The sequence below is a fragment of the Lycium barbarum genome, chromosome 8 (assembly GCF_019175385.1).
Source record: "Lycium barbarum isolate Lr01 chromosome 8, ASM1917538v2, whole genome shotgun sequence".
NCBI lineage: Eukaryota > Viridiplantae > Streptophyta > Magnoliopsida > Solanales > Solanaceae > Lycium > Lycium barbarum.
Window position 1 is genome coordinate 129,289,243 of NC_083344.1, and position 72,089 is coordinate 129,361,331.

Below are 72,089 nucleotides of genomic sequence, written 5' to 3' on the forward strand. Positions count from 1 at the left end.
AATGCGGGTATTTCAAAATTTAATTTAGGCACCCACCTTAGAATGCGGGTATGTCAATTTCAATCCAGGCACCCACCTTAGAATGCGGGTATTTCAATGTTCAATTTAGGCACCCACCTTAGAATGCGGGTATTTCAATGTTCAAATTAGGCACCCACCTTAGAATGCGGGTATTTCAAAATTTAATTTAGGCACCCACCTTAGAATGCGGGTATTTCAATGTTCAGTTCAGGCACCCACCTCCGAATGCGGGTATCTTATATTTCAAATTCAGGCACCCACCTCCGAATGCGGGTATCTTATATTTCAAGTTCAGGCACCCACCTCCGAATGCGGGTATCTTATATTTCAGTTCAGGCGCCCACCTCCGAATGCGGGTATCTTATATTTCAAGTTCAGGCACCCACCTCCGAATGCGGGTATCTTATATTTCAAGTTCAGGCACCCACCTCCGAATGCGAGTATCTTATATTTCAAGTTCAGGCACCCACCTCCGAATGCGGGTATCTTATATTTCAGTTCAAGCATCCACCTCCGAATGTGGATTCAACTTTTGAAACAGGGGTTGCAAGTGTAACTTCTCCAACCCTGGCTTATTTACATATATTTCTTTATTGCTAACAATTGTTTTTAGCTGATGGCTTTTGACAATATCGAAGTTGGCATCACACATCAAATCGTGGAACTTTTTCTTCGGCAGCGAACTGGGGCAATTCGTCGGGAAAGACAATCAGACTTCCCGACACGGGTCAAAGATCTACCTCGAACACTCGTCTCTAATCACAAGTATTCTTTTGCAATTCAATCTTCAGAATTCTCAAGTTTCTATCACAATACCCAGTGTTATCATAATTCAGCACTGAGACAATATTTTGCAAGTTTCGCGCCGATTGGGGTTCAAGTGTCGTAATTGTCCGAGAACTACACTCGACCTGATTCTCGTATAGCCCGAGATATGTAGGCAACTCAGAGACCGGAGTCCGGTCATAATCCTCTCAAGTTTCCTTTAGCCGGGACAAAATAGGCTACTAAGTCAACGTCTTTGCCCGACAACTCTTTTCATCATTACCGGGCAAAGAGGGACAAGTTGTTGACACCCAATTTTGTCCCGTTTCTCCTCCGAAATACCCATTTGCGCTTCTAATATTTTTGGAAAATAAAAAATATATACTTATTAGTCTTTTATCAATACCGCCATTGTATCATTCTATCAATTATTATTATTTACCGCATTTTATTATTATTATTATTATTATTATTATTATTATTTATTAATATTATTATAATTCACAATTTTTATCATTTTCGGCATTTTACCAGCTTACGCATTTATCTTTGCATAATTAAATAATAGTATTTATTTAGTGCGGATTTTCAAAGAAAAATAATATATATTATTACACGGCTATTATAACACCATATGATTTTATTACCCGAGTCTAATAATCACACATTTTTGGTATTAAGCAATATTTTGTCACCCTCGGTATATCATTAATTAAAATGGGTCTTTTTATCCAAATTTAGAAGCCAAACTATTTTTTGCACTCAGTCCGTATTTTGATTATTCGGATTTCAAATCAAAGTCCAATCAACTCATAAATATTTTTGACCAGCCTATATTTTTTTACCCTAATTTGTAGACCAGTCCGTGTTTAATTCGCTAGCTATTCTTTTAATACCTGGTCTAAAAATTGACCCAGTCTGCAAATGGACTGGGTCCGACTCGTTTTACTCAAAATAAGGGGAACCCTTTTAGGGCTTCCCCTCATTTTCTTCTTCCGCCTCATCACCTCCTCTGTTCCGCCTCCTTCACACCTCCATCTCCTCCATCACTCCGACGCCCCATACCCCACGTTACCTCACCTACACCCATACCTCCATCTTCACCACGTGATCCCCATCACCGACACCTCTGACACACCCCACGCCGCACCACACCTGTCTCCACCATCATCATCTCCACTCGCTACTGTCACTCCCACCCATACCTCTGACACACCACGCCTCCACCACACCCTGTCCCCACGTTCCTTTGTCCGCTCCTCTCAAACACAAAACCCTAATCCATCTTATAAATAATCCCATCTTTAGTCGTCTAGGGGGGGGGGGGGGGGGATCGGCAAGAATCCACTCGCAAAAATGAGTTCTTGAACCCCTATTTTTGGATCGAAAACATTCTCGAAGAACAGTTAGTTCTGTCGAAAACCCCTACCCTATTCCGTTCAAGATACGAAATCTGACACCCCTCCCTCTGAAATAAGAGTTCTGAGTCACCCTTAAAATTTCCAAAATATCGAGTTTTATAGTGGTTTAAATCATTCAAAAACACCGAGTCCAAATATTCGGATGTTTGTTTTTCCTGTTTCGATCTGCTTGTGCCTGCTGTTGTGAATTCAAACGGCTTTGTTTCAATAGTCTTCGAGTGTAGATCTGAGGCTTTGCACCCATTTCGTTGCACCCGAAGAAGGTAAACTTTCCCTCTTTTTAGTATAATTCCTTCAAGTTGCGGTTTATATCTGTACGTTTAATATTTGATTGCGTTTATTCAAGATTAGTCTAGAATTGGTTTTAATAAGTTTGCTTTAGGTTTAATTATTATTGTTAAGTCGTTGGTTGTTGACCATATGCGGATTAATTAGTTTATTTGATGTTGATGTTGGTTCACACGAGTATGCCTAGCTAATTTTGGCAAATAGATATAAGTTTGGAACCCCTGGAAATCGCTAATTACTAACAATATCTACTCAATCATGATTAGTTTGGTCATTTGCCATTTATTGAAGTAGTTGGTCAATCTGTTAGTTTTTTTTTTTTTTTCATGAAATCAGTCTGTCTATGCCAAATGCGTGTCATATATTGGTTTGCTCTAGTTAGTCATGATTTATATGTTGTCTCGTTGGAACTGATTAGTTAGGAAGATTCACATGTTGTTGGGTCAAACGAGTTAGTAATAGTTTCACATGATAATATTAAGGTTTAAACATGATGCGATTCTGCTTGGTTAAACATGATAGTGCAATCAACCAACTTTTTATCTGGTTGCTTATCTGAGTTAAAAAATGAATGAGTCATGATTCAGTCTAATACACATTTGGTCAACTGTGCTATTTAATTCCCTGTGTATTAAGTTTCACACTAACATTTGGCCTAAGTTGAGGTCTGGGTAGTGAGTTTATCTCAGGAAGGTGCCAAATCTAAATCACTGGCTTTGTTTAAAGACCTCGTATTACCCCCTTCCTCAAATTGTGGCTGAAACTGCATGTCATAATTGTTTCCTTCGTTCCCTTTCATTCATCTGAATTATAATACAAATATGTCCTGCATGTCTCTTGTATACTGGTCTTATGCTACAAAGCTTGTCTAAGATTAAGGATCAGTTATGAATTATCACTGAATATTTAAGTTCATTTGCATCCCTTCTTGCTGGTGTTGTATTTTCTGCTTAAATTGCAAGCTTTACACTTTCGCATCTTGTTTGTGTTGACATGGTGAACCCCTGCACATGGCCCTTCTTGTTTGTCTTTCTTATATTTGGTTCTCCGTATGAATATAATATCTCTCTCTATCATTGTTATGAAATAGTCGATATGTTTAATTGAACATTCCTGTGTATTGTTATGCAAACTGGTAGTGCTTGAGGACCTGATGCTTAATTGGTTAGCCTAAGTGTGCCTTAATTCTGGACTGCTGTCATTTTAATTGGGATTGCATCTATTTATTTGACTGTTTTGTTCGGTATCTCGGTTTCACTGCCCATTTCATTCGTTTCAAGTGTTATCAGTTCGATGGCCAGCTCTCTGTTTTTTTTTTGGGTTGAATGTTTCATTTGTACATGAATACTTTGTCTTTAAGTTTCCCATGTGTGATGATCGTGCACTAATCCTTTTCCTTTTCATTTGTTGCATGATCATCGCATACGAGTCCGAGAGACTCGTCCACTTCCGCATTCGATATTGGGCTAAAGCCCAACGAAATCCCCTCTCCGTGTCAGCCCAATCCGTGGCCTGCAGAAGAAGAAAAAAAAAAGAACTGGGCCGAAGCCCACAGCAACAGCAGTCTCAAAAAATGGGCTGGGCCCATTTGATATAATTTGCTTTTTTTTTTTATGTGTTTAAAATGTATCATGCGACTAACCTTTTATTTTGTTTTTATCCTGTCGACTTAGATGAACCTTAGTGGGTTAGTTCAATATAATGAGTAGTTAACTTTAGGAAAACTAACTATTAATTTCGTAGGTTTCGTGCTCGTTTCTTTTGTTTTATTCGTCTTTACGTCAAGACTATCTAAATACTCATAATATTTATTTTAAGAATAATTGATTTTTCAAAATAGCCTGACCATATATTTTGAATCAACAAATCATACTTTATTATACTAGGCGTTTTAAACGCTATTAACACGCAAAAAATAGAAAATTAAAGGATATTTCACAAATATGTCTTTAAGTTTTGTTCGAATTATGCACACCTTTAGCCTTTAGCCGAATGTAGTTAATAAAACATAATCTCGTTTATACACTTCAAATGCAAAGTCAATTAATACTCCATTGTTTAGTTCGTTCAAATATTTATCGTGTAAGTTCGCATCTTCTTCTATTTTTAGGTAAATCATCATATTTTGCAAACTTCATCTTAATGCCACTTCCTTTGAAACTATTATTAACGATTATAAATTTTATTCAAAAACAGCATCCTAAGATTCCCCTTTATACAAATATTAATCTTGTTTTCAATAGTCTCTCATATTAAGTCTTAATAACCTTTATAAGTCTTATTCTAAAAAGGCATTTAAAGTTTCTTTATACAAATTATATATATTTTCTGTAAATATTATTTCAACTAACATCATTTTCTTTTAAAGTCATTTTTTAAATTTTAAACCTCATATTTAATCTCAATTAACTAACCTAAGTTTGGTCGGATAACCGTAAGTTAACGGATTCTAAAGGATGCCTAACCCCTTCCCTTTAGGATAATATAGAGCCCTTACCTAGAATCACATTGGTTAAGCAGACTATTAATTAAGGTTTAGTTTTAACTTGGCCTTAGTTAACCTCTAGGTGTCCTAATTCACCGTTAAATTAATTAGGTGGCGACTCCTTAAAACAAAAGAATAAATGGGAATCACCAATACGTCATACTCCCTAAATAAACCCGGTTAAAATGGGGTGTGACACTACGGTTTCCCTCCTCCGGGAGGAACTGGACTCGGTGAAGGCTGATGCTACGGGCTTGGCCGAGAGGAACCGGCAGCTCGAGTCCGAGGCTGCTCTGTTCAACGAGCGCAGGAGGGTTTTCGAGGAGAAAGCCGAGGAGCGGTCTCGGATATGTGAAGGCCTAAGGGCTGAGCTAGAGGCGGCCACCCGTGCGAGAAGTGCCCTCGAGGAGAACCGGGTTGATCTGGAAGCCAAACTGGCCAAGGCTGAGGCCGATTTGGAAGAAACCTGGAAAAGTGTAGAGGCGGCCGAGGCTCATACAGCTATCGTCACCGAGTATGAGAAGTGGAAGTCTCGGCGAATCACCCTCGAGCAAGCTGAGCACGGCTTTTCAGATCTTCCGGCCCTGATACTCGAAGCCAAAAGGATGGAGGAAGAGGCCAACCGTGCTCTCGGGTCCGAGTCAGACGACTCCGAGCGGACCGAGTCCGACCACTCATCCTCCTCTAGCCATGCCGGATAGCATAGGGCTTGTGCTTCATTTTTTGTTTTTGTTTTTTGTAGGATTTTGGTTTTTGATGTAAAGAGCATTCCTTGTATATACAAAGAATGTCTCTTTCTTATTTTTTCATTTTGAATGTTTGCCATTATATTTGCCATGATCGTTGGTCCGTTTTAGGACAAGTCGACTCATAGTCGTTAATTCACTGTGCCCGTGGGACTTATCCGATGCTTCATAAGTTCAGACGTCTCCGAATTACGATAGACATTTTCTTTAGGGTCGGTATTTTTTCGACCTTGGCAAAGTTTTTGATGTAGCAGTCCCCGTTCGGGGGAATTTGTCGAATTTTTTGGCTTGGGTCATTGTGACCTTGTCGCCTTTGTCGAATTTCGGGCACAATCCCCGATATAGAGTATGTAAGTGGGGCAGTACCGGAATGCGGCTGTTACCATCGGGGCAAAGTCCTTTTAACAGAAAGACACCCAAGATTTTGTTATACCAGCTTTTGATAACTTTGCGTTTGCAAAATGTTTGTACATATGAGAATTTTAATTCCTTCTACCTTTGTTGTAGCAAATATACAATGGGACACGATTCGTTATGATTGTTTGGTCCTTACATCGAAGGCTATGGCCGGTGACCGGGCCTTAGTTTTGCCGTAGCAAATGCTAAATGGGACACGATTCATTATGATCGTTTGGTCCTTACATCGAGGCTATGGCCGATGGCCGGGCCCTAGTTTTTCCGTAGCAAATGCTAAATGGGACACAATTCATTATGATCGTTTATCCCTTACATTGAAGATCATGGCCAGTGGCCGAGCCTTTGTAATGCCGTTGCGAGTTTTGAGTTTCTCCGTTTTCTTTTGACTAGAGTAATCTCCGATGCGGGCATAATACTCCCCTAGCACTTATCGGAGCTCCAAGGTCGGGTGAGTGCTATTAACTCCCCAATCGGAGAGTGTGGCCTCGAATTTCCGGGCGCTGGCCCCTTATCTTTGTCGAGTTACACGTTGTACTTGTTGCCTCGTTAAAAACCTTGTCGGAAAACCCTTTATGGGACAAAACCGTACTAAGGAAAAGAGTGCAACACGTGTTTTCATGCCTAAATTCTAGCTTTACCCCGTTCTCGACTCCCTGCAAAATACGGTTAATGAGAAAATACGGGGAGACCACACCTTAGCAGTAGTATCTCTTCAGATAGGCCACGTTCCAGTTATTGCGTAGACGTTGCCCGTCCATGGACTCCAATTGGTACTATCCTTTGCCCGTTATACCGGTTACCTTGTACGGGCCCTCCCAGTTTGGGCCCAGCTTTCCTTCGTTGGGGTTCTTGGTATGCAAGGTAACTTTTCGAAGCACTAAGTCCCTGACTTGGAAATGTCGAACGTTTGCTCTTCGATGGTAGTATCTTTCCATCCTCTGCTTTTGGGCCGCTATGCGGACCGACGCGCTTTCGCGTAGTTCATCCGCGAGGTCGAGCTTCACGGCCGTGGCCTCGTCGTTTGACTTGTCGGTGGTGTACCTGAAACGGAGGGTCGGTTCGCCAACCTCGACGGGAATAAGGGCTTCGGCCCCGTAAACCAACGAAAAGGGGGTTTCCCCCGTGCTCGATTTGGATGTGGTTCTGTAAGCCCACATCACCTCCGGCAATATCTCCCTCCAATGGTGCTTTGATGCTTCAAGTCTTTTCCTCAAATTTTGGAATATCGTTTTGTTCGTGGATTCTGCCTGTCCATTTGCACATGGGTGATACGGGGTTGACACGATTTTTTGATCTTCAACCCTTCGAGAAAATTGTTGACCTTGCCACCCACGAACTGAGGACCATTATCACAGGTTATCTCAGCAGGGATGTCGAAACGGTAGATGATGTGATCCCATATGAAGTCGATGACTTCCTTCTGTCTTATCTTTTCGAAGGCCTGCGCTTTAACCCACTTAGAAAAATAGTCAGTCATAAACAAAATGAAACGGGCCTTACCTGGTGCCCAAGGCAACGGACCCACAATGTCCATCCCCACTTCATGAAAGGCCAAGGTGAGATCACCGAATGCAGCAACTCTCCGGGCTGGTGAATCATCGGAGCATGCTTCTGACACCCGTCACATTTTCGGACAAAACTTTTCTCGTCTTCGTCCATCCGGTTCCAGTAATAACCGGCCCTGATAATCTTTCGAACCAGAGCTTCCGCACCGGAGTGGTTGCCGCAGGTTCCCTCGTGTACCTCTCTCAACACGTATTCCGTTTCCCCGGGGCCCAAACACTTAGCCAGTGGACCGAGGAAAGAACGTCGATACAGCTGGCCGTCCACTAAGCAAAACCGGGCAGCCTTGGTCCGTAGTGACCGTGACTCCTTTGGGTCGTTTGGCAGCTTACCATCACGTAAATAGTCGATGTACTTATTGCGCCAATCCCAGGTTAAGCCCATTGTGTATATTTCGGCGTGTCCGCTTTCTATGACCGTGTTTGATAAATGCACCGTTGCCCCGGGGTCAATTTCCTCCCCCTCGACCGAGGATCCCAAATTTGCTAATGCATCGGCTTCGCTGTTCTGCTACCTTGGTATCTGCTGCATGGTCCATTCTTTAAATTGATGAAGCACCACTTGGGTTTTTTCGAGGTACCTCTGCATCCGCTCATCTTTGACCTCGAACACGCCGTTCACTTGGTTTACGACCAAAAGCGAGTCGCGCTTTGCCTCGATTACTTCGGCTCCCATGCTTAGGGCCAGTTCCAGACCTGCAATCATAGCTTCATACTCAGCTTCATTGTTAGTCAATTTAACAGTTTTAACGGATTGTCGAATAACATCCCCGGCCGGGGTCCTAAGGACAATCCCTATCCCGGAACCTCTAAGGTTCGAGGCCCCGTCCGTGTGTAGAGACCAAATGCTCGTGGTCGTTCCCGAGGTCAGCAAAAGTTCCTTTTCGACCTCGGGGACCATAGCCGGGGCAAAGTCTGCCACAAAATCGACCAAGATTTGGGATTTGATGGCCGTTCGAGGTTTATACTCGATATCGTAACCGCTAATTTCTATAGCCCATTTTGTTAACCTACCCGACAACTCCGGTTTATGCATGATGTTTTTCAAAGGGTAAGTGGTTACTACGCATATGGGGTGGCATTGAAAATAAGGTTTGAGCTTTCTGGAAGCGCTTACCAGTGCTAATGCCAACTTTTCCAAATGGGGGTAACGGGTTTCCGCATCCCCCAAAGTTCTACTCACGTAATAGATAGGGAATTGAGTACCTGATTCTTCTCGGACCAAAACGCCACTTACCGCCACTTTGGAGACAGCTAGGTAAAGGAAAAGCGGCTCGTCGGTCTTCGGTGTGTGCAGTAACGGGGGGCTAGACAAGTACCTCTTCAATTCCCGTAGAGCTTCTTGGCACTCCGACGTCCACACGAAGTCGTTCTTCTTCCTGAGTAAAGAGAAGAAACGGTGACTCTTCTCCGAGGACCTCGATATGACGCGACTCAGCGCCGCTATTCTCCCGGTGAGCTTTTGCACCCCTTTTATGTTGTTCACAACCTCAATGTCCTCGATGGCCTTGATCTTATCCGGATTGATTTCAATTCCCCGGTTTGACACCATGAAACCCAAAAATTTACCGGACCTTACCCCGAAGGCACATTTCTCCGGGTTGAGCTTCATGTTGTATCTGCGGAGCACATCAAAGGTTTCCTGCAAATGCTTTAAATGGTCCTCTGTCTCCAGGGACTTAACAACCATATCGTCAACATAAACTTCCATCGTTTTCCCTATTTGTTCTTCGAACATTCCATTAACTAGGCGTTGGTAAGTTGCACCAACATTTTTTAATCCGAAAGGTATGACATTATAACAGTAAGTCTCGTAGCGGGTGATGAAGGATGTTTTCTCTTGATCCTCCGGGTGCATCCGGATTTGGTTATACCCGGAGTAAGCATCGAGAAAACTTAACATTACATGCCCGGCCGTCGCATCGATCATTCTATCGATGTGAGGCAATGGAAATGAATCCTTCGGGCATGCTTTGTTTAAATCCTTATAATCAACACACATTCCAAATTTATTTCCTTTTTTGGGCACCACCACCACGTTAGCAAGCCAATCCGGGTATTTCACCTCCCGGATGGAACCTATTTTTAAAAGCTTTGTTACCTCGTCTTTCACGAAGGCGTGTTTTGGCTCCGCCATGGGCCTTCTTTTTTGCTTCACCGGGGGAAACTTTCCGTCCATGCTGAGCTTGTGAGATGCTATTTCCGGTGATATACCTGTCATATCCATATGTGACCATGCAAAGCAATCGGCGTTAGCTTGAAGAAACTCAATTAATTTGCGCCTGAGCTCTGGGGTAAGCCCCGTGCCCAGGTATACCTTTCTATCCGGTAAGAACTCGAACAGGATGATCTGCTCCAGCTCCTCTACGGTTGACTTGGTTGCGTCCGAGTCATCCGGCATGACAAAAGATCTGGGTATCCCGAAATCATCCTCTTCATGAACCGGATCTGGCCCGGAGTGCTTTGATTGCTATTGGGGGGCCTCTCCTCCGGTAAAACCCCTCTCTTCCTGAGCCGGCTCTTTGGGCCGGGGTGCCGCCTCCTCTACTGCGAACATTTCCTTTGCTGCGGGCTGCTCATCCCGGATGGTTTTAACCCCCTCTGGGGTGGGGAATTTCAGCAACTGATGCAGTGTTGAGGGTACTGCCCTCATGCTATGTATCTGGGGTCTACCCAGCAATGCATTATACTTCATGTCCCCTTCGATCACGTAGAACATTGTTTGTTGAATGGTGCCACCAACGTTTACGGGCAGCGAGATTTCCCCTTTTGTGGTTTCGCTTGCCATATTGAACCCGCTGAGTACCCGGGTTGCTGGTACGATCTGATCAAGCAACCCTAGCTGTTCGACCACCCTTCACCGGATGATGTTGGCCGAGCTACTTGGGTCAATCAAAATACGTTTAACCTTAGTTTTAAAGACAAGTATAGAGATTACCAACGCATCATTGTGCGGTTGAATGATGCCCTCTGCGTCCTTGTCATCGAAGGAGATAGAGCCCCCGGATAAGTGATCTTGGGTGCGCTTTTCTCGAACAATAGAAATCTTGGTCCTCTTCATTATCGGCCCCCAAGGGGCATCGACGCCCCCGATTATCATGTTGATTGTATGCTGGGGTTCCACCGGCTCCGCCCTTCGATGAGCTTCTCTTTCCTTGTAATGGTTTTTGGCTCGCTCGCTCAGTAGATCTCGGAGATGACCATTTTTCAATAACCGGGCCACCTCTTCCCTCAACTGGCGACAATCCTCGGTTCTATGACCATGGGTTCCGTGATATTCACATACCATGCTCGGATCCCGTTGACCCGGATTCGACCTTAGTGGTTTTGGCCATCTTATATCCGGGACGCGGCCGATGGCCGAGACGAGATCGGAAGTAGTAACGTTGAAGTTGTATTCCGAAATCTTTGGTGGACCCCTATTACTAGCAGAGCTCCCGGCGTCGCTCCTAAGCGAGAGCCCTCGGCTGTTTGACGGGGGCTCGACCCGCTTGCTACCCCGACCTGTGAAGCGGCTCGGGCTCTCCCTCGATTTTTTCGACCTGAAATTTTGCCTCTCCGAATAGGAGTATGGCCGAAACCTTTCCTTTGATGATTCGGCCTTTGTTTCGTACCCCTTTCTTGGTCTTTCAAAACTTCTATCCCTTTTTGGCTGGACCAGGGGGAGCTCGAACTGGTCATCTTCCACCCGAATCTTCGATTCATATCTATTATGGACATCGGCCCATGTCACAGCCTCGTATTCCAGCAAATTTTCTTTCAATTTGGAAGAAGCAGCGAAACTTAGCATGTTGAGCCCCTTTGTGAAAGCTTGTGCGGCCCACTCTTCCGGAACCGGGGGGAGTTCCATCCGCTCCCTCTGGAACCGGTTGACGAACTCACGCAATAACTCGTCGTCCCTTTGGGTTATTCGGAAGATATCGGCCTTGCGGGCCTGCACCTTCTTGGCTCCGGCGTGAGCCTTTACGAATGCATCAGCGAGCATTTCGAAAGAAGTGATTGAATGCTCGGGTATGTGGTCGTACCACGTCAGTGCTCCCTTCGACAAAGTCTCCCCAAATTTTTTCAACAACACTGACTCAATCTCATCTTCCTCCATATCATTGCCCTTTATGGCATAGGTGTATGAGGTTACATGCTCGTACGGGTCCGTTGTGCCGTCATATTTCTGTATATCGGGCATTTTGAACCTCTTTGGGATCAGTTTCGGGGCCGCGCTCGGAGGGAAAGGCCTTTGGACGTACCTTTTTGAGTTTGGCCCTTTTAGTAACGGCGGAGCCCCCGGGATCTGATCCACCCGGGAATTATACGTTTCGACCCTCTTCTCGGTCGAGTCCACCCGCTTTGCTAGAGTTTCGAGCATCTTCAGAACCTCGGTGGAGGAGCCAGCCCCGGAACCATTACTCTCGACCATCCGTGGCTCATTCCTTCCGGTTTCGGCTACGTCTTTTGCCCTCACCGTCTCCATTTCACTTCTTCCATTTTGCAGACGGGCTATAGCGATTCCTTGCTCGGCGATGGCCGATCTCTGTTCCTGCAACATTTCCAAAATCAAACGTAAGTTAACATTGTCGTTCGGTTCACCCGGTTCTCTTTGGTCTTGTGTCCGAGACAGGGTAACCGAATTGTGGGTATTTAGAGGATCGGTGGTCGGAACGGCGGTGTTCTGCTGATTGAGACCCTCCCTCAAATTAATGGGGTTTGGGTCAGCGGGGTTTGGCAATCCCCGGGATCCGTTGCCTTCGTTTTCTTCCACGATCTCGGCGTCGTTGACGTGACCAGATTGTTCGATGACAACCATTAGTCCGCTTTTGAGGATACAGACAGGAGAGGGAGATGTTTTTGATTTTGACGGTTATGATAGAAATATAGGCCGAAGAAAAACGCTATTATCCTAGCCCCACGGTGGGCGCCAAACTGTTTACCCCGAATTTGGGAAAGCAATTGAATTTATACGCGGGTATAAGATATACGCTTGGATCTTGGTATATGTTCGGTAATGGAAAGTAAATATATGAGTATTTAATAATATGACAACTAATAATGATAACTTGCTTGAGTTATTACGAACATGGACGTTTGGAGGCTATCGTCAACACTTGATGGAAGGAACACAATATGAATGGAATAAATAGCTTTGGACGTATCAGATATTGAGAGAGAAAGATTGTATTTATGAAATTTTCTTATTACAAAGGTTCTTGGAAAGTAAAGGAGCCAACCCCCACAAGGGAGGGGAATGTCTCTATTTATAGCGTGACCTCCATGGGTTTCATACAATGTGAATTAATAAAATAATAGTAATAAGGACAGCTCTGAACGGATTTGGTGGGATTAGACTGACGGCGCCGTCTGACACACGCATGGTGGGTAGTTGACCATGATAGGACGCTACTGACGCGTGGTTCGCATGCAACGACCACACGGACCAACGGCTATGCGGACCAACGGCCACGGATGCTCGGGCCACCGGACTTGGCCGTTTCAATAACGAAGAAGGCAGATCAATCGGTGTCCCTCGCTTAGCTCCGGTCCAAGCGTTCCCCCGGTCAAGGGCTAAAAGTATCGGCACATTCTCGTTCCACGGGTTTGCCTCGTAACCAGTTTTTACCGTATACAAATAATGGTTTCACAAATGAGTAGTCTTGAATTTTAGCCCTATTTGTTCCATGATAATTTCAACTTTAACAAGTTTTTTACTTTAACACTTTTTACCTTGAAAGTTTGTTCATTAGACAAATGAGGATAAAAAATTCAATACCACCCATCTTTAAGGTTATTGGGTGTAATTTCGTGTCAAAAACCACTATTCATAGGGTGTAATTTCATGTCAAAATCCACTATTGAGATGAAGCCCATCCAATTTGTCAATTGGTGGTCTTTAATTTTTGCTCCTCAAATTGCTGGTCTTTATTTTTGGCATTCACCTAATACCTCAAGGTTCGGGGTTCGACTCTCGACTCAGTAAGAAAAAAACCCGTAAGGCAGAGTTTCGTAATAAAATTAGGCCTTAAGGCATAACTTTTGCTCTAATAGGCCTAATTTTGGGCAAATGTTAAGCCTTAAGGTAGAGGTTTCGCGAAAGTCTTGCCTTGCGTTTTTTTTTTTGATTGAGCGGGAATTTAAAACCAAAATACTAGAATATTTTCGGCCACTTTTTAAAGCGATGAATAAAAATTAAAGACCAGTGCATTTGAATGGCAATCCGCACCAAAAAATGTTGATCATATGGGTCTCATTAACGTGAACAAAACTGGTCTAGCAATATTGGGTTTTGGGGATTCATACTCCAAAGTTCACATATTTTGAAAGGAGACGAAGGAAGCACAACATTATTAACTTACAGTAAATAATGTGTCTATCTTGTATAAAAGTGTATATTAGTGTATAAAAGGTGCTTAAGAAAAACTTGGTTAAACCTGGTAATTAAGGGAAAATTGGGCTAAACCAGGTAAATATACTTTCCCATTAGACATATAGGTAATTTTTCGAAATTTCATCACTATCGACCTAAAGGATGTGGTATTAACACTATAAATCATCTTCAAATTAAGCTTTATCAATGGAGAAGAAGAGAGGCAATTCCATAATCAAACAATAAACTTGTTTGATATTTGTTGAAATTTACTCGTTAAAAAAAAAAAAATTCTTTTTGGCAAAGGTGAAAAAACGGATGAATCGTAAAATTGAATGCTTTGATTTGCCTTTTAAGTATAAAAACCGGCCAACGCCTTGAAGGTTATATACTTTAATTGGTATAAGTACCCGTGCAATGAACGAAAAGTGTTAGAGGTAAAAATCATATTAAATTCTTAATTTGACTGTTTAACCATATTAGATCATATTGTTTTTTAAAAAATAATTGAACAATCATCTTATTTTTCAATGTCATATGCTCAATAACAAAATTCTTTATTAAAATAAAGAAAACAAATCATATAATTGTCGAATATCTTTTTTCTTTCTTATTTTTCTTTATTACATTATCCATCTATTTTGTAATTACATTACTAAATATGATTTTTATTAGCTTGTGCTTAGTATCTTAACCACTACTCTTATTTCAATAACATAGGTACATACTTTGCTCACTCTTGACGTTATTTTCTATACTTTTATTCTATTGTTCAATGATATGAATTATTTAATTAACTTAAATTTTAAAATTAATTCAAGCATAAATAACCTCATAAACCAATTTGGCATTTTTAGTTTGTCCAAAGTATAAACAAAGAATTATAGGGGACCAATTTATCATAAAGTTTGTTTATAAAGATTTGAGTCTTATTTATAATCATACAGTTTTTAGTATTTCGTGCAATAAGCAATTATTTTTTTCTTCTCCTTTATCTTCATATAAAGATTGGAGTCATATTTATAATTACTCCATTAAAATTTCTATATGAGATATTCAATTATATTTTTAAACCTATTATTATCCTCCTTATATATTTTTTTCCTACTATGATATTTTAATTAGTCTTTTCTCATTTAATGTTTTACCTATAATTTAAATAATATCATAACATTCTAAATTGAATTTTGAATTAGTGTAAATATATAATTCTTTGATTATTTTCTTCTAATATAAAATCTATTGGTATTTTAGTAGTTTATTTTTTTGTATGTGCAATAAGAAGTAAAGTGGGTGAATTGCATTATGAATAAGTTTATTCTCTATTTGGTAATTACGAAATCTAATTATTCCTCTTATGATAACTATGTTGTTATGTTGGCAAACTAATTTGGTGAAGCAGAAATGCAGCTCCAAAAGATTAATTAGGACTAAATCTTTTTCTTTAATTTGTCCTTTCAACAATTTAGAGGTAACATATATAGCTGGTATTGTACTAATGTTCATACGTCCAAGATATTGATTGGCCTTTTGTCATTTACACAACACATCAAGAGATAAATTTATTATCTAAAGTGTGCGTTCAGAATGAATATGATTTTATGTTGTATATATTAATTCGATTATTTTTCTGGGCACACACATACATATGTGACTTTTTTCTTGGATGATTCTTTTTTAGGTATTTAATATCGGAAACTCACTAATCCGCCTAATCTGCAGTCACGTCAAATAAGCCCACGGAAAATGATTTTCTTTTGCCCAGAGCTGCCACACTCTCATATTTGTATATTTGAAGTATTATTTGATTTAGCTTAAATTATATATTTACAACTTAACTCATAAAATCGCCCATTTAAGATACTTTAGATTTTAGTTGACGCAGAATCAACAGATGCACTATAACTCTTAAAAAATAAATAAAAAGGAAAAGAAAAGTCATTCTTCCTCAAAAGTCTAACCTATCTAGTCTATCTAGATAATAATCGTTAATGAGATTTTGGTGGAATTTCTAAAGGCTTCAGTTTAGTATAAATACTCGCTCCGTCTCAATTATTTGTCGCTTTTTTATTGTACACGCTCTCAAAAAATATGAATTAGGAGGGTGTTTTGATTATTTTACCTTTATTTATGTCTAAATTATAATCTCTCTCCATTAAATGTTTATTCTATTTATACGTGTCATATCCATTAATGACAAAATTACTAAGGATAGAATGGGGAAAATTAATTAATTTTGCTTTGAAATTCTAAAACGATAAATAATTTGAGATAATTATTTTTAGTAATCACGATAAATAAATTGAGACGGATGGAATATTACTCTTAAAGTTTTTTGTAAAACCAAATATTTGAATATTCAATAATGTCCAAAAGTCTTGTGAAAGATTCCGCTGTCACCTTCAGATGCTGATTTCTACGGAGAGATTCAAGCTTTTAATTAGGCTCATTTTAAGCGTACCAATACGTGGCATATGACAATTGCATATGCTTGTTGTGGACTATATCTAATCCTAGGGAACAATTCACATAACATACTACGTTTATGAAAAAACACCCTTTCAAATTAATGCTGTGAGTGCAACCAAAAAAAAAAAAAAAAGGAAAGCAAAACTAGATAAGAAGAATTCTTGAAAAATTAATAAATAAATAACCAGTAGATGGAGGAGCTCGGAGAATCCTATAAGGCTGCTATAAAAACATTAAATAATCAGAATAATTGACAGCCCTAGTGTTAAAACTCAATTTTAGATACTATTTAGAAGAAGCTGTTTGAGTATTCATTTGTCGAAAGATCTACAATCTCTTAAAACCAGTAAAAAAAAAAAAGGGGGGGGGGGGGGGGGGGGGGGCTTATTGCAAGGCTAAAAAAAAAAAAAAAACTATATATAGGTAAAACCAATTAGTTGGAATTAAGTTTTTGTCATGTTAGTACATTTAGTTTAGATCCAATATTTGGTAGTTTTAGGAGTCCTTTAGTCTCATCATAGAGTTAGATGTCAGATGTATAGCTTCTAATATTAGATAAACTGGATATTTGTAGTATCCAATTGAGACGGGTTTAATTGTTGCAACATGAACAAGGATAATTTATATAGCCGATTCAAACTTTTTTAACAAGAAAGAATATTGAGGTGGGGTTGTTTTCTAATGATAGGAAGAAAATAATAAAAATAGGAATGAGAATCAAACTAGATCTTCACATATATGCAATTTCTTAACAAGCATTTGAAAGATGAAATATAAAATTAGGTTGGAACATAGTCTAGCTCATTTAAGATTCCACTTTAATTTGGTAATAGTAAAAGAAAAGGCATTATTAAGTTTACAGATACTTCATAAACTATATTCTTCTTCAATATTATAACCTGAATGGACAAAAGATAAGCGTAAGATCATTGCAGACTTGCAGTAATATTTCACCTATAGTTTAACAAGTTGGAATTTGTTTTCTTACTAATGTTCTGGCCTTGGTTTTGTCAAAGAGATTGTTTATTAGTCCTTATCAGTATTACATAACAAAATAATTAATAAAGCTGGCATTTCGAGTCGTGACATATTGTACTGTATATCTTGTTTATGAAGACTTCTACATATTAAACTAGAAAGAATGTATTCAGGAGTTTCCATCTGAAATAAAATACTGCTCAATTTTCAGTTTACTGAATATTCATACTTCTTGATGCCGCGTATTCTTTTAACCTTATGGGGATTCATTGAGACAAGAAATTCTCAATTCATATACCCCTTTGCCTCTGCTTTGCATCTTGAAAAATTGAAGAAAATCCACTTTTGGTTCTTGACTTGATATTGCAGATTCTTGATCATATAGAAAATGAGTATCCAGAGGTTTAATGATTATATTTTAGAATTCCCCCAAACCTCAACTCAAGATTTAGTTGATCAACAACAGTATCAGCAGACTTGTAATTGGCCTATTGCCACTTCATCTTCAAGTACCATAATCGGCTGTATTGGTTCCCCTTCTTCAGCCTTTTTTGCCACGGAACGTTGCCTCGGGTTGACTCAGTATGGTAATCTAGATAATACTACTTCCCAATTGACCAATAATTATGATCTTCAGATATCATATGATCCTCAACAATGTAAAAGTGGAATCTTGCCAGATTCAACAGCACAATCTGAGCCAGATTTTCATTACGTAAGTCCTGAGGGACCTTATAGACAATATCCTTTTCCCGACGTATCAGAGAAAGAGAGGATGCTGCATCTCAAAAATGAGTTGTTGGGAGAATTCGATACTTCATATCAGAGGCACCCCTCGTTGCCTTTCGATGGAAATCAAGATTACTGTGTGAGTACTTAAAAGTCTTAAGCTTTATCTCAAACAATATACTGTAAAAGCTCTCTATAACAACTTTGTTTCTTCCGATAATTTCTGGCTGCTATAGCGAAATGCTGTTATAAAAAAACATATAATATAACATAACATGAAAGATCGGTTCCACAGAAAACATGACTGTTATAGAGGATGATTGTTATAAAGATGTCTGATCGTATACCATTTTGAGTCTACCTATATTTGTCCAACAGCTCTCCAATGATTTGTGTTGCTCTCAATTGGCAAATATGAGGCAACAATCCGCGAGCCCATCACTTACTTGTCATCATATCTCTGCGTCTTCTGGAGTAAGCCATCAGCCTATTAAGACAAGAATTAGATGGAGTGAAGATCTACACGATCGATTTCTTGAGTGTGTAAATCGCCTTGGAGGCGCTGACAGTAAGTAATTTCAAACTATCTTTGATTTCTTTCTTTTCATCTTTGTTGTTGACTGTGATTCCATTCATCGGTCAGAGGCTACGCCGAAGCAAATACTAAATCTGATGGACTCAGAATGTTTAACTCTTGATCATGTTAAAAGCCATTTGCAGGTACTTATTAATCCATAAGAAATTAAAGAACATTGTTTCACAAGTCCATTTCATATTACTAGATGAATACTGAAGCAAATGTTTTTTTTTTCTTCTTCAGAAATATCGGAATGCAAAGCATCCAGAATCTGCAGGGAAATCTGAAAAGAGAAACAGCCCGGATAATGCTGTGACAGATACCGAGAGCAAAACGTAAATCTATTTGCTATACTCTTTACTCAACTCGTCGATAATTTTCACTGGAAATTAAATTAAATCTGATATCCAACTTGTGTGCAGTGGAATAGAAATCAAGGAAGCACTGAAAATGCAAGTAGAAGTCCAAAGGTGTCTTCATGAGCAACTTGAGGTATTTTTAGTACTAACATATATTTAAACACTTCTAACATACTTAACAAAACATGATACTTAGCCAGATTTAAAGAACCTGTCCAACCAAACTTTCTGAATCCTATTCTCTTCATGTTGTCATTATTAGACTCAGCGAACGTTACAAATGAGGATCGAAGAACAAGCGAAAAAATTGAAGATGATATTTGATCAACAGCAGAAGACAAACAGGACTCTGTTGGAGACGCAAAATTCAAACATTTCATCTACTGGTGTAGAAATTTTGGTTGTAGAAGACTCTGATAATACGTCCAACACAAGTTAGGTGCCATTGTAACTACATCAAATTTAGCTTTTTTCATAAAAGCACATGCATTAGCAATCATTAAAGAGGTTAAAGAAGGAACTTAGTTCCTGTAGCAAAATCAAGAACTAGCCCTTTGGAGCTAATTAGCCTACCAAACAACTTGTGAGAAATGTAAAGTAAATTATAAAGTTAATAAGATAAAAGTTATGGTGAATTAGGTTGTTTATAATCAAACTAGTATATGTGAATGATTCTGGTGGCTGCATAGGTGAAAAATGTGATGATATGGAAGGAATCAAATAAGGTGTCACTTTGTTTTAGGTAAGTTGGAATACAGTTCCCAAATAACCAATTTTTGCCTTGGCTATTCGGTACCTTTGTGTCTTTTAGCTTCAGATTTTGAATGATGACTTCACGTTTAACTCTGTCACTAATATGCTGAAGCAAAATTAATTTTTGAAAAGATATTAAAAGACTACATTGCTCTTTTGATCGTTTACTTTTGCGCTTATCTTCATGTTGATCACTGAGAAAGGACGAAGATTTGTCCCCATTGTCAAAGGTGTAACTTGTAAGAGTGCATTTTCATATATGTACAAAATTAGTTGTCATGCTTTTAATTCTTTCTGTTAGTAGACACACAAAAGCACATGTATCTTACTATAATAAGGAAATTCAGGAACTTGAAGTAAAATGAAAGTTGTTTGAAGAAGACAAAAAGCTATGTGAAGTAAAATAAGAAAAGATTGTTGATTGCTACTAACAATCTAGCAGAACTTTTCAAAATGTGGGTTATAAGACCACTTGTGTAGGCCAGAGCCACATCTAGACCGAAGGGCGGTCAGTTGAATACCATTCGTAAGAAAATATTGTGTATTTTACATAAAATTATACCGCACTTATAGATTAAAAAATACCTTTTTACACATATACTAAATCTTGAACGATGAAACTCCTAACTTCGACACTGGTGTGGCTCGAGATCGAGAATTGGGGGGGCCCACCCTACCCCGTTGGCCTAAGTCTCGCTATGAGTACTGACACTTTTTAACTCTCTATGATGAGGTTCGACCCTACTTCAATCAAAGCTCGCTCCCCCCCTCCTCCCTTACCCAAAGCTCTCTCAAGGTTGACTGTGATATGACTCTATCTTGGACCCGCTTAACTTCAAAAGTTAGTTCACAAGGTTGCGAATCACTTATAGGCTATCCAAATCTACCTTTTCTACCTCTTGATGAATTAGGCGTCACACGCTTACTCGCCCCAAATCGACAACACCCTTGTTGTAGTCTGGGTAGCTCGACCTGAATACAACATTAGCTCAATTAAGGCAAGGTTGACTATTTAGGTATGGTAATTCGATATTTACCAAAGTATGCACACTCGTATTTTCTAGAACATGGAGTTCGGTCAAGCGTAAACTGGACCGGGCTCAACTCAATTCATTGTTGGGCATATCAATAGGCCCAATTACTGAATTGGGCTCAGTAACCAAGCCATAGCCCATAGCAACCAACCTACTCAAGTATCTGTCTTTTGAAAGGGTCAAGTCATCAGCTTAGCAGTAACCAACTCAACATGTGGGACCTGTGGACATGTGTGAAGCAGACAGCCCAACAAAGAAGGGGCTTTTAGTCATTTCGTTCTAGAATTATAATTAGCCACAGTACATACCAATTGGATTATAATTCTGAATTAATTTATCTCATTTTTTGAGACTAATTTATCCCATCTAGGAGATGGAATAAAATAATTCCAGAATTAATGGGATAAGATGAGATATCTCATCTTTAAGTTTAGGATGCACTTTATACTTTGTTTGGTACAACGTATAAATTTATTCTTGTACCAAACATGGTACAAAATTAATCTCACGGTTAGTGTTGGGATATCCAGCTAATACTGTGTACCAAATACGTAAAGAGGATTTACTGCTAATCCTTAAAGACGAAAGTACACTCTAATTTTCTCAATATTCTTTAAAATCTTTTTTTCTACCGACTACAAAAATCAACAGCAACAACAAATAATAATACTATTACTAAAAGATTATATAATTAAAATTGGGAAGAGAGAGATAATCTCGTTTCATAAAGTTGTCAATGAGCATAAATTTATTACTATAAAATAATTTGTGAACTTCCTTAGTCAATTAAAAAAGAAAAAAATACAGCATGAACTTTTAATATCCCTTTTTGCGACAAATAAATACCTGAAACTATAATCACATTGATAGCACACTGCAAAGAGTCAATATCAGCATCTTTGTCAAATTATAACATCATCATGATATAAATATAAATAAAGATTAATAAGACATCATTAGATGCGAAATGATAACAATTTGTAGCCAAACATTAAGGTTAAACAATCCAAATATTCTTTCTAACTATTTGATTCCTCCAAATTCTCGAAAAGACATTTTGTTTATACTAAACAAAACATCATCAACAACTCAAATACTTCGAGCTGTTTCATCTTAAATATATTATGTATATCATATATTAAATACTAATTAACCGATCCAGATTAATTTGGTTTACATGTCAAAAACTTCAACTAAAGTCATGAGGATGTTGATAAGGACATCTCCTAAAAATTTCACATAGTACAACCCGATTGGAGTTTATAGTATTAGTTACAATATGTTTACACAAAATACAATAACTTTTACTTAAATCTTAGTGTGCTAAACATCTATAAATATTTTATTGTGAACTCAATTATTAGTGAAATATTAACTTAAAATTACTGTAAAATTCATAAACTTCAAATCATAAAATCGCTTATGTACGACCTTTTCCCCTCCTCCTAGTTTAGGCCTACTAATTTAATCTTTTCCTATTTTTTTTTTCTTTTCTTATTCCTATTAGCTCACAATTCCTGCACTCCCTTTTTCTTTTGCGACACAACAAGAACATATTCAGGTGATTCATAAGTGGGATCTGAAGAGGATAATGTACGCACACCTTATTTCTACCTTTGTTGGTGGGTGGGGGGAAGGAAGACTGTTCCAATAGACACTCGGCCCGAAATAAAAGGAAAATTTTAAAGCAAGTATCAAGTAAAATATTTTATTTCATTCATTTACCCTAATTTCCCAAACAACCCATTGAGATAAATAAAATCTCCCATCAACAATTTCTACTACTAGTACTACTCTCACTTTTCCTATATTGTCCCATTTTTCTTCTCTTCTTAAATCTGTGTACTCTTCTTTCTGCCTTTAGCTTATTATTACAGCTCTCAACTCTCTAATGGCAAAGATTCATACTACTCTAAACTCCACTAACATGTTAAACTTTTCACTTTGATCTGTTTTCTTCCATATATTTGCCTTCTCCCCAAATTTTTTTTCTTTCATTTCATCACTGATAAAAAATATATAGCTTCTCTACTTCCATCACTCTTCAACCTTTAATACAAAAAACAACACATCAGAGTGTTGAGATTCCCTTTGTTTTTGGATTATTTTTATGAGATTTTGAGAAATGGTGGCTGATTCTTGAAAAGTCTGTTTCTTTGGGTATGTTTTCTCTTTCGGTTTCAATTGCAAAAACATCATAAGCAATAATTTAATGATGGATTCTTTGTGGGGTTATTCTAAAGATTGAATCTTTATGATTGTTTGTACTGAAAAGTTCCATTAAAAAATAAAATTCATCCTGTTTGAGTTTGAATGTAAAAGCTACTGTATGTTTCTCTCTTATGTTGTTGATGTTCTTGATATAGATTCTTTCTGGGGTTAGTCAAAAGATTCAATCTTTATGATTTATTTTACTGAAAAGTTCCATTAGTTTTTTTTTTTCATCCTATTCGAGTTTGAATGTAAAAGCTACTGTATGTTTCTCTTTTCTGTTGTTGATTTTGCTTTTTATAGATATGGCTTCAAGTTTGTTGTTTTTATTGTTGTCTGATGAATGTTGGATATAGGAAAGTTGTGTTTTGAACTTTTCTTCAAAGCATCATAAAAAATAGCTTAATGATACTTTCTTTCTGGGGTTAGTCTAAAGATTGGATTTTTATGATTTATTTTACTGAAAAGTTCCATTGATTTTTTTTTTTCATCCTGTTTGAGTTTGGATGAAAACAAACTACTGTGTCTGTATGTTTCTCTCTTGTGTTGTTGATGTTCTTGATTTGCTTTTTGATAGATATAGCTTCAAAGTTTGTTGTTTTTATTGTTGTCTGATGAATGTGGGATATGGGAAAGTTGTATTTTGAACTCCTCTTCAAAGATCTTTTTTTTTTGTTCCACTGGATTTAGTTTGTTTAAGCTCTAGTATTTGTGTTTTGTTTGAATCATTCTCTGTATTTCTTGTCCTGGTTTGAACTAAGGTCAAGTGGGAAGACATAATTTTGTTTTTTTATGAAGAAAAGTTCTAACTTTTTGTTTGTATATTTTCGATTTCAGTTTAAGTTCTGTGGATAGACTTCAATCAAAGATTATATTTTTATCTTTACTGTTCATGTTGCTGTTTGATATGTTTGATCCTTTAAGATTGTGAGGTTCTTTCTAATCTGCTCTTTTCATGTAATTTATAGGATTTTTCAATTTTTATTGAATCACAAGTCACATACTAATTAAGGCCTCAGAGATTTAGGTTCACCAGCAGAATTTCAAGCTTTGAAGGATGGGCAAAGGAAGAAAGGGAAAGAAGCAATCTGTTCGTGAGGATCTCGGAAGTGGTGAAGAAGAGAAAATACAAGTCCGGAGAAGGGGAAGACCACAGAAGGCATCAAAGGATGATGAAGAAGAACAAGCGGTGAAAGTAGAAGACGAAGAAAATGACAGTGAGAATACAAAAGGTACTGTCTTCATTAAAGATGTCAAGAACCAATCCGCTGTGAATGGAAAGAAGAGGAAGAGAACTTCACAAGTCAAGGAAGTAGTAGATTCAGTGAAAGTGGAAAATGGTGTTGGGACTAAGACTAACTCTAATGACTTAATAAAGTCGGTTGGATTTAGACAAAACGGGAGTAGAAGGAAAAACAAACCTAGGCGAGCTGCTGAAGTTGGTGTAGAGTGCAGATGAATAGTTTTCTTTGCTATGCTGATTTAATATCTTTTCTTGTTTCTTGAAATTTAGCTAAAATTTTCAGAAGAACTGAATTTTGGGTGGATTTCTCCGGCAAATTCTAGTAGTCTTCAATGTGCTTCTGCTGCGAATCGCTTAGCAAGTTCCCTTGTTTTGCATATGTTATGGAAAACTAAACCATATTTGCCCATGTACTCTAATCTTAGTCGTATTTGATTTTATATGTATGACCCTCCTTTGGTTTTGAATCTCTACCATGTTTTCTTTGAGACGTATTAATTCGAAGGGCAAATACTTTCGACGCATGACTTAGCTCTTGGTTAGTTACTGCAGAGCTTATTCTGTGCCTCACAACTGACACTAGTTGTGTGAGGCTTCTTTCTGTCTCACAAAAAAAGTGGATCCAAAAGTATAAGATTTGTGTCCACTTTTTGTGAGTAAAAAGAAGCCTCACACAACTAGTGTCAGTTGTGTGAGACACATAATACAGTTTTTTGGTACTGCAAATGTCAAAGGAGCAACTCCTACTTACTGACTGAAATGATGAATGTATTTAGATGAAGGGCTCAATGTTGCTGTGCTGAACGGAGGGAACATGCTCTTTGGAGGTTAGAGTCAGTATGATGCTGTCCTTTTCGCTTTGTTTTGACTGATTTAATCCCGTTCACTTTTAATTATTCGTTTAAAGCTGCAAATACTTTTACCCTAAGCGAGTCTAGCTGATATTTTGTTTTAGCACTTCTCTGGTATTTGCCTAAGAAACATGATGGTGCAAACAAGCTACTCTGCTAGTAAAGCGCTTGAACTTGTAGATTTAAGGTTCTTTTAAGTATATGTACACTCATAAACGTTTAGAGGGACAAATATTTGTGAGATAAATGATATCGTGTTGATCTTACACTTGAATTATGGTTCTTTTCTGCACGTTTCATGTCTTGCCTGCTTTAGTATTTATTGCTTGTCCTTGTTTCTCAACTCATCGGAGATGACATGCAGACAACCATGTTAATTCTGTCATTTTTTGGTGGTGATTTTGTATAACTATCTGGAAGAAAGTAATTTGAGGTTGGAACATAAAGGGGAATGCTTCATGATCAAAATTTGTAGACACGATGCAGCTTGCTGCTTACATGTTCAATGCAGTATACTAGCTTATAAGTACTATTTTGATTTCTTCCTGGAATAAGGAATTTTTTGAAGGAAAAGTCAAAGGAAATTTAAGTAGTTGGGCCTGGTTATGTTGTCTCCTTTTACCTTTTTTTAAAAAAAAAATCTTTTTTGGAAGAAATGGTTTGCAAGATGATTAAGATGTTCTCAGTATAAATGGTTTAATACCAAAGTGGCAAAGAAGTACTTGAAACTCAACAATAAGACACTCATTTATGAAAGGTCATATCTTTTATGAAGAACGCCTTTACCACCAAAGATCGTGGTGGGGTGATGAGTAGAAGTGTCGGGCTTGAATCCTGACAATGAAATCATGTTTCGTAGGAGAGCCCTTTACTCCTGAATTGGAACTTTTTGGCACAAATTCAAATTAGTTGAGCTTCAAAGCGGGTATCGGATACTAGGTGCAAAAAAACTGGTTCATGAAACATCCGGAGTTCATGTAGGGTCCGGAGAAGGGCCGCACTTCAAGGGATGAGAAGACAACCTACTTTGACTGCAAATATCAGCGATGAATTTCATGGCTCGAACCCGTAATTTATAGATCACACAAAGACAATGTTACTGTTACTCGCCTGCTCCAATGGTAGTGAACATAAGATGGGAAACAAAACAAAAAAAAAAAACGTTTGTCTTTTAGTAGATCTGACCTTCATTTAAAAAAGTCACGTTTTGCGAGTGAAACAGTTTCTTCAAAGATATAATATTTCAAAAAGCCACGGCACCTACTGTCGAATCGGTAGTTTGGTAAGTTCTATTAATTAGACGTTACTACAACTTGATTAACTATTAAATGCTAACTACCTTGTCATCAACATTTAATGCAAAAAGTTGACTAGATCTGATTTTATATTAAGTTTAAGATGTCTAAAGTAAACGTAAAGCTTTCGGACCTGAAAACTAGCTTTACTTTTCTTTTTTTCCAAACTATATTTACTACTTATCTTATAAAGGATAAGATGATTTAGCTATGCATCTATTTTTCTTTTTCATTTTTTGCTTCCTCTTATTTTATGGTAAGTGATCCCACTGAAATTTCAATAATCCAAGATGAATATCAATAACGGGCCTAAGAAATAAATTATACATTCGCCATCATGTCATCATGAAGTTACTAAGAAAAAAAAGGTAAATTACATTAAACAATTTCGTAATATGATTCACTATACTGAATTTAGAATTATTCCTGTTCTTCATTTCCGATGGAACAAATGCCTTTGTCTTTTGTTCGTGTGGAATGCCCAAAAAGATATAATGTCGTTTGCCTCAAAGGCAGCAATATTACATTATAGGCATATCATCCTTCGGTTGGGATAATTGATAATGGAATAACTAAATCTCTTGATTCTTTGTGTCCTTAACCTTAAAGGTCTATATTTTCAAGTCAAAGGAATCAGGATTTGACATTTATGTATTCTAGAGCAATCTTATATTATTGTACAATAATAAATGAGTTTATAATTAGATATTTAGCGAATTTCTTAATATATAGATCTTCACCTGAACCCATAAATTAAAAAGGAAATTCGCCTCTGACTAATTTACAGACAGGCATATCATTCTTTGGTTGGTGCTGTTGTTCTTTCCATCTGATCAGAAAGGATGATACAAATAAAGAATACCTGCCATTTATTCTGTTTCTATTCATACATGTGAATTTTCATTGAGTTTTATCAGAAGATGGAACGGACAGGGGCGGATCTACGTGTAAGTGAACACCCTTGGCAAAAAATTACAGTGTATATATAGGGTAAATTTTCTGTATTTATGTGCATATATTAACTTTTGAACACCCTCGGCAAAAAATTACAGTGTATATTTAGCTTTTTTTTTTTTTTTTCAAACACCCTGAATGAAAATCCTGGATCCGCCACTGGGAACGGATGTCGGATATTGTCCCATGGGTGATATGTCTTTCCACTATATGATGTTCCTTGGCTTTTAAGTTTCTGATGACAAATAGATGACAACAACAACATACCCAGTGTATTCTCACATGGTGGGTCTGGGGAGGGTAGAGTGTACGCAGACCTTACCCCTACCTTGGGAGGTAGGAAGGCTGTTTCCGATAGACCCCCGGCTCAAGAAAAGGAAATGACAAATAGATGGTTGCTACAAAATAATTGCAGAATAGCTTTTGTCTAAATTCAGGTACAAGCTCCATTTTAAAAAAAGGAAATTAAGTTTTTCCTTCTAGATGAAGCGAAGGTAAGAGTCAAAATACGCTGTGGAGAAGAGCTTACTTATGAGCAAAAGGGGACGACGAAGTTGTACGAGATTCAGACAGAGCTGGTAAATATCGGCAGAAGTCTCCATAGAAGGGTCTATAGTGGTGAGAACAAAATGGTGACCATGACTAGAAGGGAAAGGCATAGGTACGATAGACGGTTCGTTAATCGGATTTCCATTCACAAAAAGCCTAAAATTCATCCTCAACTGCTAACAGTTCCGGATACCCAAACAGAAGAAGAAATGATATTTGTTGATGAAATGCCTTGAAATTTTGACTTGCAGAAATGTATCCTACTGTTAGATCTTTTCTGCATTTAGACATTTCACATCTTGCCTGATTTTGTATTTATTGCTTGTCCTTGTTTCTCAACTCGTCCGAGATAACATGCGGACTAAGTTGTTAATTCTGTCATTTTTTTGGTGGTGATTTTGTATACCTAACTCGAAATGCTTCATGTTCTAAAAATTTGAAGACACAATGTGATGCAGATTGGGATTTTTCGGGTAAAAATTAAGAACAGCTACAGCTAAGAAAAAGAAGAAAAAGAAATAAGCAACAATAATGATATATCTGATAGCTGAAAATGAGGGGAATACAAGGCATATATGTCAGTGCTTGTGCTCACTACAGACAAAACACCATAACTAACTTATAGGGACTGAATAATAAATACTGATACTAGATTTAATATAAACTCAGGGACTAAACTGTGAAAATCACAACTTCTTATTTATTCCCTTCATTAACTACTTAACAGACTGTACTACTTCCTCTGCCTTCAGTACAACTCGTATCAGTCCTTCCCTCTTAAAATCTTCCTTGACCTCAAGGAATAAAAGCTGGAAACCTGAGGAGCAAAGCATTATAGTCCTCCCATGTGGCCAAATCTTTTGGTAGTTGTTCCCATTGTACTAACACTTGAGGCACAGCCTTATTGCCCTTTTGAATCATTCTTCTTTCTAACACCTTAGCTGGTTGAGGACAGTAGGGACTAGCAAGTTCAACAACAGGTGGATGGGAGAAAACAGATGGTAGTGTGTGACAAGGTTTTAGTTGTGAAACATGGAATGTGGGATGAAGAAGTAAGTGTGTTGGCAAGGATAGTTTGTATGCTACTGATCCTATTCTTTGTAATACTTGATAAGGGCCATAATATTTGGCTGACAGCTTGTTGAAATTTCCTCCAGATAATGTAACTTGCCTATAAGGTTGAATTTTTAAGTATACCCAATCCCCTTCTTGAAACTGCCTGTCTGACCTATGCTTATTAGCTTGGTCCATCATTCTCTGTTGAGCTCTCTTGAGATGAAACTGTAGAAGCTGATTCTTGAACTCCCTTGTCAGTAAACTTCTATCAACTTCTTTCATGCCTGACTCTCCTGCTATATAGGGTAAATGCATAGGTGGAGGTTGTCCATAAAGGGCCTCATAAGGAGTGGTTTGTATTGAGTTGTGGAAAGTGGTGTTGTACCACCATTCCGCAGTAGCAAGGTAAGAATACCAATCCTTCTGAGATTCAGAGCAAAAGCACCTCAAATAAGTTTCTAAACATCTATTGATCACCTCTGTTTGACCATCAGTCTGGGGATGGTATGCAGTAGATGTGTTCAAAGTGACCCCCAATATAGAAAACAATTCTTGCCACAACTTGCTAGTAAATACAGGGTCCCTGTCACTTATAATGTCTTCAGGCATCCCATGAAGTTTATAAATGTTCTCCATGAACAATTTAGCTATTTCACTTGCTGAATAAGGGTGGGATAGACCAACAAAGTGAGCATATTTGGTTAGTCTATCTACCACAACCCAGATAACAGTTTTTCCCTTAGACTTAGGTAAACCATCTATGAAATCCATGCTTACACTTCCCCAAGCCTGTGTAGGCACCTTCAAAGGTTGTAACAATCCAGGGTAAGGGGCATTATCATATTTATGTCTTTGACAAACATCACAACCCTTCACATATTCTTGAACATCCCCTCTCATCCCCTTCCAATAAAATAATGCATATAACTTCCTGTAAGTGTGATCCACTCCACAGTGTCCTCCCAGAGGTGAATCATGCCAAAGAGTTATAATTTCTTTCCTCAATTGTTCCACTGGTCCTACCACCAATCTCCCATTCTTTCTCAATTGATCATTAAGGAAAGTATACCCCTTTTCTGTCCCACTTCCAGTTTTAAGAGTCTGTATCAATTCAAGTATTTCTCCATCTTGCTCCCAACTCTGCATAACCAGCTGTAGCAAGTTAGTCTTAATTGTGGATAGTGTCATTGCAGAAAACTCTACTAATGGCAGCCTAGATAATGCATCTGCAGCCTTGTTTTCCTTCCCCTTCTTATACTCTATGCTGAAGTCATACTGCATAAGTTTGGTAATCCACTTGAGCTGTGTTCCAGTGTGTAATTTCTGTTCCAATAGAAATTTAAGAGCCTTCTGGTCTGTTTTGACAATAAATGTTCTCCCTATCAAATACTGTGACCATTTGTTAACAGCCATCACTAGAGCCAATAATTCCTTGTCATAGACAGACAAAGTTTGGTGCTGAACAGACAAACCCTTGCTGAGAAATGCAATGGGTTGTCCTTTCTGCATCAATACTGCCCCAATACCAATGTTGCATGCATCTGTTTCTACAACAAAGATCATTGAAAAGTCAGGCAACACCAATACAGGTGCTGTTGTGAGTGCCACCTTGAGCTTCTTGAAAGCCTCAGTTGCCTTTTGATTCCACATAAAACTGTCTTTCTTCAACAACTCAGTAAGAGGTTTACTGATAACCCCATACCCCTTAATGAACCTTCTATAATAACCTGTTAGACCTAAGAACCCTCTCAACTGTTTGAGAGTCTCAGGTACTGGCCAATCTTGAACAACTTCTATTTTTTTAGGGTCTGTAGCTACCCCTTCTGCTGATATGTAGTGTCCCAAGTACTCTACCCTTTCAGCAGCAAAAACACATTTGCTTCTTTTAGCTAGCAACTGGTTCTTCACCAACAGTTCGAAAGTAATCTTAAGATGCACCAGGTGGTCTTCCAAGGTTTTGCTGTAAATTAAAATGTCATCAAAGAAAACCAAGACAAATTTTCTTAAATGATCTTGAAATATGTGATTCATAAGACTCTGAAAACTAGATGGAGCATTAGTTAGCCCAAAGGGCATGACTAGATACTCAAAATGTCCAGAATGGGTTTTGAAAGCAGTTTTGGCAATATCAGCTGGTGCCATCCTAATCTGGTGGTACCCAGCCCTTAAATCTATCTTTGAGTAGATTTGAGAGCCTCCCAATTCATCCAACAGTTCTTCTATAATTGGTATTGGAAACTTGTCTTTTATAGTCCCCATATTTAAAGCTCTATAGTCTACACATAGTCTCCATGACCCATCCTTCTTACCAACTAGCACCACTGGTGATGCATATGGACTTGAACTATGTTGAATGATCCCTTGCTCCATCATTTCCCTTACCATCTTCTCTATAATGTCTTTCTGTATTGGAGAATATCTATAGGGTCTAGAGTTAACAGGATTGACCCCTTCAAGCAATGGAATATGGTGGTCAAAAACTCCCCTTGATGGAGGAAGTTTCTGAGGTTCCCCAAAAATACATTTATACTCTTCTAACAACCCTGTCACAGCTACTGGTTCATCTTCTACCACAATTTCCTCCCTTTTGTTTATCACCATTTCAGCACTTCTCACTTGTATCATGAAAAACTGCGAGCTCACCTCAGTCATTTTGGTGATGGACCTTGCTTCTACAGTCTTAAACTTGGGTTGAATCCCTTGTAATTTCAGCAACTGTCCTTGATGTTCAAATTCCATAAAGAGTTTCTGAAAATTGAACTTGATATCTCCCAAAGGACACAACCATTGTACTCCCAATACCATATCACTCTTGCCAACAGGGAACACTAAGAAGTCATCTTGAAACATGGCCCCTTGCATGAACCATTTGAACCCTTTACATAACTTGTTAGTAGGTATTCCCCTTCCATCAGCTACTTGCACCAATTGGGCTTTAATTGTTATCACCTCACACCCCAATCTTTTAGCTGCTTCCTCATCAATGAAGTTGTGGGTGGAACCACAGTCTATGAAAACTTCTATAGGATTCTGTTCATTAAATCCCTTAAGTCTTAATGTCTTGTATCCCATAGTGCCATTTAAAGCTTGCAATGATATGGCACAACTTTCCAGTGTTGTTTCTTCCACACACTCCTGTTCTATTGGATCCTCTTCTTCTGGAACTTCTAACTCACAATCCACCAGTTCTTCCCCTTCCTCTAGTTCCATGGAAAACAGTTGTCTTTTAGCTTTACACCTGTGACCAGGTGTATACTTTTCATCACACAAAAAACACAATCCCTTTGATCTCTTTTCATCCAATTCTGCTGGGGTCAGTCTCTTCCTTCTATTGGTATCCATCCTTGCAGTAACAGGCCTTCTATACCCCCCAAAATTTCCCTTCTGAAAGGTATTTGAACTATTACCAATGGCTGGCTTAGATTGAGAGTGAACATATCCAGAAGTTATTCCCTTAATTGCCTTGCTTTGAGCAGCAAAATTAGATTCATGTAATCTTGCCAAGTAGTAAGCTTGTGGCAAGTTACAAGGATTTCCAATCCTCACAGCATCACTCAATTCAGGCCTTAGGTTGTTCAAAAATATACTAATTGAATGTTCAACAGATAAGTTCAGTCTAGTCATGACACTATCAAAAGCTGCCTGATATTCTTTTACAGAACCAGTGTGTTTCACCCTCATCAACTCTGTCATAGGGTCAGTGTATTCTGCACCAAATCTATCAGCAAGTGCATACAAGTATTCTTCCCATGTGGGTAATGGCAAGTGAGCTCTTGCTTTCATATACCCTTGATGCCATTGTAATGCATCACCGTCAAAATGAATTGCTACTAGTTTCAACCTCTGGTGGATGGAAATGTCTTCTACAGAGAAGAATTGTTCCACCTTATACAACCAAGTTCTTAAGTCCTCCCCGGAGAACCTTGGAAACTCAATTTTGGTGTACTTAGTGAATGAAGGAATAGGAAGGTGGATATTGTGACTGTTTTGTACTGGATTAGGATAGGGTATTTGCTGACTAGTGTTGTAGTTTGGTAGTGGTGATTGGGCTACAGGAATTTGATGGTATATGGATGATGGAATGTGAGTAGGTAGATAAGTACTTGCATATGGAATTCCTGAATTAGAGTAGTTAGTACCAAGGGTTGCACCATAGGGCAGGTGATTATAATTGGAGAACTGTGTTGGTTGAAATTGAAATCCTTGTGTAGGTGGGGTTGAATAATTTTGATTCTGGAACATGGGTTGAAACCCTTGTATGGGTGGAACTGGGTAATTATTGGGTTGAAACATGGGTGATTGGTGAAATTGGGGCATAGGAATTGACTGTATGGGTAAGGTGTGTTGGTGGTTCGAAGTCTGAATTCCTTGGGTGTGAAAAGGTGATGAGATTTGGGAATAAAGAGGTGCAGAGGTTCCATTAACAGTACTAGTAACAGCATTAACAGACCCAATTGCGAGTGAATTAACTGGTAGATTAGGAGCTTGACTATAACTTACCCCTGCTGCATTTGAATTAGATGGAAGCATGAAGGAGCAAGACCCAATCGAAAGTGGTGTATCCGATGGGGAATACAGTCGTTCCCCATTGTCCACTGCTTCCTTGTCTCTTTCCGGTCTCCGATCAATGTTGACTGCATCTCGGAGCTCACGTATTGACTGTTCTTGAGCTCGTCGAGATTGTTCCTGCCTCTCTTCAAATTGTTCTTGTCTACTGGTAAAATTAGACATCTCAGATGACAATTTTTGTAACATAGTCACCATTTCTAACATTTCCGACGACATTGATACCCACAAAGCCAAGATCTGCTCTGATACCACTGATGCAGATTGGGATTTTTCGGGTAAAAATTAAGAACAGCTACAGCTAAGAAAAAGAAGAAAAAGAAATAAGCAACAATAATGATATATCTGATAGCTGAAAATGAGGGGAATACAAGGCATATATGTCAGTGCTTGTGCTCACTACAGACAAAACACCATAACTAACTTATAGGGACTGAATAATAAATACTGATACTAGATTTAATATAAACTCAGGGACTAAACTGTGAAAATCACAACTTCTTATTTATTCCCTTCATTAACTACTTAACAGACTGTACTACTTCCTCTGCCTTCAGTACAACTCGTATCACAATGCAGCATGCTGCTTACATTTTCAATGCAGTATACTAGCTTATACTATTTTGATTTCTTCCAGGAATATGAAATTTCTGAAGGAAACTGTGCACTTGGTGTACTCAAGAAAAAGCCAAAGGGAATTTAATTAGTTGGCCTGTTTATGTTGTCTCTTTGTACCATTTTTTTTGGAAGAAATGATTTTCAAAATGACTAAGATGTTCTGAGATTAGATAGCTGGTTTAATACCAAAGAATTACTGCAAAGTCACCAATAAAGACACCAATGCATGAATGGTCGTATTTTTTGTGAAGATTTGCTTTTATTGCCAAAGGTCGTAGTAGGGTGGTAAAGTAGAAGTTTTGGTATGAACGTTGAAAATGAAATCACGTTTGATGGGAGAGCCCTTTACTTCCTGAAATGGAAGTAATGACGCGAATTCAGATTAGTCAAGTCTCAAAGCGGATACCGAACACCAGATGCTATTGGTGGAGAGCCCTTTAATTCCCAAAATGCAACTTTTGAGCACGAATTCGGGCTAATTGAGCCCTAAAGCGAGTATAGGACACTAGGTGTGGAAAAATTGGCAGCACGGTGCACGAAACATTCAGAGTTCACATAGAGTCGGGGAAGGACAACACCTCAGGTGTGTGATGTAGGCAGCTTGCTTTGACATAGATATTAGTGACTGATTTCACGACTCGAACTCTTAATTTAAAGGTCACACAGAAATAATTTTACTGTTGCTCCAAAGCTAGTAACATCATGTGTGAAACAAAACAAAAAAGGGGTTGTCTTTCAGTAGACGTGATCCTCCATTAAAAAGAGTCACGTTTTTTGAGTGATACAGTTTCTCCAAGGATATAATATTTCAAAAAGCCACGGCATCTAGTGTCGAATTCGTATTTTGGCAAGTTTAATTAACCAGTGGCCACCAAAACTTAATTAACTATTGAATTTGCTAACTACCTGTCATCAGCAGGTAATGCAAAAAGTTGAGGATTAGATCTCACATTTTCTATTCAATTTTAAAATATCTAAAGTAAGCAAAACCTTAGGACAATATTTAGCTTTGGGACCTAAACGCCAGTTTTACATTTTTTTTTTCCACGTATATTTACTATCTTATGAAGGACAAGATGATTTTTAGTTATGAATCTCTTTTTCTTTTTCATGTTTTACTTCCTCTTAGTTTATGGTAAGTGATCACACTGAAATTTCTATAATTCGGGATGGATATTATAAGGGCCTTAGAAAGCCCACAAGATAAGATAAAAAAAGAAAGTATGAAGAGTAAATTCAAATAGCTACCACCCAATCGACTAAATTAAAATTATTCGGCGATGTATAATATGTATATAATTTATATAATCTATGTATATAGGTTAGGAAAAGTATAAAATGAATCCGGCCAGTACCAAGTATTTCATTATTGGGCCTAAATACCTCTTGAGACAATAGCTTAGGCTGTCATGTCATCTATCAGAGCATTGGAGTTTTGAAAGGAACAAAAAGGTTAAATTACACTAAACAATCCTGTAATATGAGTTATCCATGTTCTCCATTTCCAAAGGAACAAATGCCTTGTTTTGTTTGTGCGGAATGCTCAGAAAGATATAACGTTGTTTGTCTAAAAGGAAGCAATATTACAGACAGGCATATCATTCCTTGGTTGACTAATGGATAATGGAAGAACTAAATCTATTGATTCTTTATGTCCGTTAAGGTCTATATTTCAAGTCGAATGAGTCAGAATTTGAAGTTTATGTGTTTCGAGCAATCTTAAATTATTCTACAATAATGAATCAATTTATAGATAAATATTTAGTGAATTTCTTAATATATATGCAAGATATGACCAGAATTAATATTTTCATGTGAACCCATAAATTACACTGTAGATCCGCCTCTACTAATTTACAGACAGACATTTCATTCTTTGGTTGGTGCTGTTGTTCTTTCCATCTGATCAGAAAGGAGGACACAAATAAAGTATACTCTTTCATTTGTTCTGTTTCTATCATGACATGTGAATTTTTATCGAGTTTTATCAGAAAATGGAACGGATGTCTGATATTGTCCCATGGGTGACATGTCTTTCCACAAAATGATGTTCCTTGGCTTTGAAGTTTCTGATTACAAATAGATGGTTGCTACAAAATAATTGCAGAACCGCTTTTGTCTAAAATCAGGTACAAGCTCCACTGGGAAAAGGCAATAAGTTATTCCTTCTAAATTAAGTGAAAGTTAAAGAGTCAAAATACACTGTGGAAAAGAGCTTTCTTATGAGCGGTGGCGGATGTAACATGATAGGTGGGGGTTCAATTGAACCCTAGCTTTCGATGCGAAGCATAAATTTATATGTAAACCATTATTAAAATTGCAATAAATAATAGACATGAACCCATAACTTTTAAGATACGATGGGTTCAAACTAAGAATATTAAAAGGTTGAACCCCTAAAGTGTAAATCTTGAATTCGCCTCCGCTTATGAGCAAAAAGGGAGGATAAAGTTGTAGGAGATTCAATAGAGGAGATACAACTGGTAAAGATGACCGGCATAAGCCTCAATAGAAGGGTCTATAGTGGCGAGAACAAAATGGTGACCATGACTAGAAGGGAAAGGTAGAGGGACGACAGAGTGTTCGTGAATCAGATTTCCAATCATAAAAAGCCTAAAATCAATCCTTAACTGCAAATTCCCAAACAGGGAAGACGCGGCTGGCATCTGTTGATGAAATGCCTTGAAATTTTAAATGTATCCTACTGTTAGATCTTTTATAATGTGATAAGGCCTTGCACCTTTTATGAAAGACTGCATAATTGTTCTCACTGTAACAGTGCAAGTCAGAAGAAACTCGACAAGATGGAAAGAAAATCACGAAATAACCGAATAAAATTTCACTTCCCACTTCATTTTACTAATTTTGCTCCTATGTTCAACCTTTTTGCTAGGCTGTTAGGTGATAAATAACATAATGCATGCAACGTGCTAACAGCTTACTAAGTTCTGAAAGGATTTTTTTAAAGCACATAATCACAAATACAGAATTTGGACCAAAACTAGTGGGTTCTACCAAACCCGTAAACAAAAGAATAGCTCCGCCCGCATGTCAAAGAGTAAATAGATGCAAGGCAAAACCAATCACCAATTCTACAGAATACTGACTTCTAAACTATAAGTTAAACAAGAAAACTTGTTCTCTAATTTCCTGTTAAACAAGAAAACTTGGTTCTCTAATTTCCCCCGCATGTTCTTCTGCATCTCTTATTTGTATACAGGAACCCAAACAAACCAAATAAATAACAAGAGACTAATCCTCAGCTAAAAGTTCAGAACCTAGCAAGACCAATGAAGAAAAAGGGGAAGCTGAAATCTAAAACTTTTTGACTTCCATATTAGTACAAGACGGAACAGTTTCGAGAAAAAGTAACACGGTTCAAGTCATGAGGCATTCTGGTTATAAACTGCACAAGAGTTCAAGAGGGTAACTTGTCTGAAAGCTGCACGGACAAAATTGCAATAGCATCAAACTCTCAGCTGCTTTCAGCACCAAAAGAATGGCAGGGAGGAATGTGTGGCGGATGAAACTGAAATCTACAACAGAAAGGAGAGTTACCAATACCATCCTCACTACACTTGCTGAAACATCGTGCAGAACACTATTCGCCTTGAAGACAGTATAGTTGCCGTATATTTCCCGAAGCTGTCAAATATTGGCAGTACAGGAGGTGAGAACAAATTGTTCAAGCATGAACATCAAGAAATGATATATAAACTGTCAGCATTACCATATAACCAGTCTTTAAAGCACACATGGAGAGCAGTTGCGACTTCCCGCTTCCTGCTCTCGTCAAGCTCGGTTTCCTTCAAAATATGCTTAGTCTCCTCCAAGTTCTTGTGCTGAAAGGGTCAACAAGTATGACTTATGGTTTTCCAAAAGTTTGACGACTCAACCAAAACATTAACCAAAACATTAGAATATGTATTGGGCTATACTACATAAAGGGAAGATAATCATATTGTGTGCACAAATATGATGTAAAATGATAGAAAAAGTTTAAGTTGGTGTTTGAACGCACATTTCTCTGCTGCGATGCCAAATAAGCATCCGGTAAAGGGAAAGGATTATCTTTCATGGGCCCAGATTGCTGCCCTTCAAACCAGTTTGGAATCTGTGATCATTAGAAACATGCATATTAGCATCTAAAGAAATACAGATCTGAGAGCCCAGCTATACACATTAACCAGAATTGAAGACATTTGGAAAAGGAATGGGAACTTAGTCAATTGATAAATTAAAACTCTAAGGTCCTTGTTGCTACTTTTGCAGACATACCAAAAAGTTGGTGAACTGATCAGGGTCCACAGGGATAGCAGACTCAGTTTGAACATCAGACACACCAGCAGGATGTGACAGTGAATCATGTGGGTCAACTACACCAAGAGCTACAGGTGCATCCCATCTGTTGATGGTTGGGTCAATACCAACTTGATTCAGGTGTTCCTCCAGTTGAGGGTAAAAAGTATTGTAGGGAGCCACCTTACAAAATCATCAAAAAAGATAAGAGAGGGGAAGTCAAAAAATTCCCCAGAATAACAAGTTGAACGGCAAGAACTATACTGTCTAATCAGCATGATAGAATCAAGAACGCTAGTAAATAGAATGCACATAATGAGAAAATGCAGAATACCTTCAATTCTTGTATCCAATTAACATTATAAAATAAATGGATTACCAAGCCCTAGTCAACTTAACAAAACATTTAGTTCATAATTGACGAACTATTCTTAGAAGAAAACAAAGCCACCAAGTGGCTAGCAATCTTGACAAATAGACACTAATACAAAGAGAATGCACTACTTCTTAAGATGCAGAAGGTATTTCACAGCATATATTAGATGATGGATACAAATTATATAGCCACTGGAAAACAATATGCCAGTCAATTAAGTGATATAAACTACCCCACCAATCCCATTTACCACACGAACAAAAGTACACCAAGAGTCCCACAACTGAAAAGTTACATCTCTAGCACTCAATATTGACTTTGAAATTGACCACAAACTAAAGTTCACTTAATATTTCAAACTTCTCAATTGCACTGAAATTCTCCATCCTATAAACTTAGCACACTCTTATCTTCATCGCGTGCATTCAATGAAGGGGTTTGAAAAGACAACATTGTTGGCCTACACAACGTCCACGATCCATCCAACTTGGCCTGTCCAACATGTATTTAGCATGTCATAGGGACATTCCCCTTGCAAGGTTTTCATGCTTTCCGCTTATATAACAAACTCAGATTACTTAACAAAGTCATGCGTGGTTCATTAATAATCTTCCAAAGATGTGTATTTGACATGTAATAGAGAGATTCCCGCACAAGGTTTTCATGCTCCCCAACAAAAACTCCCCTGTGTGATCCCACAAGTGGGGTCTGGGGAGGGTGGGGTGTGCGCAGACCTTACCCCTACCTTTTGAGAGGTAGAGAGATTGTTCCAGATAAACGTTATCATGCACCCCACTTGAATAATAAACTCAAATGACTCAAAAAAGTAACTTATGGTTCATTAAAAATGTTCCATTGAGATGCCCCATATTTTGCAATAATATACTTATTCTCTTGCATTTAGCCCGAAGGGAAAAACTGCTTCAATACTTGCATCTGCTGGTTTGTTTCATTTCACTTGTGGCAATGTAAGATCAATGAAAACTAAAGAAAAGGGTAAAAGCTGAGTGAATAATTTCACTTTTAAAGCCATATGAGTTTGCAATGACATTTGATGCAGAGGGATAATGCATGTATGAGTCAAATAAGGATTTTGGATATCCGAGGAGTAAGCTGAAGTTTTGAGAAGCAGCACAAAAGTGACACAGACCTGCAATTTATGGTTATCGCCAACAAGAAGTGGTGTTTGGTTTACTCCCAAGAAGAATATGCATTCACGACAATTGGCAATACAAATACGTTTTGCTGCTGCAATCACGTGTACACGTTCACAGTGCTCAACTCTGACAGCCTGTGAATGACATTATACAATTAAAGGCCACATCGAATAATACTTTAGAGGATCAAACAGAGTATGGTAAACCATCTGCAATATGGATCAATTGACACAGAACTAGCGGAAACCGGTTGTTCATGTATTATGTGTTAAACCCTGATGTAAATAAAATAGTTGCTTGAGTAACTCCATTTCAAAAATAGCTTGAGTAACTCTCTACTTTTTATGTTTACATTTTGAAATCATGGATAGTCTTTGTAGCAGCAGTAGAAAGCTTCATAAAGCATAAATTTCTTCCTTTTATCATCTTTGGATTGCATGCAAATATTGGTCACTTTTTTGTGTACAGCATTTAAGCCATAACTATAGAAGAAAATCTATATCAATCGTTCCACCAAACATGCCTCAATTTTAGATAAATTGGAGTCCGGCTATATGAATCATATGTACTCATTCAGCTCCTTTCGGGACCACGTCGTTTTAATACTAAGTAATTTGTCTTTATGTTGCCAAGTAACATGAAGGAATGTCTAAATATCATCCAGAACCACAAAGTTCAAAATGCTTGCATAACTGTTAGATGATGCCAGCACAGCCTAAATGAAAATTTCGAACCAAACAGCTCCAATAGGATCATATCTTAAATAAAACCAAATCTCAGATAAGAATAAGGTCAAATCTCTGATAAGCTCAAACCTTAATGGTAATGATTTCCCTACAAATGATGTTGTTTCTCTATCTCCTGCCTGTTCAGATTTTCAACTTCAAACCAAAATATCCATAAGAAATAGAAGCCTGCATATCTTTGTCTCCAAGCATGAGATGAATAATGTCAAAATCCTAGACTATATACGTTTCGAAGATGACATTTGGCCAAATAAGTACCTTTAACTAGATCGTCTTGGAATTGCTAAACATTAAAACCCCATACTAAGGTACAGTGCAGGCTGTTTTTTGAGAAGCAAACAAATAAGAACACATTTCATTCATATATAGTACATGAGACAATTAGAAAAAGTTGCAGGTCATGCAGAATTAATTTTACGTCCTACTAGAATTTCTATAATTTCACTACTAGACGACCCTTGAGAAGAAACAAGCAAAATCTTCCTAAAGGTTGGTACCTACCTTGCCTACAGCTCCCAGGACAATAGTTGCATCAGAACATCCATATACTGTCGCATATTTCAAAGGAGCTAAAATATAAATGACTGATTCATGGCAATTAATAACCTGCCAAAAAAAAAAAGGATTCAATATCAAGAATCATGTAGAAAGTTTGTTTCCCCAAATTTGAATCTGTCCGGCCAAGAATTTGTTGGGGCACAAGGTAAATCAAGATAAAGCGAAAGAAGAAATCATAGTGCAAAATCATTTCATGCTTAATACAAAAAATTTAGCAACCAACTTTAAACTTGACAAGCTTCTGGAAGTTGAGAGTACTAGAATATTCAAAGACATAAACATCTCAGCATGCTACCGAAAAGGTGCACACAAACTGATCAACCAGTTGCAAATAATAGACATGTCCGCCTTCCAGACAAGAGTAGCTTTCAAATAGACACTATAGAGAACCTTATTCCGACCACTTATCTGATATTGCTTCCTTTCATTTTCACATTCTTCTGGAATGCTCTTAAATCCTAGTCAAACACTCTTGAGCAAGGGCGAATTTGTGTGTAAATTTTGGGTCACGTGAACACATGGTCACTCGACTAATTTCGATATATTATGTGTATAATTCTGAAAATATATCTAATATTAACTAAGTGAACACATGGTCATAATAGGTTGAGTGGAGCATTGGTCAAAGGTTATCTTTGTATTCTGAAGGTCACAGGTTCAATCCCCAGCTCGGGCAGCTTTTTTAATTTTTGCCATTATTTTCTAAAGCAATGGTGAACCCATCCTCATGAAATCCTGGATTCGCCTCTGCTCTTGAGAACTCACCCATACCATGACGGACAAATTTTTAGAGTTGACCCTCCTTGGAGACAAGTGTGATTCGGCTTTAAAGTTGTCAGTAAATAAATAAAAGAACGGTTCGAATTCAAGAGATATGGTTGTTCGTATTGATAGGTTAGAGACTAAACAGACACAATGCAGAGGCAGTAATAAAACTAAATAAGTTCATAACACTTAACCTCTTAAATGAGTTCTGTAAGAGACGAGGTTTTACAAAAGATGATGCAATGTGATAAATTCTCCTTGCGGATAACTTTAAAGTCTTACCACTTATAAAAAAAAGTAACTTTAAAATCTTATCATCTTGACTCCCATTATTAGTGAAACTACACTTTAATTATCAAAGAAGTCTTACCATCTCGACTTATATAGCATAGCCAACTTCAATAAAGTAACTTTATGATTTAAGTGAGTTGGAATGGAAATCATAACGTTATAACCGTCTAAATTGTATTATATCAGCAGTCTTGCACGGAAAGACACTCCATTCTACATCCATAGATTTGTCGAATTACATCCTTCCTATATACTATAAAATTATGACCATAATAATGTTATAACCAAATATAATCTCTTCTTATCATTATTTTGGTCTCGAAGATCAAGGATCCAGTTCAGGACCAATTTAAATAAGTCGTTCGATAAAAAAAGTTTGATCTAAACTGTTCTATTCTGGCCTTTAATTGAGAGGTCATTGCACCATATTAATGATTTAGAAGTTGTCAATAATTTCACAATGGGTGCAACAGCATTCTGACTCTTCCTGGTGAGAATACTGTTCAGACTCTACCAAACTGTGAACAAGTTTATTCTGACACAATTAATAGACTATAGAAAATGCACTACAGTCGAATGACCTGAAGGAGCACACCCAACACAAGCCCATTCCTGCAGACCCCTTCCAACTGATGTAACTAAAGATCTTGTAGAACACTAAGAAAGTTTAGCACACACAACGAGAAAAGAACCATTTACAAAAGGTCCATAGTATCCTAAAATGAATCATTCAACTCATATTTCCCATAAAAAAATAATAACACACAACATAAAGTTGAAATTTACCTTTACAGAGGAGCCCTTAATATCATTTGGCAGCCTTACATATGACGATTTAGAAATTCCTTCAATGTAACTTGGTCCTCTAGGACTGGGCGAACTCTTCACTGAACTTGCAGAGACATCAGCCATTGGCACATCCTGATCAGAGGCATTGGTTGGTCCATTTTCCTTTGCGGAAGCCCTCTCAGTAATTCGTGTCAAAGCGGAGGCTATATTTTCTAGGAGCCAGTCATGTACTTGAGCTGCAGGAACAGGAACAGCAGGCATCTCTGGATCTGAATTGGCAAAAAATGGGGCATTCTGACTCAATGGGATTCTCTCAGATCCCTTTTCACCAAAAAAGATTAGGAAGCCAAGATGCTCCAATTTCTCCATGGACAAAACCTATGAGTCAATTTTAACTAGATTAGCTTTTCAGCATACCTTTAAGTCAATACTGTATGAGAACAAACAAGGGCACAAAATGGATGCATATAGAGAAGACTAGAGCAGCAAAGGTCTGTCAATAGGCACTGTCATTCGTCAAGAAACAAGTGTTCTTGCATTAGACGTTTCAGTTTCTTGTGCACTATCTTATTATGTTTTGTGTGAATAAAATTTTATTTGCAAAAAAGAATAAACTTGAGTGGCATGCTTGTGAAGTCATATAAATCACATTTAGTCAAATTTGATAGGCAACTATCCTAAGCATACAAAACGACAAATATGGTATCATAACACAATGTATAAAATTCACAAACCAGTGATTCTTCATTATCCCCTTCCACTGACTCTGCCAAAAGAGACAAAATGTTTCCCAAGTGTTTCTGTAAATATGATAATTGATGAGCCTCTTCATCAGCCTGTGATGGCATTAACCGACGACTATTGCTGCGTACAAGCTGCAATTTCAAAACAAAGCTTTTGGTTAATACTTTACAGAAGAAAACACTAGGAATTTGAAAACTAAAATGCAATCCATAAACAGAGACAAACATCGCATGCTTAGTGAAATTGTTAAAACTGCAAGTAATTGTCAGCCACAAATAGTTAATTGAGATTCAACATAATAAATCCTGATTTCGACAAACCATTATTGGTGAAAATCTGCTGAACCGCTAAAACCAAAAACTTTTACTGATCAGAGTTTCAATTTTTTTTAAAAAAAATATAAATTAAAAGGCATGTACTATCAACTATTGTCAAAAGCATTATCAAACTAGTAACAACAATGCTAAATAAAACTATTCACCGCATTATCACCTAAATTCTCATCATACTCTGCACTATTAGTTTGATAGTGGTTTTGATCAATTCAAAATCATTATCAAACTACTAACAGCATTATTACCTAACACCTGAACATGCAAACACTGAAATACAAAAATAATACAGAAGCGAAATAAATCCATCCACTCACAATCACTGTCCACAAACTGTCAACTTCCCAATTTGACTACACAAAATCGTACAATGGAATCAAATTCACAAAACATAAAACTTTTACTGATCAGAGTTCCATTTTTTTTTTTAAACAATGTCAAAAAGTATGTACAATTGCCTATTATTTTTTTATTTTTTGATGACAAGGGAACCCGCAGCCGCTACCCTTCGGGTACGCACAGGGTAAAACCCACTCTGTGTAATAGCCCGCAAACCACACAGGAGAGATATCCGCACTAGGCAAGCCCCGTGCGACGAGCTCGACCCAGAAGGCAAATCCCCTGTTGTCGTAAGCAAGGGTTTCGAACCTAAGACCTCCATTATGGAAGCCCCATGCCCAAACAACTGAGCCACCCTTGCGGGTTTGTACAATTGCCTATTATCAAAAGCATTATCAAACTATGAACCACATTATCACCTAAATTCTCATCATACTCTGGATTATTAGTTTGATAATGCTTTCAAAACTATTAACGACATTATTACCTAAAACCTAAACATGCAAACACTAAAATACAAAAATAATATAAAAGCCAAATAAATCATTCACTTCACACAATCAACGATATACCCCATGTAATGCCACAAGAGTGAGTCTGGGGAGGGTAAGATGTACGCAGACCTAACCCTACCTTTGTGAGGTAGAGAGGGAGGTTGTTTCCGTCTTTCCGATAGACCCTCAGCTCAAAATAAAATAAGACAGCAAAATAGCAAGATACACAACAAATAGTAATACACATTGAAGAATAAGACACTCGGCGATACCTAAATAGTACTACTAAATAATAAGAAACTACACGATAACAAAATAATAAGAAACTACAGATAACTAAATAATAAGAAACTACGCAATAACTAAACAATACTATTAGAAAAGAGGATCATACAATGCAATCAAATTCATAATACACAGACTATTCCTAACCCAACAATAAGAAACTACGCGATAACTAAACAATACTATTAAAAAGATGATCATACAATGCAATCAAATTTCATAAAACACAGACTATCCCTACCTAAAAATAAGAAACTACGCGATAACTAAACAATACTATTAAAAAGAGGATCATGCAATGCTATCAAATTTCATAAAACACAAACTATTCCTAACCTAAGAATAAGAGGATCATTGAATGCAATCAAACAGACAATTCCTAACCTGCAACGGCGAAAGAGCGGATAAAAAGCCGTCAAAAGCTGAAGTAGAAGGCCAAACATCAGCAACAGCAGCAGAATCCTTATGTCCTTTAGGAAGCAACCTTTTATAACTCTGAATATACAAAAAAAGCATCAAATCAAACACATTAACACCGATATCACCGATCTCCGTTAACTTAGCGGTAACAATTGGATCCGATTCAGAGTGTAGAACGGAAGCAATTGTTTCAATAACAAGTCGAGCATTTTCATGTGAGATCTGAAGTGCTTCAGAAATTGCTTCATAATTAACTCGATACGAAGAGCTAGCGCATGAGGATAAGAGTTTGTTACGAATTGATATAAGTGTTTGAGATCCGTCTGTGAAGATGAGTTTAGGGATTGGGAGAAGGCCGTGTTCGAATGGCTCGCGTCGTGGATGTATGTAAATTGGAGGAGCGGTGACGGTGGTGGTGGATGACGGCGTTGATGGCGGTGGTGGTTGTTCGTCGGTTTCCGGCATGGTTTTTGTGGTGAGTGAAATGTTAGCTTACAGAGATCAAATGTCAGGAAAAGAAGAATAATTCACTTACGGTCTCGATCCAGCCTGACCCGACCCGGTTTGGATGGTTGTTACGTGTCTGTGCTGTTAAAGTTGTGCGTTTGTTTTGATTTTTAATTAAACTTTAGGGAAAAAGGTCAAATATTTCCCTCTACTTTAGTTTATTGGCTATTTTTACTCTCTGTTAGCTAAAATAATCAAATATACCCCTCCCATTATAATTTGGGGGCAAATATACCCCTACCGTTAGCAAAATTTTAAAAATACCCCTCATTTCTAACATATTCACACATAAGCAAGTTTAGTCTTTGGAATTAGTGGCATGGACGCCACATGGCATTTAACTTATTCTATGTGGTGCCTACGTGGCATTTTTTAAAAAAATAAACTAGAAAATTGATTTTTTAAAAAAAAAAAATTGGATTTTATTAAAAATCTGATTTTTTTTTTGTTTTAATAAAACCTGATTTTTAGAATTATATTCTCGAAAATTGAATATTTTAGTTAAAAAATCTGGAAAATGATTTTTTTAAAATTTGGAGAACTGCAAAATCTTTTTTTTTTTAAATGTCCTATTTTTTTTTTTAAAATCTGGATTGATTTTTTAATAAAAAAAATCCAATTTTCCAATTTTTTTTAAGAAGCAGGTTTTATAAAATTAAAAAAAAAATAGATTTTTATTAAAATCCATTTTTAACATATTTGTTTTTAGAAAAATCAATTTTCCAGATTATTTTTATAAAAATTGTCACGTAGGCACCACATAGAATAAGTTAAATGTCATATGGCATCCATGTCACCTAATTTCAATGACTAGACTTGTTTATGTGAAAATATGTTAGAAATGAGGGGTATTTTTAAAACTTTGCTAATGATAGGGGTATATTTGGCCCAACTTGTAACGGGAGGGGTATATTTGACTATTTTGGCTAACGGATGGCAAAGTTTGCCAATAAACTAAAGTAGAAGGGTATATTTGACCCTTTTCCCTAAATTTTATTTATTGCATCGTCAAATTCATCTTTACGATATATAGCAACGAAAAGTTTTATTTTGTGTCGATAATTTATTCATTTTTTACATTTTTTTTTTACTTATTATCTAATAATTCTATTTTATTTATAATAATTTTAGTCGTATCATACTTTTCTTACGGGTTTATTCTTCAAGTTGCTAATGTGTGATATTAGGTAAGGACGAAAAATAATTTATGTATTTAAATACATTCATCGGAACAATATAGTATGATACAATGGAGCACAATACGATATAATACGATACATATTCGAACGGCTCTCTTCGTGAATATAATTTTAAGGATATGTAGAAGGCTGTGTTTGAAAGGCTCTCATTGTGGATGCATGCAAATTGGAGGAGCGGTGATGGTGGTGGTGCATGACGGCGTTGACGGCGGTGGTTGTTCGTAAGTTTCCGGCATGGCTTTTGTGAGGGAAATGACGGGAAATGAGCTTAAGAGTTAATCAAATCTCAAGGAAATGAGGAATAATTGCGCGCATGATTGAAAGCCCGGTTTCTGTTCACTTACGGGCTTGATCTAGCCGGACCCGGCCCGGTGATCATAAGTGAACTCTTTTCCAATTAGTTGCTTTGGCTTTTCTTTTTTCGTCACATTAAAATGAAAAAATCGCAACGGGTTGTAATTCATTTTTACCCTTTTTTGTATGTTTAGCGAGACTGGGCTTCTTTTATTTTATATAATATGTATATATATTTGGGTTAAGGGTCAAAAATACACCTAAAGTATCACCTTTTTTTTTATTTTCCTACTGAACTATCAAATGTGAGAGTTTCCTACCTAAACTATCACCAACTAACTTGCAAAACGCACCTCAACTATCAGTTGTTCACTTTTCCTACATGAACTATCACCAACTAGTTTGCAAAACAAACCTAACAATTGATAGTTGAAATGTGTTTTACAAACTAGTTGGTGATAGTTCAGGTAGGAAAAGTGAACAACTGATAGTTGAGGTGCGTTTCGCTAACTAGTTGGTGATAGTTTAGGTAGGAAACTCTCATGCCTGATAGTTCAAGTAGTAAACTCAAAAAAAGGTGATACTTGAGGTGTGTTTTTTACCATTATCTCTATATATTTTAATTACTCCTCTTAATTATGTGGCGCTTTTTATTTTTCAAGATTCGATGTTATTTTGACTAATATTTGGTAAGATATTTTCATTATATTAAAATGAAAAATCTCAACTTATAGTACTTTTCGTATAGTTTATCTAAATTTTACAATAATAACACACCCAGTATATTCTCACAAGGTGTGATCCGAATAGGGTAGACCTTACCCCTATTATGATAAAATGAAGGTTGTTTTTGATAGACCCTCAGTTCAAGGGGAGATGAAAATACAACAATAATAATAAGCAGTAACAGTAGCAAAATAATAAGATAAATGGCGTACAAGAAACAATCGGGCAGTACTAGATATCTAAGATAAGCAAGCGCAACAAATTTATATATAATATAAAGCTAGGCATAAACAAGGTGATGCGACACCTCTCTAAGGCCACCATTCCTATTTATCTTTTATCTCATTTTTTTGACATTTTCCCATATTTTTCCATTGACTACTCCATATTTAATAGCTCATGTAAAGACAATAAAGAATAAACAATTATAGTAAATAAATGGAAAAAAAATAAGAGTCATGTACTAGGCAGTAGTCAGTGTTACCTAAGAACTGAAGCATTTGTGGAGGCAATAAACATATGTAGTAAATGATAGCAATTAATGTGAGATTAATCTGGAAACACAAAAATCTACTTCTTCTCCTATAATCCTCTCTCCTCTTTCCATTCTTCCGTATTCTTTCAAAAAGATTCCAGCCTTCTTAATCTGCAATTTGTTTTCTTCCTTTCTACTTTCTTGATTTTAGATAGATTTATTTGACACCTTTTACAACTAGATATACTTACCATTAGAATATTAATTGTTATTACTCTTTTCTATTTTTGTTTCAAATTTTCATTAATTTTAGTTGTAAATGCTTTGTTGTTGATCTTTGTTTGAGGATTTTCCTAATTGAATTACTGAAAACTAGAATATTAAATGTGATTGTTAGTTTTTTGGTGTTTCTTTTTAGTTATTTTCATATTTTATTGACTTTAAGTTTGTTATCTTTTGCAGGTCGGTTGGTATGTGAATTTGTTGGATTTGGATTATTTTATTTTTGAATTTAAGATATTGTTAAACCTGTTTCACAAGTGAATTGTTAAGTCTATTATGAGGTGTGGAATTGTTGCATTGCTCAATACATTTTGGAAGGAGTAACTTGCTTCGTCTGTCTATGTTGGCACTCACAGAGATGTGCCTATCAGTGATTGAGCATCTACAACTAGACATGTCAGAGATAGTTTGGAAGGCTTCCGAGCAAGTTTTGTAAATTAAAGTTGATGTTGCCACACTATGGTTGAAACAAATATCTTATGATTTTTTTTTAGCTATCCACTATGCAGGTTGTGTCATGGAGTCGAAGTACAACATGACTTGTAGGTAATATGAGCATTTAGAAATTGGAATGGAAAAGGTAATTTGTCAATTGATATTAAGATTATATGTTTTTCTAACTATTCTATCTTTAGATGTTGAATAAATAATTTTAAAAATAAGTCATGATAATTATGTAGTACTGTAGATTTGAAGAACATGTGATTCTTTCTTTGGTGTTAAAATGATTTATGACTTATGAATGAATAGCCTATTTTCTAATGTTTTTTGCGTTGCTTGTTTGGACTTTACTATATTCGTCTTCTTGAAATTATAATGTATCATATAAACACAAAATACTATAGAAATACATTTATATATAATATAAAACTAGGCATTAAAATAGTGATGTGGCACATCTCATAGGCCAGGAAAGGTATTTATCTTTTCTTTTTCTCCTTTTTTTGTTTTTGTTTTTTCTTCTCTCATTCTCTTGCTTTCAACGTATTATAAAACCTCTCAAAATCACTATTAAATGAAAAAAATTGAACACCCGTTTGTTCCATTATTCTGTTTGCTTTCAAAATTGAACCCGTTATATTTTTAAAGTTATGGGTTCATATCTACTATTTATTATAATTTAATAATTGTTGCACATAAATTTATGCTTCGTGTCGAAAGTTAGGGGTACAATTACACCCCTGCCGACATGGCTAGATGCGCTTCTGATTATGCTGAATACATAGTAACAATGATAATTAGATCAAATGACTCTTTAATTTTTTCCTCGTAATAATTGTAAAAAATTAAAAATACTAAGGAAAAATTGAAAGAGCAATAGCAGGAAAGAAACAAGAATTTTTTTTTTTTATAGAGGAACTATAAGGTATGTATATGAAAAAAAAAAAAGAATGAGATATATTGAATTGAAATTAAAGGAAAAATAACAGGAAAAAGTACTGACTGGAACGTAATTCAATGGTTGTTGTGTAGTTTCTTTCTTTTTATTCATATTTACTTATTTAAGAATTCGAAAAATTAAAAGTTTTACTACTTTTTAGAAAAAAGGATAAAAATCAAACGCATAATTAAAACTAAGGATCACATTTTAAAATCACAAATGCACCCTCCACCAGACAAAAGTACAAATTTCCTTAATTTTTTTTTCTTCTTACAAATATATTTTGACAACGAACGCAATTCATTGAGCTCAAATTCTAATAAAACTATATATTTGTGAATTTGTGACTTGATTAAATATATTGAACTATTTTCTATATGTATGTAAATTTTATTAAACGGAAAAGGGCCTAAAATACCCTTCAACTATCGGAAAAGGGCCTAAAATGCCCTCCACATTGGGATTGGATCGATGCTAAACTTCCACCGTATGTGTCAATGATGATCCACAATCAAAAAGTTGAATTGGATTCAATTCAGAAGGAAAGAAACCATTTGAAGAAAATCGCGGAGGCCTGGAGGGTATGGGTGATATTGAAAGCCAAAAACTCAACAAAGTGTCCGACGTCGATTCTGAGTTGAAGGATATGGATGCTATTGAAATTTCTTATTTGAAGAAAGTTTCTACCTTGGAGGAAAAAGTGTCAATCTTGGAGTTAAGAGTGGTATTGAAAGTTCAAATTTGAAGAAAGTGGAAACTTTGGAATTGAAAGTTCACCAATTGATAAGCTTGCTTCTAATGTCTTGGGCTGTTATTATTGGTTTTGTAATTGCCAAGATGATGTAGTGTAATGCTATTGTTTGTGTTTAAATTAGTATCATGGGTGGGTTAGGTTTGTTTTGTGTGTTGTTGTTGTTGTCAAATGAATTTTTAGTTGTTGGTGTTGTTGTCAAATGAATTTTTAGTTTAGTTGACCTTGTTTAGGAATCTGCAACTGCAATGTAATCTTGTTTATCTGCAGCTGTTATGTAATCTTCCTCTTTAATTATTGTTATAATCTTCCTCTTTAATTAATGTAATCTTGAATAATGGCTCATTTTTTAAACTTTTAATCTTTAGACACTTCCCTGCAAGTTTCCTCATGATGGTATGTTTAAGAAGTTGATATAATCTTGGATTCTTTTCCAACAAGCTGCAGTTCTCTTCATGTGGTTTCTTGAAATTTGTTTTAGCATTTCTTCCAAGAAGGAGACGTGCAACACTATTCTATACTTAAGAGAGGAGGTTAACTAGATAGTGGTTTGTTTTATGATTAGGAGGATGGGGTAACAGTGGTTTGTATATAATGGTGTGTTGATTGTCTTTATTGAGTATTTTAGTAGTTAAATAAATTATAAAAATCCAAAATGATTAAGTTGATAGTGAATTACCAACCCCAACTAGTGCATAGCTCGCAGCCACTTGATCTAACAAAGTCAGAGCTCAATATCAGGACATGAATCGACTGCACATGTTATAAATGTCTGTGATTGCTACTGATCACTTTGTATTACTGCATCAAAGTGGAACATTATTTTTTTTCCTTCCGAAACTAATCACTTTGTATTAATGCCCAGGGTATAGTACTTCCAAGAGCCAACAAACAAAATTAACTCATCAAAAGTCCAAAAATGAATAGAGCCTCTGCAACAACTAAAGGATTGGAGCATGATAGCAACAAAGAGCTACTGCATTTCTCCTTTGCATAACACTAGAAATCAATACCATACCCTAGCACATATTATTTCAAACCTACAAACTACTAAAAACCAACAAAAAAATAACACGATACCCTAGCACATATTATTTCAAACCTGCAGACTACTATAAAACCAGCAAAAAAATGATCCATAATCAACTCTGTCTAATAGCTGAAATATCGAATTTAAACCAGCAACCATAAAAAACTAAGTTTGCACAAAATACAACAGCTAAAATACAGAATTTAAACCACAACACATTTAAACTAGCAATTGTAATGTAAACGTTGAAAAAACCACAACACTACATTGTAATGTAAATCAACAACACATTTAAGCTGGATTTGGCATTGTCATATATTTGCAAAGTGTTCAACAACCACTACACAACTTCATTGCCATTGACATACATGGCAACTAACAAAAGATAAGCTCCCAAAATATTTTTGGAGTGAATCAAATCAGTCACTTCCAAGACTAATTCACTCCAAAAAACAGCAAAATATGAAGTTTAATGTCATTACATAACATTGAAAAAACAGAAAATAAATAACTACAAATCTGCCCTAATGCTTGCCCCTCTTTGCCTTCAATTTGCCAATCTTTTTTTCCTTTTGATCAGCCAACTGATTTCAGGTCACACATGGTTGGCCTTTCCAAGCCAGCTTTCTTGGTGAGTATGGCATATTTGTAGGCATACTAACACCATTCTCATCACCCTTGAAGCTAATCTTCCTTGCACCAGTTGGTTGTTGATACAACTTCTTGAGTTTAAGCCTAGTCTTAGCTTCAAATAAGCCTTAGAATTGGTTGGTCATCCTTATAATCAAGTTCACTTTCATCATCATCTTCATCAACACGAGCTCTTGAAGGTATAAAGGGTTGGTTAATTGAACTTGAAGGTGCAACAACTTTATCCTTAGCTTTTCTCTTTGATTTTGAAGGTCCAGCAGCTTCAGAAATTGGTTGGCTAGAAGAGGCAAAGCCAGGATTAGTCATGAACACGAAATCAGAATCTTGACTGGCTTGGGGTGTTGAAAGTGGCACATCATGGACTGTTTCTGCTGCTGCTTGAAGCTACAAAATTTGTCAACTAGTTAGACATTTAAATAGGATAGTATTAACATTGAATAAGTAAAGAAAGAGTTACTTTACCATAGACAACTTCTTCTATTGTGACCAGGAGTACCACAGTGTCCATATGCCATTTTTAGACCTTTTCTTGAAGCTGACCACAACCCATCCCTCTTCCTTGAATCATTTTTTCCCCTTACTCTCTTTACCCTTGATCTACCAACCATTTTATGTACTACTGGGGGATCCATAGCATGAGAAGGATTAACTTTCCAGAATTTGTCACCTCTAACAGGTTGTATCTTATGCCTGTACACTAACATGTAAGTCTATTTTGAATACCACCAATGCAACTCATCTAATGGTTCTTTTTTGTCATGAAGTAAGGCTTTAATAGCATGAGGACATGGTATTCCTGTTAAGTCCCATGTCCTACACGTACACCTCTTCCTAACAAGATCCACAACATGCCTATCTACACCCCCAACCACTTCATACCCTAGGTCTCCATTAGCTTCAACTTAACAGCCTTGAGCAATGATTCTAAAATCATTAGACAATTCCATAGCATATGGGCTGAAATCAGAACTCCAATTTCTTCCCTCCACTTCAAGATTTTTCAGCCTATTCATAAACTTTTCATAACAGAAATCAAAAAACATATTAAGCATCCAAAAACACAGACAAATAACACACTGAAACTAGACCAATAAAACCAGTAAACTAGTAAAAAATAGTAACTAATACTATACACTAAAATTAGACCAATAAAAACGAGTAAACCAGTAAAAAACAGTAACTAACACTATTAACTTATGAGACCAATAAAAACCAGTAAACCAGGCAAAAGCAGTAACTAATACTATTAACTTATTAGACCAATAAAAACAAGTAAACCAGTAAAAAAACAGTAACTAAAGCACAGACAAGTAACTAATACTATTAACTTTAACATACAAAAACCTGTAAAAAACAGTAACTAATGAAAGAAACAATATAATACTATTAACCAGTAAAAACCAGACCAACAATATAATACTATTAACTTCTAAAATTGCACTTGCTTTCACTAGTCCCTGTAGCTTTCTCTAAGGAGATAAAAATTACAACAAACCATAATCAGCTAACAGAAAAAAAGTAAACTTTTTATTCAGTAAAGAATCTATCTTTAATATACAAAAACCACTAAAAACCAGTAACTAGTGAAAGAAACAGAACCAGTAAAAACCAAATTACACACTAAAACAGAAAAAGAAAAAGAAAAAGAAAAACAGTAAATATGTACCTTGATTCTAATATCTTCCAACATCTTGATTATTGGTTTTGTCCTTGATTCCAGAATCCACTTGTTGAATGACTCAACAAAATTGTTTTCACATGAAAAGTTCTCGCAAACTGTGTCAAAATAGGCCCTGCACTAGTGTTCTGGTGGGTACCATAGCAAATCTTTGATAGCTTGTTTAGATACAACACTCATAGACTTTAATTGATCCTTAAATTCTTCTTCATAGGTGCTCCAAGCAGACCACCACAATAACTTCTTCATCTCTACACCCCTCCAATATTTCATCCAATTGCCTTTAATTGATCTTTAAATTATTCTTCATAGGTGCTCCAAGCAGACCACCACAATAACTTCTTCATCTCTACACCCCTCCAATATTTCATCCAATTGGCTTCAATGTGCCTTATACGCCATCTGTGGTGTGCTCTGGGAAGCACACGAGTAACAACATCAATCAAACCCTTCAAAAATAATTAGCATAACAAGTTAATGTAATTAGCTGTACAAAACAGAAATTAGAAACTAATAATAAAAGTGACAAAGTAGGAATCAAAAAGTGTACCTTTTGCATATCAGACATAACTGTGAATCCTTGACCATCCTTCAGCTTTAGGGAATTTTTCAACAACTTAATGAACCATTTCCAGGTTCTAGATGTTTCTCTATCCATTACTGCCCAAGCAAGAGGATAGAAGTGCTTCATTAAATCTTGTCCAAGGGCAACCAGTAAAATTCCCTTACACTTCCCTTTCAAAAATGTGCCATCTAACCCTATATATGGTCTCAAATCTCCTTTCCAACCACTTTTCAAAGCTTGAAAGCACACATACATTCTTAGATATCTTCTTTTACCTTGTTTAAGAGCCTCTTTAGATATGTTTATCACGACATCAGTACCAGGACTGCTGTCCTTTAATTCTTGAGCATAAGCCTCCAACCTATTGAAATCATCAATGTACCTACCCTTCAATTTCTCTAAAACAAGCTTCTTAACCCTCTTCATCTTTGAAGCACTAATATTAAGTTTAAATTGAGCATCCACAAAATGCCTCATCTCTTTCACCTTGTACTTGGTATTATTCTACATTTTGTTCTTGAAGTAGTGTGCTAAGCTTGTTCAGTAGCTCTTCTATTCTTAAATGATGGCTGACAATTATGTTTTGTTTCCAAAGTCTTAATCTTAAATCCCTGATCTTTGTTATCTACAGAAATCAAACACACAAAAGGACAACCAACATCACACTTATATCTAACTCTAGTACTGCCACTCTTCTCAACTCTAAGTCCAACCTTATTAGAAAATGAGTAATAGCTCACAACTCTTTTAGCTTCATCAAGATCCTTAAAGCTCATACCTTTTTCCAACATTAAAAAATTGTCTAGTTTCTCATTCACTTCCCTGTTCTTTTCCTTTTTAAAAAATTCCAATCCTTCATTGTCATAGTCACTAAGAACTAGTTCATTATCATCCTCCTCTACCAAACCTGATTCACAATCAGTTCCTAAATTTACTAATGGAAATCCTACATCTACTAATGCAAAGCATGATTCTTTATGATGAATGATGTTGGGAACTAAAACATTATCTTCACTTTCATTTATAGCAAAGAATTGCAACACACAAAACTGACTAGACAGTGAAGATTGAAGTGATCTAATGCCTGTATCACTTTCAACCAAATAATATCTCCCAGAAGGGCTAGTGACCAGCAACTGTTTTACCACCCCAAAACCTAATTTTTCAATGTATTCTTTACATATGTCTATATAAGAAAGCAAATTCGGATCATATCCCTCCCACACATTTTTTTTTTATTTTTTATGTAGACAACATATGGATTCAGGACCCACTCGCCCCCATAATTAAACACTAAATCAACCTTGTCAACCATACTGCAAGAAAGGCACGTGACAAACATAAAAGAAAGGAAAAGGGACCCATTAAAAACATAAAAGAAAGGGAAATAGAAAGCTGCATACACAACAATTTAATAGGGAATAGTAATCTACCAATATTTAATATTCATGTGAAGACAAGGACAAGGGAACAAGGACCACATGCTTAAAAAATAACATAGATAGACAAAAACATTGAATAAAGTACCAAAAACAAATAAAAATTGAGCTATACATAAATACACCTTAGCCAACACATATACACAATGCAAAAAACAGAAGGAAAAAAAGGGAAAAAAAAAGAGGAAAAAGCATATAAAGTGGTCTGACCAGCAAAATATTCCAACTTGAAATAACAATCAACAAAATATTCCAACTTCAAACAACAATAAAAAAATCCTAACTTGTGACACTTTATTTAGTATGATTGAGTAACAACAACAAAAGATGACTAAAATAAGCATATAACACATGAAAGATCAACAAAAAACGACAATATACATCAAATCGCACGCACAATTAAAAAAAATTATAAACCCTAACTGAAAATTAATAAGAAATATGTAGGAAAACTAACTTCAATAGGAGGAATAAAACTCGTACAGTCCAAATCTTCAACAAACGAACATATTCAGGTAGAAAATAACGATATTTTGACTGGAAATTGGTTAAAGGGTTCTAGGGTTTGAGTGTGAGGCAGCTGTTTATGATGAAAGAGATACGTTTTATTTGATAGGTGAGAATTGGGGATTTAATTGGAACGGGTCAGGGTTTTTTTTGGGGCGGGTTGTTGGATATTATTAAATTGGGAGGGGGGGGGGGGTAATTAATTAATTTAAGTTAATATTAGGTTGACCAATCATAGGATGACATGTGGCTAATAGATGGTTCTGTTAAGTGTAAGGGTATTTTAGAGCCCAAACATAAACGTGGAGGGCATTTTTGGATCGAAAGGTGGATGAAGGGTATTTTAGGCCCTTTCTTGATAGTTGAAGGGTATTTTTTTCCGATAGTTGAAGGGTATTTTAGGCCCTTTTCTGTTTATTAAAATATTTTTCTATCTAGATAGATTTATAATAAGATGAAGTTTAATATATTTATTAAACCGCGCGAAGCGCGGGCAAGTTCTCTAGTATACTAATACTCCTGGTACGAAAAAGAAATCGTACTAGTCCTCTACCCTGATAATCGATCTCCACACTCTCCTATCAAGGGTCAAGTCCTCGGTAAGTTGAAACATCGTCATATCCTAGCTAATCACCTCTTCCTAAAACTTTTTTAGCCGACCTCTCCCTCTCCTCAGGCCCACCACGACCAACTTCTCACACCTACTCACTAGAGTATCTGTGTCATCTCCTCTACACATGATCAAACCATCTCAACCTTCTTTCTAGATCTTGTCCACCACGGGGCCAATTTCAACCTTGTCCCGAATCACTTCATTCCTAATCTTATCTCTCCCGATATGCCCTTACATTCATCCTAGCATCGTAGTTTATCTAAATTTTAATTTAAAATATTAAGTTGATCTAATCCAATTTAGCTTCAAAATTTAGTCAATTGACTCTTGGAAAGCGAGAGATGACACATTTATTGTAACAGGGGAGTAATATTTTTACTATTTCACTTTTTTGCTTCTTCTCCAACTATTTAAAAAAAAAAAATTATATCAATTTTGTTATTAACATCTAATAATTAACTTGATCTATTCATAATTGAATGACTTTCCAAGAGCACTAAATGAATTTTTTCTTTTTGCAAATGAATTTCATCAAGTGCATCATAGTTCTTCAAATTTGAAGCTTCAAATTCTTGTTCATGATAGAAACTGAAAATTGATGGTTAATTATTGTTAATATAGTTTAAGCGTTAATCATTTATGCTTACATCGTCCCTTCAGATATTTATTTAGTGATTTGCTTAAAGAATCTCAAAACTTCATTTTTGTTAATTATTGAAAGGCGTTGAAGAAGACAAAATGATCTTCTTGTTTTGGTGTCACTTGAGTCGGACTAAGTAGGTGACATGGATTTGTTAATATCGGTGTTTGAAACATTTAGAGGGTATCGCGAGACAGCATGAGGCAGAGGGAAAAATATGAGGTACTTATTGCTTTTCAAATTTGAACTTATTTAGACTCTATATTATTTTTTCTGTTCAATTTTACTTGTTTTCTATATTAAAAATAAATGTCAATTTTTATTTATTTAATTTAAAAAATTAAGAGATAGTTTACTAATGGCTGCATAAGTTTTAAGATATTTTGATTAATTTCAATCATTAGATTACTTAGTAATAAATAGGAATGATATCATAAAATTATCATTATATTTTTAGTCATGAGTTAAGTTAATACATGACAAGTTAAAATGTGCAGTACAATACACACATCGCTAATCCCCTAAATAACTTCTTTTCTTCTGAACCAAAAGACAAGAGGCTATCAACTTGGCTTGATCTAAACTTTGTACGCTTTGTGCATTGGGGACTTTCCCTTAATTTGTTTATTTCGCCAAAACAAAAAGTAAGAATTTTTATAGAGCTCACACGTGCGAGTCCCGACAAAATCCTCCACCGCGACTCGTGTCGTGTGGTCGAGCAACGCAGGACAGTACCAAATTACCAATTAAAAAAACTGAAAAACAAAAGAAATAATAAAGGAAAAACCCACCCAGAAATAAAATACCAAACAAATATGACAAAAAAAAAAAGAAAAGAAAGAAAAGCATAACATTACAGGCCCTCAAATCTTGTCTTAGTTGTTAAGTATGTCCTTCAAATTTGGGTACACAAGTAGACATCTCAATTTATTTCTATTTTATTAGTTGAACGCTCCAACTTGTAAAATGATCATTTAGATACTTGCAAAATCTATTTGACACGTCAGTATTTATGTTTACGTATTCAATTTTATACGAATTGAAATGCCTACTTGTGCACGTTGAAAGCCCAAACAGCATACTTTGTGATCTTTTCATGTATTATGTCAAAAAAAAATTATATTAGAAACCACCCGCTACCCTGAAACACAGAGGAAAAGGAAGTTGTACCACTTGCTATTGTCCTTCTCTTTCTCTCTTTAGTTTTACTGTTCTTTTCTTTCTTTATCTCTCTTGTGTCTTTGTGCTTCTTTTTCTCTTTCTAGAAGGGTGTCTCACTTATCACATTGGAGTAGAAAACTTTATTTTTTAAGATTTTTTGATTTTTAAAATTTATTCTGAAGGTTCTTTACGATGAATGAGCCTTTTCTCAAAGTTTAAAATATCAACTGAAGGCTCATGGATCACAAAACACCTTTAGTGTAAATATATTTAACGGACCATCTATTTTTAGACATGAAAATAATACACTGAAGGTGCTCTACGACTCGTGCATTTGCACCATTTTGGTTACAGAAATTCTGATTGGATTATCCCTAAAAGGATACTCCCTTCATTTCAAAATAAGTGTCCTTTTAGGCTTTTTATTTTATGTTGTTCCAAAATAAGTGATACTTTAGGATTTCAAGAAGAAATTAATTCTATTATTTCAAACTTATCCTTATTTATTATCAAGAATCATTAAATAACTTTTTTTTTTCTAAGCATTAATTAGGGGGATAAGTTGGTAAAAAAACTCCTAATTTTTTAGGAGTGAGCAATTTCTTAAAGGGTGTGCATGAGCTAAAAGAGACACTTATTTTGGAACGAAAGAAGTACCATTTTGGTCAAAAATTCCATCGTTAATCCCCTACATAACTTCTTTCTTCTTAACCAAAAGACAAGAGGCTATCAACTTTGCTTGGTCTAAACTTTGTATGCTATGTGCATTGGGCACTTTCCCTTAATTTGTTTATTTTGCCAAAACAAAAAGTAAGAATTTTTATAGAGCTCACACGTGCGAGTCCCAACAAAATCCTCCACCGCGACTCGTGTCGTGTGGTCGAGCAACATTGGACAGATAGTACCAAATTACCAATTACAAAAATTGAAAAACAAAAGAAATAATAAAGGAAAAATCCACAAACAAAAATAAATATTCCCAGAAATAAAATACCAAACAAATATTTACAAAAAAAAATAAGCATAACATAACAGGCCCTCAGATCTTGTCCCAGCTGTCAAGTATGTCTTTTAATTTTTGGTGTGCACAAGTAGACATCTCAATTTATCTCTATTTTATTAGTTGAAAACTCCAATTTATAAAATGATCAATCTTGATATCTTCAAAATCTATTTGATATGTCAATATTTGTGTTCACGTGTTTAACTATACGAATTAAGGTGTCTATTTGTGCACTTCGAGATCTGTTCACGTATTATGTACAAAAAAATTTAAATTACAAACCACCCACCACCCTGAAACACAGAGGAAAATGGTGTTGTACCACCTACTATTGTCCTTCTCTTCTCTCTTTAATTTTACTGTTCTTTTCTCTGTCTTTCTCTCTTGAGTCTTTGTACTTCTTTTTCTCTTTCTAGACCTCACTAGCACTAGTCACTATACTACATTCTCCATCATTTTGATATTACACCCAAACAAACCAAATACCCTTGTTCTTTTTTCTCTTCAAAGGTTCCAGTTTTCAGAATCTTATAAGCAAAATCCCATCTTTTCATCATCAGTATCCATGAATCCACTTGGTATATTCATTTATCTTTCATATAAGAAGTAGTCTTTTTGTACTAGTATAAATGTGCCTTTAAAAATTGTTGTTTTTTTGGTTTTTGCTTCATGCCTGGCTGGTGTTACATTCATGGTGCTTGTTAAGTTGTAATGTGGTTGTATTTTCCACATTAAAGGTTCTATCTTTTTGTGAGAAAGTGAAAAGGGTCTTTTTTGATTGAGTTAAAACTTCTTTTTTGTTTCTATATATTGTTATTTTATCTTTGTTTTGTTTAGTTTCTCAACTTCTTTTTCCTTTTTTTTGATGTTATGCAGGATTCAGGCGTTCAAGTGAATCAGATATGAGGTTGTGAATGTTTTTTGCATTGTGGTTCATGAGGTTCTTTTCCCCTTAAAGTACTTTAACTAACAAAGATCTAGGGTAAAACATATTTAAGCTTTTCTTGGTTTCATCTTTTTGGCTTTGCTTGAGACTGTTGTATTAGAAGATTCCTGAGCATTAGAGTAGTTTGAGTTGTCTCTGCTGAGATCTTCTTTAGGGGATTTGTTGATCATTGGCTCAACTGTGGTGGAGAAGTTGAAGGGTTCTGGATTTAAAAACAAGAAAAGAAAATGCAGAGACCGCCACAAGAAGATTTTTCACTCAAAGAGACCAAACCCCACCTAGGTGGAGGGAAAGTCATGGGAAGATGGGGTTTGGTCACGGGCGATAAACTTACTAGCACCTATGACTTGGTTGAGCAAATGCAGTATCTTTATGTTCGGGTAGTGAAAGCAAAGGATTTACCTGGGAAGGATCTAACGGGTAGTCTTGATCCTTATGTTGAGGTTAAGCTTGGAAACTATAGGGGTACGACTCGTCATTTTGAGAAGAAATCGAATCCTGAATGGAGTCAGGTGTTTGCTTTTTCCAAGGATCGGATTCAGGCTTCCGTACTTGAGGTGAATGTGAAAGATAAGGATGTTGTTAAGGATGACTTTGTTGGTCGTGTTATGCTTGATTTGAATGAGATTCCTAAAAGGGTCCCACCGGATAGTCCTCTTGCTCCACAGTGGTATAGGTTGGAGGACAGACACGGTAATAAAGTTAGAGGAGAGTTGATGTTGGCTGTTTGGATGGGTACTCAGGCTGATGAAGCGTTTCCTGAATCTTGGCATTCGGATTCGGCCACTGTTAGTGGTGCTGATGCTCTTGCCAATATAAGGTCTAAGGTGTACCTTTCCCCAAAGCTGTGGTACCTTAGGGTTAATGTGATTGAGGCTCAGGACTTGATTCCTGGTGACAGAAGTAGGTTTCCAGAAGTTTACGTGAAGGCCATCCTCGGAAATCAGGCATTGAAGACCAGAGTTTCGATGAGCAAGACTATTAATCCTATGTGGAATGAGGATCTGATGTTTGTAGCAGCAGAGCCATTTGAGGAGCCGTTGATTCTGAGTGTGGAAGATAGAGTTGCACCAAACAAGGATGAAGTACTTGGAATATGTGCTATTCCTTTGCAGTATATCGATAGGAGGCTGGACCACAGACCTATTAACAGTAAGTGGTATAATCTTGAAAAGCATATTATTGTTGAGGGAGAAAAGAAGAAGGAAATCAAATTTGCAAGCAGGATTCACATGAGGCTATATTTGGAAGGAGGCTATCATGTTCTGGATGAATCAACCCACTACAGTAGTGATCTAAGACCAACTGCAAAACAATTGTGGAAGTCTAGCATCGGTGTCCTAGAATTGGGTATTCTGAATGCTACAGGCCTTTTGCCAATGAAAACAAAAGATGGGCGGGCAACGACTGATGCTTATTGTGTTGCCAAATATGGGCAGAAGTGGGTCCGAACAAGGACAATTATAGATAGTTTCGCTCCCAAGTGGAACGAGCAATACACTTGGGAAGTATTTGATCCGTGCACTGTCATAACTATTGGGGTATTTGATAATTGTCATCTCCATGGAGGAGATAAACCTGGAGGGGCTAGGGACTCGAGGATTGGAAAGGTCAGGATCCGTCTTTCAACTCTCGAAACAGGTCGTGTCTACACGCATTCTTATCCACTTCTGGTCTTACATCCTTCCGGGGTAAAGAAGATGGGCGAAATTCACTTGGCTGTAAGATTTACTTGCTCATCATTATTGAACATGATGCATATGTACTCTCAGCCACTGTTACCCAAAATGCACTATATTTTTCCTTTAACCGTTACTCAGCTGGACAGCTTGAGGCATCAAGCCACTCAGATTGTCGCTATGAGGTTGAGTCGTGCTGAGCCACCTTTGAGGAAAGAGATAGTTGAGTATATGTTAGATGTCGGGTCTCACATGTGGAGTATGAGGAGAAGCAAAGCTAACGTTTTTAGAATAATGGGTATTTTAGGTGGATTAATTGCTATTGGGAAATGGTTTGACCAAATATGCAATTGGAAAAATCCCATTACGACTGTTCTGATCCATATCTTGTTCTTGATACTAGTTCTATATCCAGAGCTTATTCTGCCTACCATTTTCCTTTATCTCTTCTTAATTGGAGTTTGGTATTACAGATGGAGGCCTAGAAATCCTCCCCATATGGATACTCGTCTTTCTTGTGCTGATAATGCTCATCCTGATGAACTAGATGAGGAATTTGATACTTTTCCTACTTCACGTCCTCCTGATATTATTCGGATGAGGTATGACCGTTTGAGAAGTATTGCAGGAAGGATACAGACTGTGGTTGGTGACATAGCTACTCAAGGGGAGAGACTCCAGTCTTTGCTGAGCTGGAGAGACCCTAGAGCGACCGCACTGTTTGTTATTTTCTGCTTGATCACTGCCATTGTTCTCTATGTCACACCCTTTCAAGTTCTGGCACTCGTAACTGGATTTTACGTGTTAAGACATCCGCGGTTTCGCCATAAGCTACCATCTGCTCCGCTGAATTTCTTCAGAAGACTGCCCGCCAGAACCGACTGCATGCTATGAGCTGTACTGTTATCTGCTATTATCCATTTTTCCTTGTATCTCCAGTTGATGAAATCAGTGTAGAAATGAGCAGGGTTTTGGTTTTTTTTTTTCTTTTCTTTTCTGAAACTGTTAGATCTAGTGAATTTTCTGTTATTTATCTTTTCTGAAACTGTTAGATCTAGTGAATTTTCTGTTTTTTATTCAACTCTGTTGAAAGTTGGCTGCTAGACGCAAATCCATATTAGTACTAGTCTTCTGTTTCCTTCTTTCTGGACTTTCTCCATGATTAATCAATGTATTTCTCTGTTCATGTCTCATAAATGTGTTGCTTTTTGTGAAGTGTCATGTTGATATTTCTAAATTCTCATTAATTTACTAGATTTGGTGTTGAGAATGTCATGACAATGATGTTTTAGATCTGTAATTTTTTATTTTTTTTTCTTCCGAAAACTGGTAAATTGAAGATTTGTAATATATTATTCTACCATTATTAATCTAACGAGGAATAATTGTGTTTGTAGTATAATGCAAGTTGACATTATTATAGTTGGTGAAGTTTGTCAACTTGATGACCAAATAATATAGAGATTCCTGCAACCCTGTGTTCTGCTTTATATGATGTTGGATCTGGAAGATTACTATACATATCCAAAGGAGCAAGTTATTGTAAAACGGAAAAAAAAATTGATGAGTTAATGAGATTGATTACTTATTATTAAGTATATATTTTCCAAAGATACTTTGTCAAATTTAAATTGACTATGCAAGAAGCAAAGAACTACTTTGAAGTTTGATCTGTACATAATTAGTAGTGTTTCATCTTATATAAAATCTGATATTAAAGGAGTATTATTTACATTAAGTATTAGTTACATAATTGATGGAGAGATTAATGCCGGTACGGAGAATCCACTCGCTAAAATTATATATATGATGGTTGAATAAAAAAATTGAACATGTCTTTTAACTGCAATGTCCCTGTCAGTTCAGATTGTCTAATGTTTTATAATGTCCATCTCAGGATTAATTAACAATAAACTTGTGTACTATATATATAGAGGGGTGGGGGTTGGGGAGGGGGGAATGGGGGAGGTTACAAAAATATTGAGTGCAATTAGAAGATATAATGTAGAGCAAGAATTAAAAATTCATCAGTTTTGAATATCAATAATATTTTTAACATATTTAGTGAAATTCACAACACAAGATACATAGTTTAGGACAAAACAAGAGGGATTTTAAAAATGTTATACTTCTGGAGACCGCCGACACTTATTTTTGGCAAAAATGATTATTTTATCTATCATCCAACGTTCAAGTATTTATTTTGAGGTTTCGACTAATTTGATTTGCGCCGCGTCAAACGCGTTAAAGGAGAAATCCCTCACTATCAAAATTTCTTTTTCATTTCAAGGACTCAAACTCAAATTTAATCAAGGGTGAAACTAGAATCCTTTTCACCGCAATCCTTAAAATTTCTTTTTCTTTTCAAGGACTCAAAACTCAAATTTGATCAAGGGTGAAACTAGAATCCTTTCCACCACAACCCTTAATGGTATAAAAGATGGTTCTCTTCATCTCAATACATACCAAAAGTGAAATTATGCGCAAAAAGGCACAATATACTTTCTTTCCTCTTTTTTTTTCTTAAGAAGATGATGGTGTTCAATTAAACTTGTGGAATCTCAATTACTTAAACCATTACTTGCATTCCCTTATTAATATAGATGTCGGATAATTCTTTCCACTAATATTTAATTTTAGATAAACGGAAAGAGATCGCCAGCTTTTTTGGCTCTCAACGCAAGAGTTCAAAGAAAATTATAAGTAATTTATTTTGTATAGGGTGGTGTGTGTGAGAGAAGATTATTGAAACCATGGAGTTTCCTTGGGAGGACAAAAGAACCAGTTCAGTAGCTTTGAAACTTGAAATTTTGATTTACGAAAAAAATCTTATACTATATTTGTATAAATATTTTTTTCCAAAAAAAGAGAATACGTATAGTAGTTGGCACTATTTGAAACAACACAAAGTAGTACTAAATTTCAATTTAGTATAAAAAATACATTTTTTAAAAGAACTATAATTCCAAACTCAAATTCACAAGTCAACTTATGACTATAATAGCGCTATAATTCCAAACCCCGGTCGTGCACCACCATTAAAGGAAAGGAATGGAAAAGATAGGTCATGGTATATGAACTCCTTTTTTTTCGGAATATTTTGTCGAGCACTCTATTTAAGTTACCGTTCACACATTTCGATTATTTTATCGAACAATTTATTTACTATTTTGTCGAGCACACTATTCAAGCTATCGTTTGCACGCATTTCGACTATTTCGTCGAACACCTATTCAAATTACTGTTTGCACACATTTTGACTATTTTGTCGAGCACTCTATTCAAGTTACTGATTACACACATTTCGACTATTTTGTCGAGCATCATATTCAATTTACCATTCGCGCACAACACTCTATTCAAGTTACTGTTTGCACACGTTTCAACTATTTTGTCGAGCACTCTATTCAAGTTATTGTTTGCACACTATTTGCACGCACTATTTTGTCGAGCATTCTATTCATGTTACCGTTTGCACACATTTCGATTTTCGATTATTTTGTCGAGGCACTCTATTCAAGTAACCGTTTGCACACATTTCGACTATTTTTTTCAAGCACTCTATTCAAGTTATAGTTTGCACACATTATTTTGTCGAGCACTCCATTCAAGTCACCATTTGCACACATCTCGATTTTCAATTATTTTGTCGAGCACTCTATTCAAGTAACCGTTTGCACACATTTCGACTATTTTGTCGAACATCTGCAACCTCCCCACCAACCCAAGTATCGAGTAACTCTACTGCCCATAACTTAGATAAGAAGAAATCACCTACATAGCTTAGGTAGATAAGAAGAAATCACTTAAATATTTTGTCTTCGCTGAAATTTAAACCTGAAACCTCATGGTACAACGATTCTTATTTCCTTCTCTCTTATATTTTTAATTTTTTTTACAAGTGATTCTTAGGTCATTTCTCATTTACTTTGTTTCTTATTCTTATTTTAGATTTTCCATGATGATGTGCATGGAGGTTTTGGCTTCGGGGATAGGAATGGAGGAGGAGTCTCACTTTTGGATTTTGCAAGAGCTTTTGGGTTGGTGATAGCCAATTCGAGTTTCCCAAAGAAGGAGGAGCACTTGGTAACCTTCCGTAGTTCGGTGGCTAAGACTCAGATAAACTGTTTACTCCTTAGGAAGGATGATAAAGGTCTGTGCAAAGACTGTAAGGTCATCTCGAGTGACAACCTTACAACCCGACATAAGCTCTTGGTGATGGATTTAGGATCAAGTTGACGAGGAAGACGAGGGTCGTGGACGACCGACCTAGGATCAAATGGGGGAGTTTGACCATGACTAGTGCCCTGGAGATGAGAGAGAAATTGAAGGCTATGGGGGCCTGGGATGGTAGTGGGGATGCGACCAGTATGTGGGATAGGACGGCTAGTTGCATTAGGGTAGTAGCTAGGGAAGTGTTGGGGGTCTCGAAAGGTAGTTGTGGTGGGCATCGAGGGGACTGGTGGTGGAATGGAGAAGTTCAAGGGAAGGTGGAAGCAAAGAAGGTGCCGTATACGAAGTTGATAGGAAGCAAGGATGAGGTGGAGAAGTGGACGAATAGGGAACTTTATACGATGGCGAGGAAAGAGACGAAGTTGGCGGTTTCGACGGCAAAAACGGCAGCTTTTGAACGTCTTTATGCTGAACTAGAGGAAAAAGGTGGGGTTAAGAAATTGTTCAGGCTAGCTAAGGCAAGGGAGAGGAGGGCACGTGATGTGGATCAAGTGAAGTGCATCAAGGACGAGCATGGAAAAGTATTAGTAGAGGAGGCTCTCATTAGACGGAGATGACAGTCATACTTCCACAAACTATTGAATGAAGAAGGGGATAGGGACATTGTGTTGGGAGATTTAGAACATACAGGGAGGCGTCGCGATTTTGGGTATTACAAGAGTATTAAGGTTGAGGAGGTTAAGGGTGTTGTTCGTAGGATGCGCAAGGAAAGAGCGACCGGACCTGACGAGATTCCTGGGGAATTTTGGAAGAGCGCGGGCTTGGCAGGTTTGGAGGGGCTGGCTAGGTTGTTTAATGTCATCTTTAAGATGGCAATGATGCTCGAAGAATGGAGGTCGAGTGTAATGATCCCTCTATACAAGAACAAGGGCGATATCCAGAGTTGCAACAACTATAGAGGTATCAAGCTGCTAAACCATACTATGAAAGTGTGGGAAAGGGTGGTGGAGATGAGGGTGAGGAGAGGCATGTCTATTTCAGGGAACCAGTTCGGATTCATGCCAGGACGCTCAACTATAGAAGCCATCCATCTTGTAAGGAGACTGGTGGAGCAGTATAGGGGGAGGAAAAGGGACTTACACATGGTATTCATCGACCTAGAAAATGCTTACGACAAAGTTTCAAGGGAGATCCTATGGAGATGTTTGGAGGATAAAGGTGTACCTGTGGACATCAAGGACATGTATAAGGGAGCTAAAACCAGGGTAAGGACAGTAGGAGGAGACTCAGAGCACTTTCCAGTTGTGATGGGGTTGCATCAAGGATCAGCTCTTAGTCCGTTTTTATTTGCCTTGGTGATGGATGGATTGACGCGGCAAATTCAAGGTGAGGTGCCATGGTGTATGCTTTTCGCAAATGACATAGTCCTGATTGACGAGATTCGGAGAGGAGTTAACGCTAAGCTGGAGGGTTGGAGACAGACTCTGGAGTCTAAAGGGTTCAAGCTGAGTAGGACCAAGACAGAGTACTTGGAGTGTAAGTTCAGTTAAGCACCTCAGGAGGCTGGTGTGGAAGTGAGGCTTGGTACCCAGGCCATCCAAAACAAAAGTAGTTTCAAGTATCTTGGGTCTATTATACAAGGCAGCGGGGAGATTGACGATGATGTTACACATCGTATTGAGGCAGGGTGGATGAAATGAAGGCTCACTTCCGGAGTGCTATGTGATAAGAAAGTGCCACCACAACTTAAGGGCAAGTTCTACAAAGTGATGGTTAAACCGACTATGTTGTATGGGGCGGAGTGTTGGCCAGTTAAGATCTCTCACGTTCAAAAGATGAAAGTTGCCGAGATGAGAATGTTGAGATGAATGTGTGGGCACACCAGGAGTGACAGGATTAGGAATGAGGCTATCAGGGACAAGGTGGGAGTGACATCGGTGGAAGACAAGATGCGGGAAGCGAGACTGAGATGGTTTGGGCATGTGAAGAGGAGAGACACATATGCTCCAGTGCGGAGGTGTGAGAGGTTGGTCATGGATGGTTTCAGAAGAGGTAGGGGTACGCCGAAAAAGTATTGGAGGGAGGTGATTAGACATGACATGGTGCAGTTACAGCTTACCGAGGACACAACCCTAGATAGGAGGGTATGGAGGAACCAAATTAGGGTAAAAGGCTAGTAGATAGTGTTAGACCCCGTATTTTATACGTCGAATTATTCGCGAAGAAATCGACGCGAGTTAAAGACGGAACCCTTCCCGGACCCAAAATAAGAACCCTTAATCCTAAATTTCGAAATTTGGACTAGGTGTTTATAGATTTTTACTTAGTACAAAATATTAGTGGAAGACTTATTACACATTTTAATATTGGCAAAGCATGCTAGTGGTATACATTTTAATATTGGCAACTCATTATTTTAAGAAGGCATGCTATTACATGTTGGAAGACTCATTACACACACTTAAATATTAATTCATCTAATGCACATGCAATTGTAAAATAGACAATTAAAATTGAGAAGTGGGAAAGTGAGTCTCGGCCATGTAGCCGAACTAGTAGGATATTTCTTGAAATTTTGCTCAAGACCATGTGATTGGCTCAAAGCCATGAGGGGGACATGTGGCCAACACATGTGCATCATATTTAAACTCATTTGTTGACCAAAAATCAGATTTTTTCCTCACTCCATCTTCAACACAACAAACTAGAGAGAGAGAGAGAAAGCACAAGCCATGGCATTCGGCCATGGCTAAAAAAAAAAATAGAAGCTTGAGTTGTTGATCCAAAAATCAGATTTTCAAGTTAATTCAACCCTTTAGAAGTCCCTAACAACGTGAAGGTGATCATTAGATAGCAAGAGCAAGAGTTAAGTTCAAGACTCAAACCCTAGCCAAGTGGAGAAATCAAAGTGCCAAGGTAAGGTTTAACTTCTTTTGCATGTGTTGAGGGTGGTGTAAAATGTGTGCTTGAGGTGTAAATATAAGTTTCATGCATGAAACTATGTGTGTTGATATTGAATCATGGTTGTAACTTGGTAAACATGAATTGCATGCATGAGATTTCGAATGTTGGTGTTGGAATGTTGTTGAACCGTGTGGACTGTTTTAGGACGAATTTTGAGGTGTTGTGAATATGTAAATGCACATTACATGTATGAAATTATGAATGTTGGTGTTGAAACATGGTAATAGCCGAAGGGGCTGTTTTAGAGGTGATTTGGATATGTTGTGCATATGTAAATGTGAATTGCATGTATGAAATTGTGTGTGTGTTGATGTTGAGGCCTTGTGGAAGCCGTAAGGGACTGTTTGGTGTGGGATAATGGACTGATTTTATTTATTAATTGTGGTTGTGGCTATCCTAGATTGCATGGCAAAAGAATGAAAAGAATTGGAATGTTAATGGTGAAGTTGTGTCGATATGAACTTGTTGTTGTTTTGTTGAATTATGGCCGTGTAGTGGACTGTTTTGTGGAAGATAGTGAACTGATTTTACTTGGTATTTTGATGGTTTTTGTCATGAATTTTATGATGGGAATGAAGGTATTTGATGGTTAGAGTTGGAAGTAAAATTGTTTATAGGTTGTTGTAAGGTTATAGTGTCGACAATGTAGCTATTTGCGTACGAATTTGGTGATATATTTATCGTGTGACTGTTGGTCGTATTTTACTGAAATTATATGAAAAAGAGACATGAAATGATGTGTAAGAATCATATGTGGTTTGCTTGGTATGTTCGTAAACGTTTGCAAGAATTCCGGGCATCTTTATGTTGTTGGTTAGGGACTGTTTTGGGGCATGTTGTTAATTAGGGACCGTTTTGGACTTGTTGTGGCTAGGAACTGTTTTGGACATGTTGTCTTCTTTAAATTGGAAAGACTTATGATAGTTAAGAATATATATTGTATTTACGTTGTTTGGGTTGTTGTAAAGTTGTTACACGAAAACGTTAAGGCTACGGATTATTAGGAGCAACTTGAGAATGTAGTAGCCATATGTGAATCGTTATGGAATGTTGTGAATGTGGGCTATTTGGAATGTTATGTGGGCTGTCCGGGTTGGTATTGAACATATGATTATTGATTTTGGAATTGGTTGTATGTAGTTGGGTTGCATATAAAGAAAACATCGTCTAAACATCTAGAAAGGAGTTACTAACGTTAGAATACGTTTTAATCTCCCCGTAGCTTAACCATAATTCTTGACGTCTTAATATAGGTTGAGACTTTGGGCAGCGTATACGTGTTGTGTTACGAATAAATTCTAAAGGTATGTAAAGTTGTCCCTTCCTTCTTTTGGCATGTCTTAGAGATAAGTGACAAATGATATGAGCTTTGGGGTAATTCTATTCATAAGTTTCGAGTGTGATTCAAGATTTTTATTCACTTCTTGATGTTAGAATTCTTAAGGTAATTGAGCTATTGCCTTTCAAGTCTTTTGTACGTTGGATAATAGTCGATATATATCAGCTTCTATTTGTAGTAAATCTATGA

General features: G+C 36.9%; 5 protein-coding genes across 8 annotated transcripts; 3 read left to right on the plus strand and 2 right to left on the minus strand.

Moving 5' to 3' along the window:
• Positions 1-17,661: 17,661 nt before the first annotated feature.
• Positions 17,662-19,836, plus strand: LOC132605480 (protein PHOSPHATE STARVATION RESPONSE 1-like). The gene is made up of 6 exons (XM_060318618.1): positions 17,662-18,375; positions 18,615-18,804; positions 18,880-18,956; positions 19,057-19,148; positions 19,236-19,305; positions 19,435-19,836. The coding sequence occupies exons 1-6, from the start codon at positions 17,896-17,898 to the stop codon at positions 19,609-19,611; spliced, it is 1,086 nt and encodes a 361-aa protein (XP_060174601.1). The 5' UTR covers positions 17,662-17,895; the 3' UTR covers positions 19,612-19,836.
• A 2,912-nt stretch (positions 19,837-22,748) lies between these two features.
• Positions 22,749-24,886, plus strand: LOC132607385 (uncharacterized). Of its 3 annotated transcripts, none has more exons than XM_060321325.1 (2): positions 22,749-23,119; positions 24,139-24,886. In XM_060321325.1, the coding sequence occupies exon 2, from the start codon at positions 24,228-24,230 to the stop codon at positions 24,627-24,629; it is 402 nt and encodes a 133-aa protein (XP_060177308.1). In that variant the 5' UTR covers positions 22,749-23,119; positions 24,139-24,227; the 3' UTR covers positions 24,630-24,886. The 3 variants fall into 3 exon arrangements, with proteins under 3 accessions (XP_060177308.1, XP_060177310.1, XP_060177309.1); XM_060321327.1 differs by having other exon boundaries at positions 24,190-24,886; XM_060321326.1 differs by having other exon boundaries at positions 24,198-24,886.
• A 3,971-nt stretch (positions 24,887-28,857) lies between these two features.
• On the minus strand, positions 28,858-33,903 carry LOC132608338 (uncharacterized). Its single transcript, XM_060322373.1, has one exon. It carries the CDS (start codon positions 33,901-33,903, stop codon positions 28,858-28,860), a length of 5,046 nt encoding a protein of 1,681 aa, XP_060178356.1.
• A 3,446-nt stretch (positions 33,904-37,349) lies between these two features.
• Positions 37,350-46,468, minus strand: LOC132607386 (uncharacterized). Of its 2 annotated transcripts, none has more exons than XM_060321329.1 (10): positions 45,862-46,468; positions 44,018-44,158; positions 43,281-43,661; positions 41,382-41,486; positions 40,128-40,268; positions 38,581-38,784; positions 38,324-38,416; positions 38,033-38,144; positions 37,867-37,947; positions 37,350-37,744 (listed from the first exon to the last, which is right to left on the minus strand). In XM_060321329.1, exons 1-9 carry the CDS (start codon positions 46,360-46,362, stop codon positions 37,904-37,906), a joined length of 1,722 nt encoding a protein of 573 aa, XP_060177312.1. In that variant the 5' UTR covers positions 46,363-46,468; the 3' UTR covers positions 37,350-37,744; positions 37,867-37,903. The 2 variants fall into 2 exon arrangements, with proteins under 2 accessions (XP_060177312.1, XP_060177311.1); XM_060321328.1 differs by having other exon boundaries at positions 37,861-37,947.
• Positions 46,469-61,100: 14,632 nt separating this feature from the next.
• On the plus strand, positions 61,101-64,678 carry LOC132607387 (FT-interacting protein 3-like). The gene is made up of 2 exons (XM_060321330.1): positions 61,101-61,377; positions 61,676-64,678. The coding sequence occupies exon 2, from the start codon at positions 61,973-61,975 to the stop codon at positions 64,316-64,318; it is 2,346 nt and encodes a 781-aa protein (XP_060177313.1). The 5' UTR covers positions 61,101-61,377; positions 61,676-61,972; the 3' UTR covers positions 64,319-64,678.
• The last annotated feature ends 7,411 nt before the right edge of the window (positions 64,679-72,089 follow it).

Excerpts from the sequence above, each read along its gene's own strand:
- LOC132607386 (XM_060321329.1), bottom strand. The coding sequence starts at position 46,362 with ATGCCGGAAACCGACGAACAACCACCACCGCCATCAACGCCGTCATCC. Across the intron at positions 40,269-41,381 it reads TCCTGGGAGCTGTAGGCAAG|GCTGTCAGAGTTGAGCACTG; the intron begins GTAGGTACCAAC and ends TGTCATTCACAG. Across the intron at positions 38,145-38,323 it reads TGGCATCGCAGCAGAGAAAT|CACAAGAACTTGGAGGAGAC; the intron begins GTGCGTTCAAAC and ends TGACCCTTTCAG.
- LOC132605480 (XM_060318618.1), top strand. The coding sequence starts at position 17,896 with ATGAGTATCCAGAGGTTTAATGATTATATTTTAGAATTCCCCCAAACC. Across the intron at positions 18,805-18,879 it reads TCGCCTTGGAGGCGCTGACA|AGGCTACGCCGAAGCAAATA; the intron begins GTAAGTAATTTC and ends TTCATCGGTCAG. Across the intron at positions 18,957-19,056 it reads ATGTTAAAAGCCATTTGCAG|AAATATCGGAATGCAAAGCA; the intron begins GTACTTATTAAT and ends TTTCTTCTTCAG.
- LOC132607385 (XM_060321325.1), top strand. The coding sequence starts at position 24,228 with ATGGGCAAAGGAAGAAAGGGAAAGAAGCAATCTGTTCGTGAGGATCTC.
- LOC132608338 (XM_060322373.1), bottom strand. The coding sequence starts at position 33,903 with ATGTCGTCGGAAATGTTAGAAATGGTGACTATGTTACAAAAATTGTCA.
- LOC132607387 (XM_060321330.1), top strand. The coding sequence starts at position 61,973 with ATGCAGAGACCGCCACAAGAAGATTTTTCACTCAAAGAGACCAAACCC.